The sequence below is a fragment of the Echinococcus granulosus genome, assembly GCF_000524195.1.
Source record: "Echinococcus granulosus chromosome Unknown EG_S00064, whole genome shotgun sequence".
Lineage (NCBI taxonomy): Eukaryota > Metazoa > Platyhelminthes > Cestoda > Cyclophyllidea > Taeniidae > Echinococcus > Echinococcus granulosus.
In genome coordinates, this window is record NW_020170444.1 from 126,616 (window position 1) to 191,949 (window position 65,334).

The 65,334-nt window shown below is 39.2% G+C and overlaps 11 protein-coding genes across 11 annotated transcripts; 5 read left to right on the forward strand and 6 right to left on the reverse strand. All coding sequences in view use genetic code 11, as the record gives it.

The window, feature by feature from the left end:
- Positions 1-4,086: 4,086 nt before the first annotated feature.
- Positions 4,087-5,825, reverse strand: EGR_06822 (Beta-1,4-galactosyltransferase; the record flags this gene model as incomplete). Its single annotated transcript, XM_024496071.1, has 2 exons — positions 4,087-4,432; positions 5,221-5,825. 2 exons carry the CDS (start codon positions 5,823-5,825, stop codon positions 4,087-4,089), a joined length of 951 nt encoding a protein of 316 aa, XP_024349491.1.
- A 3,779-nt stretch (positions 5,826-9,604) lies between these two features.
- On the reverse strand, positions 9,605-10,655 carry EGR_06823 (hypothetical protein; the record flags this gene model as incomplete). The annotated part of the gene is made up of 2 exons (XM_024496072.1): positions 9,605-9,731; positions 10,522-10,655. The coding sequence occupies 2 exons, from the start codon at positions 10,653-10,655 to the stop codon at positions 9,605-9,607; spliced, it is 261 nt and encodes an 86-aa protein (XP_024349492.1).
- Positions 10,656-15,493: 4,838 nt separating this feature from the next.
- Positions 15,494-25,460, forward strand: EGR_06824 (Annexin A7; the record flags this gene model as incomplete). The annotated part of the gene is made up of 9 exons (XM_024496073.1): positions 15,494-15,531; positions 15,948-16,078; positions 17,495-17,589; positions 18,876-19,080; positions 20,106-20,310; positions 22,232-22,322; positions 24,421-24,496; positions 24,583-24,695; positions 25,335-25,460. The coding sequence occupies 9 exons, from the start codon at positions 15,494-15,496 to the stop codon at positions 25,458-25,460; spliced, it is 1,080 nt and encodes a 359-aa protein (XP_024349493.1).
- Positions 25,461-26,918: 1,458 nt separating this feature from the next.
- Positions 26,919-27,923, forward strand: EGR_06825 (Sex-determining transformer protein; the record flags this gene model as incomplete). The annotated part of the gene is made up of 1 exon (XM_024496074.1): positions 26,919-27,923. The coding sequence occupies one exon, from the start codon at positions 26,919-26,921 to the stop codon at positions 27,921-27,923; it is 1,005 nt and encodes a 334-aa protein (XP_024349494.1).
- Positions 27,924-29,275: 1,352 nt separating this feature from the next.
- Positions 29,276-32,813, reverse strand: EGR_06826 (clathrin light chain; the record flags this gene model as incomplete). The annotated part of the gene is made up of 4 exons (XM_024496075.1): positions 29,276-29,375; positions 30,660-30,859; positions 32,345-32,646; positions 32,717-32,813. The coding sequence occupies 4 exons, from the start codon at positions 32,811-32,813 to the stop codon at positions 29,276-29,278; spliced, it is 699 nt and encodes a 232-aa protein (XP_024349495.1).
- A 460-nt stretch (positions 32,814-33,273) lies between these two features.
- EGR_06827 (Leucine-rich repeat-containing protein 67) lies at positions 33,274-34,068 on the forward strand (the record flags this gene model as incomplete). The annotated part of the gene is made up of 3 exons (XM_024496076.1): positions 33,274-33,408; positions 33,452-33,621; positions 33,837-34,068. 3 exons carry the CDS (start codon positions 33,274-33,276, stop codon positions 34,066-34,068), a joined length of 537 nt encoding a protein of 178 aa, XP_024349496.1.
- A 264-nt stretch (positions 34,069-34,332) lies between these two features.
- Positions 34,333-38,006, reverse strand: EGR_06828 (Nitrilase and fragile histidine triad fusion protein NitFhit; the record flags this gene model as incomplete). Its single annotated transcript, XM_024496077.1, has 10 exons — positions 34,333-34,461; positions 34,549-34,617; positions 35,056-35,231; positions 35,264-35,413; positions 36,766-37,018; positions 37,096-37,269; positions 37,314-37,421; positions 37,458-37,592; positions 37,631-37,786; positions 37,824-38,006. 10 exons carry the CDS (start codon positions 38,004-38,006, stop codon positions 34,333-34,335), a joined length of 1,533 nt encoding a protein of 510 aa, XP_024349497.1.
- A 610-nt stretch (positions 38,007-38,616) lies between these two features.
- Positions 38,617-39,467, forward strand: EGR_06829 (Sorcin; the record flags this gene model as incomplete). The annotated part of the gene is made up of 5 exons (XM_024496078.1): positions 38,617-38,648; positions 38,679-38,740; positions 38,771-39,084; positions 39,153-39,244; positions 39,449-39,467. The coding sequence occupies 5 exons, from the start codon at positions 38,617-38,619 to the stop codon at positions 39,465-39,467; spliced, it is 519 nt and encodes a 172-aa protein (XP_024349498.1).
- Positions 39,468-42,622: 3,155 nt separating this feature from the next.
- EGR_06830 (Transformer-2 protein beta) lies at positions 42,623-43,898 on the reverse strand (the record flags this gene model as incomplete). Its single annotated transcript, XM_024496079.1, has 3 exons — positions 42,623-43,170; positions 43,415-43,683; positions 43,801-43,898. 3 exons carry the CDS (start codon positions 43,896-43,898, stop codon positions 42,623-42,625), a joined length of 915 nt encoding a protein of 304 aa, XP_024349499.1.
- A 5,669-nt stretch (positions 43,899-49,567) lies between these two features.
- EGR_06831 (hypothetical protein) lies at positions 49,568-50,524 on the reverse strand (the record flags this gene model as incomplete). The annotated part of the gene is made up of 2 exons (XM_024496080.1): positions 49,568-49,664; positions 50,460-50,524. 2 exons carry the CDS (start codon positions 50,522-50,524, stop codon positions 49,568-49,570), a joined length of 162 nt encoding a protein of 53 aa, XP_024349500.1.
- Positions 50,525-56,272: 5,748 nt separating this feature from the next.
- Positions 56,273-58,259, forward strand: EGR_06832 (hypothetical protein; the record flags this gene model as incomplete). The annotated part of the gene is made up of 2 exons (XM_024496081.1): positions 56,273-56,688; positions 58,127-58,259. The coding sequence occupies 2 exons, from the start codon at positions 56,273-56,275 to the stop codon at positions 58,257-58,259; spliced, it is 549 nt and encodes a 182-aa protein (XP_024349501.1).
- Positions 58,260-65,334: the final 7,075 nt, after the last annotated feature.

A 65,334-nucleotide genomic window follows, 5' to 3' on the forward strand; every position in this document is an offset into this window, starting at 1 on the left:
GTACTTTCTGTATCACTTTTTTTATTAAAATGCATTTAGTTTCAATGCTATCTTTGTGTTTGTGTTAAACTGTGTTTATTTCTTCTTTACCAGTTTTATAGAGTAGATTTTTGATAACATTTGCCTTTTTGGACGCTTAACAGTTTAAGGAAGCAAGTTATCATCTTTGAGTCGGTGACTAATTGCTTGACTGAAAAAATACTCCGAATAATCTAACAAACAATAATTAATTTACGTATGTGGTAAATTTGAAATAGATACGTTGGAAATCATTACGTTCGAGCGCATTAAGTCACAACTTTGTTGTACCTATTCAGCCAAATTTATGGCTTAGCCGAGGTGAAAAGTGCTGTGAGTACTATAAAATAACTTTATTGAGAAGATATATTACTCTGGCCTGTGCTAGGTATCGAGGACAGAAAGTGCACCGGGACCACGAATGCTTCTCTGCCGGCAGATGATTTTGATGCGACAATAAACTAAGTAGTAAAGAAATGTAAATAAATGTTAGAAAGTGGTCGCATTGTTTTTGTACTGTTGTAACCACTCGGTTTCAAAACTATTACAAAAAACTAAGCGAGTACTGGATCTCCTACATTCGCTATTTTGAAAAATTCGATAGTCTTTTACAGGAAAAAATAACAATGACCACCCAATAGACCCTTTTTCAAAGCAAAAACCTTATAGCCTTCTCTGTGATGACGGTGGTTATGCCAGAGTCGATTGCATTTTTAGGTAAAAAAGGGCTTCATTAGGCTTTGCATGAACAAAAGTATCTTTCTTGTGTCAGCCACTAAAACAACATCTGAGTGAGTCGAGATCAACCACAAAGCAGAAAGAGCACGATTATTTTTAGCGAGATGAGACAACTTCTAAACAAATAATCCTGACAAACCTGGATAATCTTCTGGGTTAGTACTAAACATGAGACGCAAATTTGTTCTTCCTAATGACGCTGCGATTTTAGCCGACCATGTCAGCTGCCTTTCCCCTTATTACTTTTTTCGCACAAATTATCTAATTTCCCCAAAGTTACACGGTTATTGAAAAAGTCTTATTTTATACGCAAAGTGTAATGACGTCATCCAGTCTACCCAATTGCTGCCACCAGAAGAGGTTATAAAGCATTCGACTTTGCAACTAGTTTGGCTACAATCATGCGTGAGAACCAGAGAGTTTTCAGCAGCGTTTAATGACGCTATTACGGAGGTTGATTAATGCTGAAGCAAAGAGGCCACGCATTAGAATAGGTAACCTCCTATATTTGAATTAAGGCAGCTTGTAGCACCTTAGCAGCAAGCCGTTAGTTCAGGGTACACATAAACAAATTCACATTTGTAATTAAGCATACCATAATCACTGCACAAATACACTATGCTTCCTTCACATTGTGATTATCTATAATTTACTAGTTAGAAGGACATATACTTATAAGAAGAATTGGTTAAAGGTTCCAAATTTCTGTTTTCTTTCTGAACCTTATTCAACCAGTGCTTTTAGTTTAATTTTAAAGTAAATAGCAATACTTGCCTCCAAAATAATTACTAATTCTACAGTGTTCTTTATGGAACGCTCGTTACGATGGGAAATTCGTAGTTTGTGGAAAATGGAAAAATAAGCAGAGGCTCTTTCCGACTGAAAATTATAATTTCATGCCTTATTTCTTCCTCGGCAAAGAAACTTAAGGATATTTGTTGTCGGTTTAGATATTGAGAAAGGATTTGTGATGTAAATTGGCATGACGTCCAGTTAAGTATTTGTAATTAACAAAGCGAACATGATTTGTGTTTGCTGACAAAAGTTGTTTAGAATTACAGTAAAGACCCGAAGGCAGGTTTAGTTTTACGATGCTGACGTGTAACTTTTATGTATTTAGCTGATTATTTTAATACAGACACTTTTAAACATTTTAGAGGTGTATAGAAGGCTATATATGGTTTTGTTCTGTCTAATGCTTAAATTTATTGAATTATTTAGTTTCCCTTAATTTTGTAAAACTGTAAGAAAAGCTTCATGTCTGCTCGTACCTGTATAAAATTCCTCCTTGATGTCACGGGAAAAGCGTATTTGATTACCTTTTTAGGATTTCATTATGTTAGCTTTAATCGAAGCACTTTGGTTCGCCTTCCGATTTATAACCGCAAAACAACTAGATCTTGAAATCGCTGTGAATTTTTTCGCGTTTTAAGAATTATACCTAAAGTCTGACTACAGTTTTCCATTGGACACGGACGAGTGCTGAGCGCTTGGGCATTCGCTGAGCCCATGTGACCATCTCTAAGAGAGTAACATCTCTCTTACACGAGCCTTATAAAGCTAAACTTTGTGAATGACGATTATTTATATCGCTTTCCGCCCACAGTTGAAGATAAATAAGTCAATCGCGCCATGGCCTGTCTTGCCGACACTGGGGTTAATAGAAAGGTTTAAGAAAAATGCTTTTATTTGTGACTTTTAATGACATGAAACGCACTTTATAGTGAACATTGTGGAAAGATGAGTATCAACCTATTTAGGTACACCTTTATGCCCTCGTGAGCAGCACGCTTTTAATCATGTTCCGAGCTTCCCTGAAAAACGCTGATATTCTTTCTTTAGTTAAATACGCTCGCAAAATATCTTGATTCAACGATGTTATAATTACTTCCCGAATGAACTGGTGCCTCAGTTTTTGAATTGGAAATAATCACACAGAACGTATATTCCAGAGGCAAGAGGTAATAAAATACTCTCATAAAATTCGAAGTCCTTGTTTAGGGACAAAAATAATTCCGCCATTTTTGCTTTTCTCACCTATTTGCAGACGTTTACATGCAGTCACAAAATCATATTTTTTTCTCCAGCATTTAGAATCCAGTAAGAGGATCTTATGCCTCGTACTGCCATAAAACTTACCTGTAGAAAGGCCTTATACCACACTCTAGAATGGGAGGAGGACAAGAGCTTCTTTTCATCCCCTTACCCATCCACTTCTTCATCTTCATCTTCTGCATTATCTTACCCGAAATTTCTCCTATGGATGCTTTTCAGCTGTTCTCGACAATAGCATCGGACAATTGCATGACGGGCTGAATGGACGACTTATGGGTAAGGTGTGATGGAAGCTGCGGTGGCTACGTTGCAGTTTTCTGCTCCTGCTGGTAAAACATTGGGTGCAAATAGAATTTGCGAAAGGATTGCATCTCTTCAAGAGAGAACTAGATCTCCAATTGCAAATATGGTTAATTTCACCACTGATATTTATTACAAAGCAATATGGAAATTCATCTGTTTGCCTTATCATGGATTTTGGAGTTTACAAAAGTCAAATATAGAGGGGTCTGGTGTTTTGCATGGGTATTCCCTGTCTCTTACTAGTAGATTCAGCTTTGGCAAATAATTGTAATCGTAAAAAGAAAAACATGAGAGAATTCAGTTGGCATTAATCGTCACCACGTGAGATCCGGCAGCAGCGTTTGGTGTGGTTAGCATTGGGAAAGAAGTAACAGGAGTGTAAGAATATTCTGCTTTACAGGAATCCCCTTACCCCATGCAACTCAGTTAATTAAAGTTGACCCCAACTATTTCGTTTTCACTTGCTTTGAGACAAGGTAAACCAGTGCCTTGAGTTTACAAAAGATATGATTAGCTTCAAATTGTAACAAGTATGCCTGTAGTTTAACATAGTCCTCCGCTTCACTTCGGCACTGATCTCAGTGTTTCACTGTTACTTGGAAAGCTTTAGGATGAATGGAATCTTTAATGCCCCTGAATCGCCCCCTAGGACAACTTCATGCCTTGGTACTCGGAGCGCGTTAACTTGTTGAAGTTGTAAATGGATGTGAATGATGACCCGGCCTTTACTGCCTCCAAAGGGAAATTGTTCACTTATACAACTTCACCACATGACTGATTATGCATTGATAAGATATTCGGGATCAGCCGTCCTTCACAACGGCACCAAGTTCGTGTTTCCACTTGTTGTAAAAATTACAAAAGAGACAGCTTGACCGAGAAGAAGATTATACACAGGGATAAACAAATGCGATTAGTAAAAAGTCAATGAATATAAAATTCTAATTCTTCTACTGGTAGATCAAAGTCAATTCACAGTAAAATCAGCATCCAAACAAAGCTTGAGTAGTCTCTGCGTCGAATCAGTGTGTACTGCGTTTGCCGCAGTCCATCCTGAAGCATCCGCTGAGGACTGCTTTTGGCCAATGTCCGGTACCGATCAGGCGACTTATCACGGACATGACTGTCTCCATTTTCCTCGTAGAATTGACCCTCGTCAAAGCGGGCTCGCTGAGGGCGGTGATGGATGTAGAGAACTCGCTTATAGAGATCGTCATCTTCACCACCCCAGCCTTCAAAAGAGTTCGAAGCGCCATTCATAGCCTCTAAATGGGCTCGTGTGAAGAGGGTTATGCCGCCAAGAGTGTTGCGATACATTCTGTGTGTTTGGTTAAAGAAGGACACATGAGTCGAAAGCCTGATGCACTAGTTCTGCAAATTTCAATGCGGTGGATTGATTCGACAAAGTGGCCAAAGATGGTGCTGTTGTTTAATATTCTGCTGTTGCCAAGGTTGATGTCACTAGCCTTATTGTTGTAATTTAGTAGAATTTTGTTTTTTGGATGTTGCTTTTCAGCTTTATGTCCACAACGGCCTCTGGGTTTCTTCTAGCTTTGTCTATACTATTTCCACGGCATTAACTCATTAACAATAGTAGCTTAATTTTGAAATTGACATCTTTTTAAGAGTTTCTTTCTGAACGAAAAGTAGTTTGCAGCATGATAAGAAAAACCTGGTGTAACAGAACAACACGTATTGTGATAAGATATACTAGTCAATGTTATGTCAAACAGCCTTGTTGGCTTTGTGAGAAATTGAATTATGAAGTGATTTCTTTTAAAACATTAACGACTGTTTGAGTGCCCTGTTAATGGCAGTGTAACGGGACGTATCAGATGCATTTTATTTTAAATGTACAATACGGTCCCTATCACCGGAACTTCGGGGACAACTCACACCCTGATATAGCCAACAGCTATTGTAAAAAACATAAAATGGAGAGTTATGTGACGTGAACATCCGATTCATCAGGTGATTCAAAGCAGAAAAGTCAAAATATTACAGCAAGTGACTAATGAACAACCTATTTTTAATTTTTAGCACTGTGCTGCTAAGCAGGCTGAATCAGTGTTGCTTACAAAGCAAACAAATGTTTAACTGACTTACGGCTTTCCACCTTTTTTATAGTGCACATAACGTAGAAGTTGATGTGGTCGGAAAAGGCAGTAATATGGCGTCTTCATGCTGACAGGAAGCTTGTCCACATCATGAAATGCAAAACAGGAGCAGCCGTATAACCGGTCACCTGGTTTGGCATTAAAAATTTCCCTCAATGCCGCGTTAAATAATTTTGCCCTATTGAATCGTGATTTTCCCACTTGCTCAGTTACCAGAATTTCGTATGGAGTGCCAACGATCCGCATATACGGTGTCATGTGAAGCAGAAATATAAGGAGATCCAGTTTTCGGTTGCGATAAGGCACGAGTATGATTACCTTTTCACCAAGGGGATAATCCAATTGGGGAGGGGTAAGGTTTCTCGCGCGGTCTTCAGAGAGTTCATCAATTTGTTTAAGACTCATGGAAGCAAAGTAGTGTCGTTTACCCAGCGCTACAGAGTCTTTTGGATTGAGGATGACAGCTCTGGGGCCATTTGAAAACTGATTAAACAGTTGGAACTGAAGAATAACTCCGTAACCAGCTACACAAAAGAGAAACACAAAGCCGCCGACGCAGAGGAGAGTAGCAACTTTGCGCAGAGACCTATGCATTTCGTTAAAACGGGTCCTGTGAAATTCAATTTAGCAGTAAGCACCCAATCGACACTCCATCCTCGCATTGGCTCCTCCAACGCCTCTTGTCTCTTTGCAGTTGGTTGCGGAGGCTATAAAGCCTTAAAATGCGGGACTAAAGAGTAGGTGTGCAGTGGTGTGAAATTAATTAAAAAAGCACAGATTCAACCCGTCATTCTTCTTATTATGAGTGTAGAATTGCCAAATGCAGTTGAAATATTTTGCGTACCTATATCATCGGTAATATCACCGAACTTTGACAACCGTATCTGAAAGATAGTCATAAATGAAAATGTTAAATTGCCTCTCAAAACAAATCAAAGGAAATTTTCTAGTTACTTTGAATAATCCGTATTCGAGAAACATTATTGTTTAGCACAATCCCCATTTTCTTCTCTTCTCGGGCTTTCATGTCCTTTAAAAGAGGAGTTTGATTTGATTAAAACATGCTTGTTAAGTAGAGTCAATAAGAATAGGTACAGGTTTGGGGGATCAGGAGTCTGACGAATTCCCTGCTTCGGCAGATTTCACCCACTCATCCATTACGAGATTTGAGTTGACTGCCTGCTTCCTCTTAAAAGGGTCCATTTTAAATACCATAAGCTCTACATACGTCCCTCGTCTTTTTAGCTCCATTTTCTGTGCTCCCCTACGGGTTTCCTTCAAATTTGCCACTCGGCGATTTTCTTCCTTTAGTTAGTGCCCAAACTTCGACATCGAATCCGATTGGTGATGTATCTTTGCATAGTTCTTCTTTGTTGTGGTAAAGAGTTATTGGCTGGGCACGAAGTTGTGCGCTGCAGATGAGGCAATTTGTAGGCGAGAGCACTTTCACTACTAGGAACGGATCTTTGCTTCAAGGTTAATGGGAAGGTTGGGGGGGATCGGCTTGTATATTTGCACTAAGTCTCCTCCATAGGCGTTAGTTTAGCTGCGTTTGCCGTTTTATTTCTTCTGTCTGATATAAGACGGTCGTAAGTGTCTACGTGTGACGTTACGATGTTTTCCTATGCATTCTTTCAGACACAGCAAGTACTCTTGCACATTGTTGGTTGCCGCTTTTATGTTTGGCGGAGAGTTATAGAAAGACCCTCCCATTTCATGACTTGTGAGTATCTTGAACGGTGAATCGTGTGTTGATGTATGGACTGTAGCCCTGTACGTCATGTGCTTAAATCCCAGTCTTCTGGTTGAACATTTGCCATGCTGACAAATTCACTGACTGAAGAAAGCTAAAGCAACCAATTCAGCGTCTTGTCTTCTTGGATTTCGCCTCATTTGATTTTCTGAAATAGTCTCCCACTACCAGAACACATCGGTTTCCTCTCTTGAAAGGCGGTAGTAGACCTATAATGTCTGTACCTGCTCTTTCCTCTGGGAAACCCATGGGCATAGGCTGCAGTGGTACGATTGCTTAAGAGTGAGGCCATTTAAAGCTGCTGGGAGAGATACAGGTTCAGCAGAAGTCTAGTAAGTATGGGGTGAGCAAGGGCCGCCAGTACCTTTCACTCGAGGCATCTACCGTCCTCTCTTTACCCACGTGGCTCAGCTGCTAGTGTAACTTAAGGAATTGTTTGTACAAATAAGACAGGGACCGCTAGGCGCTTAGGAGATTCGACGCTTTCTTGGTACCATAAAACCTCACCTTTAGAGAGAGTTTCGACAATCCTTACCATATTCATCTGGCAGCTTTGCTCGATGGGGTCATCCCTTCCGCTGTGAGTTTATAAGAGGATGTGGGGAACTTCTCGTAAATCAGAGCCAAATCAGGACCGGTACTCCGCGCAATTCTTCAATGATTTTCAGTAGAGTAGCTCAAAAGTATGGTTCTCACTAAGACATCGTCTGTTTCTGCCAAGATAGAGCATCGGCAATGCTATGCGTATTTCCTTTTTGTATTGAATCGTGGAATCATATTTCTGCAAAACTTCGTACCAATGTGCAACCGGGCGGTCAGCATCCTTCAGTGCTTTTACCCAGTTGAATGCTTGATGATCCGTTCTTACCATAAACTTCCTCGCCATCAAGTAGTGTCTGAAATGTCTAGCCATTGAGCAGATAGCTAACAGCTCATGATGCATTGCTTTTTTTCTGTCCCTTTTTTTGCTGAGTCTAGTACTCGCGTAGGCAATGACGTGTTTCTTTCCTTTTTTGTCCCTTCGTGAGAGTACATCGTTCACGTCTGCATCGCTCGAATCCGTGCTCAGTAGGAACGTTGGGACGCTCGATTTAATGTTGGGTAATGCTAGAATCAGTGCAGAGCAGTGCATTCGTTTTGGTTCTTTAAACACTTTATCTTACTTTTTCTCCAACTTGATTATTTTGCCTGCTTTAGTGTTAATATTTGCAACGGATTGGCGAGCTTAGCAGAACCTTTAACAAAACGCCTGGAGTAATTTGCTCTTTCTGATTAGTTGTTGTTGACCATGTCCTCACTTGATTTGCATGGTGTCCAGTGACTGTCATCCCATCTGACGAGTGTGTGAGTCCCAGGAAGGTAATTAAGCATTACAGAAAACTTCATTTCTTCAGGTTTGGGATCAATTCTGCGTCTAGCGGACAGTCGAATACTAGTCTTGGGTTGGCGTTATGCTCTCGAATATCTCTACCAAAGATGCGAATATCATCGAGGTATATTATACAGTGCTTTTGGGAATAAACTAATCAATGCTGTTTGCGTTGAGTGAAATGTTTATGTAGGGTAATGGGAATGCGTCCTTCTTAGTTGCGGTTTTCAGTTCCCCCTAGCCAGTGCACAATCGGAGGCTACCATCGTTCTTCTTTACCAGTGCAATTGGAGAGCATCATGTTAATTGTGATGGTTTTGTAACTTCTTCTGATGGAGGAGGTGGAATACGTCTGGGTGGTTGCCAGATGGGTATCGTATGCTTGGCGGTACCTGTTCGTCCCGGCTTAGCGCCTTGCTATGCAAATACTTTCGTGTGCCTAATCAGAAACTGGCGAAATTCTACCCTCTAGTCATCAGAAATGTGAGTCAGGTGTGCGCGAAGGTCATCTAAGTTGTTTATGGGGATGACTGCAGCTTAAAAAGGAGATCCGCAGATGCCACCTGGGTCTTCTTTCAATAGCAAACCATCTGTGTTGGTTTCATTGCACCGGTGGGTAGAAAAAGTGCCTTCCTCAAAATTTAGGGCAGCTTTGGTGTAACGTAGTGAATCAACACCAAGTATCGCGTCACAAGCCAGCTCTGGACATTTAACGCATTTCACTATTAAAGCTTCTTTTCCTATGCAGACTCCCAACAACGTTTTCCCTTTTACAAGAATCTCCCTTCCTTCTGCTGAGTGCCCGTTTTATTTGCTCCAAAAGGCAACCTACTCCCAACCCGTTGAAAAAGGACCAACTATTGAAATCCCTTCTTTTTTACTGGAATTTATACATATTAAATCAAGACGACGCTAAACACACATTATTGTCCTTTTTTATTAAAAGCGTATATTTAAGAAGCCACATATTTTTCTCGCTCTTGAATACGGTGCTTCTTTGAGAACTGCATTTCTACTCATTTGGTCTCCCATGAACTTTACGGTTAATTTTTTTTAAATGCATTATTTACTCTTAGCCAATAAATTGGTTGTATCTGTACATATTCAACTAAAACTATTTTGAGAAGTATTTATAGAGTTTTAAATTAAAGTAGCAGTGGCAAGAACGATTCGGCTATAGGTAAGAATTCGGAAACGTATAAAAACATAATGAGGAATGAAAGTTTCTGCGAAACTGCTAATTACAAATGATTAAACCAAATATTTTTCTACAAATTCGCCAAAGTATTTGAAGATTACTATAGGTTGTTGCCGAAGTAAGTAAGAGCTCTGAGTAATCTCCGTGGCTTGATTCGTTTCTTTGAGTAAATTTGTTATCCTTTTTTTTCAAAATTCATTAAATCAAACTTTTATTTTCTCTACAATAAGTACAAGTGCAAACCGAAGAACTAGTTTTTCACGAGATAACTTGGACTCTTTAATCTCCCGTTTTTTTCGCCTAATGTTGGTCTCGTGGTATATGCCCCTCTCTTTCCAACGTCTTACGTACTTTGTTGGTTAAAACGTCTTCATAGGCCGCTCTGGTACCACAACAATAGCTGAGCGGGTTGGTACTGTTTGTATTGTTACAAAAGGATACTTTAGCCTATGTTTACCACCAACTTTACAGTCTTTAGCAGCAACTTGCTCCACGAACGATCATTTGAAATTGAGGGTATTCTTCATGATTGGCTAAGTCTACGAAGACTTTTTAAAAAAGAGTCATCCTAGCGATGCAGACTTTTGCCAGTCACATGCTTTCTTCAGAGGAGCTGTAGGAGACCAGGTCACCGTCGTTCTTGGGTAAATTTGCTTCCTATAATATTCCTGTAGAAATAGTGTATAACTAATATTAACTCCAAATGACATTCAGATACCGTTAAATAATAAGTAAGTTAAGAGATGAAGGGGGACGAACATATAAGTATCAGAATATTACCATTTACTAAGTATTGTAAACGGCGTTTCAATGGAAGTTGACTAGCTTTACCAGTGATTTATCAAGGCAGTCTCCTTCCTATAAATCTCGATAGCGGGAGTTTCATTGTAATCGACAATACAAGTGGTTTAACAGAGTATTTTTCCTGGGTGACAAAAATTCATTTAACTGATAATGTGATAACCATTACTGGGGTTCATCAATGGGAAATATTGAGAATGACGTGTAAAATGGATCGAAATAACAAAGTGGACGTACTTTAATGTAAACAGCATAAATGTCAATGCTCTGCAATTTATTTTTAAGAGTTTGATCAAATTTCATTATTTCATCAGAATTATTCTCTACTTAATAGGTTCATGTGCTGATTTTAGCATGAGAAATGCGTTTACTGTAATTTAAAAGGCATTCAAACTCATCCTTTACCTGAGAAATGCAATTTTGTATAAGGTTCAAATTAAAGTAATACCGCAGTGCTTGCTCAAAACAAAGTTTATTTCAAGTACTGAAAATAACGGTAAAATATTTATTTCTTTCTTTCCTGTGTTATCAGAGAGAACTAATTGGTTGCAAATCGTCTCCCATAATGCCTCGAAAAATGCTTATAACTAGGTTCTGCCAATGACAAATAGGGATTCGTCTCAATTCCTGTATGGTTTTATAAAATATATCATTAAAACCCGTAATTTGATACCAAATCCACTTTATATAGGTCTATTCTGTATTCTTCAACCATGTAAAGAAGCTAATAAGGATAATTTTTGTATCAAAAACGCCGAGTTTAGCCCAGGTAAGTTGTCCGCAAATTGCTAAAGCATGTTTTGATTATATGAGACATTGGCACTTAACTGTAGAGTACAGTCGTAACGCGAAAATGCTCGCAAATGCTGAAAAATCTTAAGTTTCACTGATTTAGCTCATAGGTGGTGAATAACTCAAATCACAACGCCATTCCCGTCCTTTTGGGGAATTCTAAAATTTTTGTTTTAGAAACTCACCCAACTTTCCATGTGTCGACCGGTAGTGGTGTTGTGCCCGCCACCGCTGATAAGGAGCGGCGTCAGAACAACGGAGTGGAAGGCCACAAAGCTTGGTACATATCGGTTGAGGAACCGTCAAATGGCTACTACGATTGAACTATATGTCGCCGTAATGGTAAAGAATGTGGTTTGCTTAAAAGTGGAGCAGTCTTTACACAGACACTGCCCTTGCCGATTCTGCCAGCACCTTCACCCTTCTATTGTTCACTCCAACACTCAGTTTCGCTTCCCGGAATTTCCTAAGCTTATTCTGTCCCTCTCTCTAACCTGTTTCGTTTCTCCTCGGACCAGGTTCCTTTGATGACACCTTTTCAGTCAGATTTGCTCCACTACAGTGATGAAGATAAGGCAAGGATGTTAAGAACCAACGCCTCAATGAAGGAGGTAAAATTTTCCACGAACTTTTAGATAGAATCGCATAGACTAATACCACTTTCGGTGTTCCTTTTAAAGCCGTCGATGGATCTATACAGGGAACTTTAGATCCTTTGTCAAGCTGCGACATCATATAGCTGGATAGGAGGTGGGTAAGTGAATAAATCTACTATGTTATACTCACCTCCTCTTGCCCTTTCTCTTATCACTCATCACCATAGTTACTCAACGCCTAATTAGAACCAACAACTGAATTTCTAAAACGAGCGTTTATTCTATTTTTTAGATAGATTAGGGAAAAATCACTACGTATCTTGCATTCCAGTATAGGCTATGCGAGCTATTCATTATCAAGGGATTGTCAGAATTCACATAACGAATTTGATTTTGTAACAGGATTGTTAATGTAGAAGAATAAGAAGGCTGTTTAAGGATTGTCCAAAACCGGAAGATGCATAAAGACAAATGAAACTAAATCCATGTAAGTATATGATCTAACTAATATTCACTTACTATAACTACTTAAATTTGCATAAGTAAATGGATGGAGATGTGGGCAGATAGGAGAAGACCAAGAGGCGAAATTCAGCCGTGCTTGGTAAAAGAATACCCAGATGTAAGAAGTACTTAGGTTTATAACCTTCAAAAAACGATCTTTATTATTTAAACAGAATTGACAAATGCTAAAGTAATTGCTAGTGTCATGGGAAGTGGATCAACTGTGGCACCTCGGTAGGACTTCAGATTAATCTTCAGGTGGATTACTTGGATAAGATATTCACATATCGGTGGGAGCAATACATGATGTCACGCTGGAAATCATAAGATCCACAAATACTACTTATTGTCTTAAAAATGGTTCAGCATTTAATGCAGCATAATGTGGAAAGGTTAAATCCTTCATAATTCTCAGTTGATTAGTGCCACACAGCGACTCACTTATTTCTCCATCATTGTTTGACACTCCAGACCTGTAATTCATTTGCTATACACAAACTGATCACCTAGTTAAGTGCATATTTAACTAGAACTGCATTTATTAGAGAGGGATACATTTTATTAGACTAATCATAAAAAGACCGAATAGCCTTGGAAAGGATAAATTAATAAGGTTATGCAGGATATCAAGATAAATAGCCCCAAAAACTAGCCAACCTGATGTCCATGAGTATGCTTCGTTGTCAAATGAACTCGTGTAGAGGTCGCAACATAGAGGAATGAGGAGAATTGTTACCCTCATTTTGAAAATGCAGGAATGGATTGCAGGGCTTTAAAATCCAAGAGATTTGGCATTTGTCTCACCTATTTATTACTACTGAATTATGCTCCTACACCCCCAGTAAGGGGACACGATAATTGCTTAGTAATTTTACACTCAGTTGGATGGGTGGAAGTTACCTCAAATGGAGTATTAACATAGTCCTCCATAATGAAGTGTGATATTATGAATCTTATCAAACATTACAATAGCTAATTTGCAGACAATTGCGATCGCGCTTATACGAATAACTACATTTTATTTTAAAAGCCCGCAGAATTAAAAAGGGGAAATGTATTGGGTGAATAAGCTGCTTTGATAAGCTGTACTGAGGCCAATTACCCAAAATACGTAAATCTCCTCTATTAGCATTCTCCTTCCATTTGAGGTGAAATGATTACCTATTTATGCCAATCATTTACACCTTGTGTGAGCCTACAAAGAACATTTGGGTCATCAGCTGTAAAGCCTTGTAAATCACTGCCTTATGATGGTGCGGAATGGTTAGGTGACCTCACAGACAACCTACTCAAATGACGTCTTTATCATTTTGCTTGATTTTTGTAAAATAATGGGTGGATAAAGGGTACGTGCTTGTAAAACTCTTCCCTGAAATATGATTCTATGCTTATCTTGGAAAGAGCTGCGTGAGGGACCCGAGCTGAGGCCAGGATGAAAGTGGTAAACCCATAAGTGTTGTATTGCAGGTGGTGAATACATTAATATGAAGATTTGCGCCAAATTGACAGCAAAGCTAGAGGCGGATGGTTCCAAGTTTCATATAGAAATGGCCCACACAACACTTGCAGCCAGCGGACTACCCATTTAAAAGAACATAAGACAGGATGTCATAAAAATGCTGCTTCCATCTGCAGATGGGGAATTTCTTGCACACGTACAACTCAGTTTTAATTCAACACAAAGGCATTCATATGGAGATTTAAAGAACAGAATCACACCGGAATATCATTTTATTTAAGGCAAGACGGCAAGGAAACCTTTTAACAAAGGTAAGCTTGATTAATGGAATAAAATCATATTTACATTGTGAATGCGCAAGGTCGGTGGGTTATGAAGCACACCGTATACGAGTCCCTCAGGCAATGCTTGTGCCAACGATTGTTTTTCATTTTTGCAATGGTGTCATATTTTGAAACTTTTAGAATTTCACAATATGTAGACTGAATTATGAAGTGAGTAGCCTCCTCTACATATTTCCAAGTATCCTATCACGAAAAGGGGAAAGGAAAGGATCCAACTTCACAAACAGTAAAAACGTATATTTAAAAAGTGTAGTATTATGTGGAATGGAGTACGCTTTGATTACAAAGTTGCTGTAAATTTTGTAATGTTGTACACATCAATTGCTTTTTATATGTATGCCTTTGCTTTAAAATTTCTGCAAATTCTGGTTCGAAAAGATTTTCAAAAAATGAATTGGCAAAAAAGTGAGCATGCTTCTTCGAAAGCCTCATTACTTTCTTAATTCTACCGCTTAATTTTGTAAGTATTGATATGCTAAAATAACAAATGTCATGTAGTTAGATGTCTTGACTGTGTTTGGGAAATGCCTCGAGTGGGTAAACTGCCGGACAAAAAGGCGATAAACTGCTACTACCTTCTTTAGGTGTTTATAATTTAGAGGTACCTTAGCTAAAGTTTTGTACCTTGGTTTTACATGCTAATCTCCTTCCTTTAATGAGATCACCAAATTTATTGTCTAAAATATTGGAAAGATGCTGAAAGCTTCCACATGTATGCTAGCTGACTTCCGAGTGTTGATAATTTAGCTGCTTAAATGTGGCTTGTATTTATGCACAAATGTTGCCTAAACTGAATTCAGAATTAACGTGCTAGCGCCAAAAAACAGGGCGCAGTTGAATAAATAGTGTCAGCCAATCTAGAAATCGACGTAGTTTGAATAACATGTGCTTCAAGGCCATGGTTTTTCTAACTGTCTTTCATAAAGTGCGCCATAGGTACCACCTCTATGAGTGCAAATGATTTGAGTAACGACTTGATTGACCATTCTCTCTACGTGCTCTTTGCCACCTACTTATAAGTTCTGGAACCAAATTAAGTAGCACGTATACCTCGTAATTCACAAATGCATCAAAATAAGCGTCAAAACACTTCCACTCACTGGATTTATTGATACCACATTTCGTTTGATTGAACAGGCTTATCTCCATTTTGAAGAATGCAGTCTAAGTGTTCCCCGTCTACAGTGCTGGAATAGACATTATCCAGTTTTAAATTCATTTTCGATTAATCTGTGGGACTCGCAATGTTTTGTCTACACTAGAACCATGTAGCAAATATGACACATTTATGGATGCCTATCTTTCACGTAGGAGACCGTTACAATGCTCACATGTGAGGAGACCGCGTTTCTAACACAAACTGCCCTGACTGCAGCCCTAAAAAGGCGAGTCACTAATTAACCAATCAGTGGCGTCTAATACGTCATTGGTCCAAATCCACGACCAATGGTTGCGCCCGCCGTATCGAGCGCTTTTATACGCGGGTATAGCGGCCACTTTCACCGCTCCGTGTGCGATTATGTAAGTTGACGCTTGACCTTTTCATTATTCCCAAGCAAAAAGACTATATTCATGCCATAGTATAAGTCCTAAGTGGTAAAGATCTAAATAATGAATGTAATCAGAGCGAAATGCAACCATTAAACTGCATCATGCGATGATTTTTAACCGATGAACGGAAGCAAAATTTAAGCCCTTGGCATTTGCCACTTGTGCTTGAAGCTCATGTCAACAAATGCTTAAACTACGTATTACCCATTCTGGAAAACAGTTAGCCTTCTTCATTTACAAGTGAATTTAATCTTCCAAATGTTTATCGTCATCTCCTGAATAACAGTACAGAGGGCGTAGGGATCGAATTCGTGTTTTATTTTGATCTGAATAGCTTGTTTACAACTAGGCTCTACTGCCGCTCCTTGATTCATCTATATACTCCTGATGGGGAGAAATACAAACCGACCATTACTCCAACACCGGGATTCTCACCGACCGCTGATGCTGAGCATCTGAAGCGTGCAATGCGAGGGATCGGTACCTGCCTTTTAAGTGTCTTTTTTTTGTACTAAAGATTTCGGCAAGGAAATGTTTGTAGTTGTTTTTCTGCCTAATAGTGAATCCAGGAATAGTTTCAAGCTAAACAAAATAATCGAATTGGGATGAAAAAGTGGATTTTGTTACACAATAATCCTAACTCGCGATCTTCACAACGTTTAATCACCTTTACTCTTTTTGCTCTTTTAAGCTTCCTTAACTAGATGGTTATCACCAAAATTTTGCGGCAAACCCACCATTTTAATAGCTTGAATTCGCCTAAAAATAAAGTTCATTCAAGACCGTGGCTACATTTACTTACTTCTTGGATAACAAGGTATCCATTGGACACTCAACAAAATGTTAAAATGGTACAATCCTTAATACTTTTGAGGAGGGTAAAGGAATTTTTATTAAAGAACTGAGCTAACGTGAACTATAATGGTATTGTATAAAGTACTGAATCAACATGGTGGAATTTGCTTTTAGCGTAATGGCCATACTTTGGGAATTTTAGGGCAGCTTTCTGCGGAACTCTTTGATGTGTTAGCAATTACGTGAATAATGCATGATGGTGTTTTTAAGCAGTCGACTCGCCTTTTGTTTTTGGTATCTTATGGGTCTTTGTCATTAAACGCAAAAACCACTTGGTGCTTACGATCCACTATTACATTGAACAAAGAGTATTTCACTCGAAATTTGTTTTTGTAACACTGAGGTTCACTTCTGCATAATTGTTTAAACATTTTCTGTAAAAAGGGCACTCACTTGTAGTTCCACCAGAGGATCGTCACTATGCATTTCTGTTACCGTAACTCTTAGGTCTTGGAACAGACTGCTCCTTTTTTTCACTTATTAAAGATGCTTCATGAGAAAGCAACTTTAACCATTCTTGCGATTTTTAGTGCCTAAAAGTAGTTAATAGACTTATCTACAAAGGCTTTAGCTGGGCAGTTTAAATTTGTCCTTAATACTTGATAAGTTTTTCAAAAGAACGCTCCACATGCATCCGTGAGAGTTTAAATCCAACCAATAGTAGAAAAAGTAGACCTCTAATTTATCAGTGAAGAAGAACCACCCCGGAACAATTAGCGCTATAGACAATGTAAGTTTGAGTCAGAATGCCATTTTTAAAAACTGGCCTTGTTCATTAAATGATAAACTTTAGATGACATCTCGAGCCGTCTTAGCTGCTTAGGAAATGGTACAGTTTACCTCTTTAAAGGTAAGTAGAAATTCCGTTCCAAGTGAGGCAGGTAGTAATCAACTAAACTGTGTAACTAAAATGTCTACTTATCAAAATTTGAGCAAAAGCAGAACTTTTGAAGTTTTTTTTCCAACTGTAAAACTATGCTGAGAAGAAGAAAGTAGGAAAATAATGGCAAAAAGTTGCTGTATATTTGTTCAACATTTTAGGCACAAATGAAGCTGAAATTATCGAGATTCTTGGAGGTCGAACTTCAGCTGAAAGAATGGCCATTCGCGAAGCTTATACATCGATTTCGAGCAAAGTATGTTAAGAGGTCATTGTGATCTCTGACCTCTGCACTGTGCTAAAACGAGACATTCTATGCCCATGCCTAAATTGGTCAAAGGAAAGGCAAATTTGGTCCTAAGTATTCTTACGCTCCTGCCTTTTTCTATTAGGTCCACCCTGATGTAGATGTCCATTCGTAGTCAACTACGGTATAAGTAAAATGTATTACAATTTTCAGACATCGTGCCTAAACTAATTAGGACTAACCACTTTGTCCTTCCATTGTTAGATAAAATTTACCTGCATCTTAGTTCAGTTGTTAACAAAAAAACTACTAATTTGTATACATCTGTGGAAACCTCAATAAAAGAATCAGTAATAGATAATGTTAGGGAAAATTATTTGACATCCCAGGAACTTAAAAGAGAAGGTGCTTTTAAATAAGGGGCGATCCTTTAGGACTCTTTCTGACATAGTTGGTCTTAAAGCGTGGTAATGGTCTTTTCCATGTAAGGCAGGCTATGGAATTCCACTACGGTAAAGTGAATGCACTGCTTTACGTGCAATTACGTAGGGTAATAGCAATTTAAGACAAACAATTTGCTGATTGTTATGTTGTGGTAATTAGGCGGTCACAATTAGAACTGTTAATTAATGTCAGCAAAGAATTACAAAAAAAAATTGGCTTATTCTCCCTGAAAGCATATTTACAGGTCTTTATTATTAGTTTCATTTATCGTCGCTTTTCATATCCATTCTGATAATTTTTTAATAGACCGTAATCTTTATTTTACAAAATATTGTGGCTAAAGTTATCTTCGCCACTTCACTCTTAATCTCCCTTTATAAAACGTACGTATGGCCTTTTCTTGGTTTATATGACCTCTTCCTTAGGAGCAGATCCTTAAAAAATAAATTTTTTCTATCTTGGCCACAAATTTAATTCACCAGGTTTATGAATACGAACATTTGCACCGTGAAACACCGGGGTCTGAAAATACGCAAATGATAAATAAAACATCATTAACTGTGGCTTTTAACCTATGCGGTGAAAGTCAGGTTTCCTTGTTTCTAAAGCCAATTCTTCACTATGGGTCCAAATGCCACAATACTTGAACTATTTATCTATATACGTATCCTAAGTCATGCATGATTTTGCGGTCTATTACAAAGCAGACCTTTAACTTTTCGTTAAGTCGATTACAAAGTTATTTGGTAAACATGGAACCCTAACCATTTTGCAGAGAGCATGACTGTTATCAAGAAGTGTAGCCTTAAGTTCAGCCAACCTAGATCACGACCGTTTTTGTTTCATTTCAGACTCTGCATGATGCTCTAAAGAGTGAACTGAGTGGCCACTTTCGAGAGCTTGTCTTGTTGTTAATCCAATCACCGTGGCAGGTGATGGCAGAGGCTCTTTACAAGGCAATGAAGGGGGCTGGCACTAAGGAACGCGTGCTTAATGAAATCATTGCCGGTTGCTCAAAGGAGGACATCCCCCATTTGAAAGAGGCCTTTGAGGAAGGTTTGTGGCTAGTAAACAATCTTTTGGTGTGCTTTTTCATTTTATTTGTGAAATTTTGGGTTTTATATTGATTTATTTAGGCTGTCCAAGGTTTTAAGAACACCCTCTTACTTCATTTCCATTGTACCGCGGAAAAGTTACTTAGCATTGCTTTCTTAACGAGTGCTAGCCTATGCTCCAATGAAACAGCAAAATAATTTTCGCATAAATTAATGAGTTGAATTTAACCATAGAATTTCATAATATATTAACAATTCACACGGATTCCACATTTGTAAACTAACCATTGCTTTAAATATGAGTGTTGGCTGATTTTTTTATAAGCCAGAGCTATTGCGAGAACAAAGGGAGTTCAAATAAGCTATTTGAACACCTTTCAAAACGCTCAATGCATTGCTTCTCTACCCATTGTTGGAGGAAGAGCGAATTAAGGCAGCGGCGGTCTTGTTTAGTGACCAGAATTGCGAATCTGTCTTGTCTACATTTCCATATAAGTTGTCTGTCCATAGCCCATTAAAAAAATGGGCCTGGCATACTAGCCTGTGATTATAGAGAGATCCTTTTCTGCCATATTGGTTTCAATTACAAAGGAGTTTAACATGAATACCTTTATTTACGATTTATAGATAGACTACTAATTAATGGGTAATAAGTACCACAGTAAATGAACCGGCGATTACTTTGCCAGAACCATGCGTTTCTGCAAGATCTAGCAAAACATATGAGACATTATGCCTTTTTTAAGTTGAAACCTAATTTGCATTGTTGTGCACCATTCAAAGGATTGGCTATTCAAGTTCATTTGATAACCACAAAGCCTGTCATATATGTTTTTAGTTAGTCACAATGTTTTGTTTAAAGTCCATTCCTTTAGTAGACTTACAAGCGCAAGCTTGTTCATGTGACACACTGGTTGTGTTCAACCAATGCTCATTACCCGATTTTTTCACTGTGTAAACTTTGGCTCTTCACTAAGTCGACTCACTAGTGTCTTCGTCTAACTAATGAAATTTACCTTTTTTTAGTGAGCGGAGGAGAAAACCTTGAGGATGCGATCAAGGGCGACACAAGCGGCGACTACTGCGCAGCGCTTTTGTTAGCACTCTCAGGCCAGTGTGATGAACCTCAGGCGATGCAACTCAAATGTTTAACACCCTGCACACTCAATCAGGTCGTGAACCCCGGTCTTGCCGAAAGTGATGCGAAGGAGCTGTACGCTTGTGGTGAAGGGTAAGTAGTAAAAAAAGACTTTTATTGTAAGCATACAGAAGGACTGGGTCACTGTTAGCATTGATATGGTGAATGGATTGCCAAACTGACTTTACGGGGCATGTAAGGGTCCGCGAAGTAAAATATATAGTTGTAACAAATTCCCTTATGTTAAACAGCTCTCTTCCTGTTCTTGAATGTTATCATTGACACCACAAGAAATATATAGTGGTATACATTTAGCCTCGAGAAAGAAACGAAGATAACACGATGATTAAAACGCCTCAGTCTTTCGTGTTATTGTAGACACTGCACTAAAAAGTAGTTTGTTTAGTATGCAGTGTTAGGAGTTTGACTATAGTCGACAAAACTTTATAGGAACAATTACAAAAATCAAATTCATGCCATTGTTCACTGTGTTCTCACCAGTAAAGTAAGTAGCGTCGGGAAAAGTTCGTGCCACTTCTAGTACAACTTGCTGCAATGGCTGGTTACAACATGTAGGGACCTGGTGAACGGGTGTGACTGTTTCCATGCCTGTTAGAGCATAGATATGGGTCAGCTTATCAGTACCCCTCGGTTTGCTTTGTACTATTTTCTGCTTATTTCAAACTTCAAATGTTATTTAAGCCAGCCTCTTTGGCTAATTTAAGCATTAGTCAAAGTCTCTCGTAAGCTTAGTACAGGACTTGATAAAGTTGTGCTATATGGTTTAAACAATTTGTTGGGTTCTGGTGTCGAGAACAAGACCCAGTCGTGTTTACCTCGAGTGATGTAACAATTGGTTTCCGTGTGAAACAACTGAAAGCTAAGTAAATCGGTCCTACTTACAACTATCAAGAAATGAAACGAAGATTAAAAGACCAACAGTTTCTTGCTCTTTGCATCTTTTAATCAAATCATGAATTCCTGTCGTGACTTGTGACAAGAAATGGCTTCTATATTGCAGCGTTCTTTAAGCTCACAAACGTAGCACTAGTCATCGCCAAACGATTTACTCAGTAATCATGTCACATTTCGAAAACCCTCACCTACAAGACTACGCCTCCTTTGCGTATGCGTGAGAAGGACATCAGCTGCAATTGTTCATGGGGAGTTCTTCACTTCTAGAAGGTAAAACAATAATTATGACAAAGAATTGGCTGATCAATTCAGCTCAATGATGTACAAAATTTCTTGAGAAATAGCCTGAATGAGTGATACACTGATAACTCAATGCCTTACGCCTCGTCTAGTAGTAGTACCTTATCCTAATGGTAATCCTTGTCTCCGTTTGAAGTGATGATTAATGCTTGCGATGTCCAGAGACTTAAATATAAAAATTAGCAATACACAAAGACTTCAAATATCAAGGCTATGAAGTAGGAGGCTTCCATGTCAGCCTATATACGAGACAGGAAACTAGATAATACAGAAGTACATATATCCTGACGAGACGGTTCCAGATTTTAGTGTTGGCATTCATTGTTTCATGACGTCTGTTAAAAAGTTAAACCGACAAATCTATTTGTAGAGCTGATCTGATCACATAGCACATCTGTGTTTTTATTTTTAATATATTCGCCAAGCGGTCACCTCCTAACCATCTTCCTGAGTTAACATTACCCATGCTTGAACACTGCACGAGGTGTGTATTTCAGCACCAAGATGAATCTGGTCTTTTAGCTAAGTTTTTGTTCCGTTAGTGATCATGATTTGACGACGCAAGGCAACTCAGTAAATCCACTTGGAAATTAGCTCCTTTTAAAATACTACTCCAACGTGCTCTTTCGTATTATCATCACATTAATTGACTAGTCGTTTGTACTAGGGCTATTAAGAAGTGACTTAAAAGCGTGCTCTTTCCAAGTCCAGTGACCTAGTGCTTGCAGTCTGTGCTCTGCTGTAAATTACAATAGAATAATGAGTAGTGGTTAAATGCCACTGTCTTCCTTTCTTAAAGGCGACCAGGCACGGCGGAGAGTCGTTTCATGCGTCCCATCATTAACCGATCATTCCTTCAAATGCGCCTAACGGACGAGGCCTACACTCGGGTAAATTCAAGGTCCTTTTATTTTTCCCTGTACAGTTCTTAATCCATATTTTCGGGGTAGCACGGAAGACCTTACCAACCACATTGTCGTCGCATGTGCCCTGTCGGGTTTAATTGGCAAGTCAAAAAATTTTCACTTGAGTGCGCTCGCATGATTAATTAACAAAAGACGCCAAAGAATGATGTTAAAGAGAAGCAGAATTTTTTTTACTGTTTCAAACATAAACCACAATAAGGAGCGATAAAAGGGGGAGCAAATTTTATTTACCGGTTGAGCCTTTTCATCTACCAGGTCATCTACCTTCACGCATTTGATTTGAACTGAATCAGCGCGGAGTGCCATTGTCATACGTTTTTGTATAGGGAAGAGGTGTGCCACAAAGGTAACTTAATCCCTGCCTGTATGTCAGCAGGTGATGCGGTAAATGCAAAGTTCTCTGATAATCGACCATAGTCACCCGCAATAACCGAGGATTTCTGAGGCTTTTCCACAAAACGGTGCCTTAAATTCGAGTTATAACCATTTTCAAGTTGAATGCATTTTATATGGCGGCTCTAGGTCTCGACAAATAGAGAGAGACGGGTTTTGAAATCGCTTCCTTATTTGATTCGAAAAAAAGATCCAAAGCCTTCAGAGAATTGAATTTTAAACTCATTCCGTCGATTCTGTAAAGCGCTATTATCACCCAGTTTAATACACGGAATAATTTACAAACTTCTACATTGTTTAGAAGTTCAATTTTTTATAATATCCGAGAACAAAGGACGAGACTCTCTTGTAACTAGGTTACTACTGTGTCCTTTTATTAAGCAGAAAGGGTAAATTTCTTTGAAAACTTGTCAAACGTGATGCAATAAAGCCAATTATCGTAGTGTGCATCTAAGGGAGCGAGAGAGGCTTGTCATCGTAAAGGAGATGATTAATCTAATCTAAATGTTTTTCTCAATGATACATTACTCAAAAAGAGGAATACGTTAGAACACTCGCTTTTATGGCCTTGTGGGAAAGTTGACTCCTACGCTCGTGGTGTTTTGTTGTTCTATTATGCCACCAACAAGTGTATCCCTACCGATCTACCCGATTGAGATGCTGCTTAGTGAAAAAAAGAAATTGAATTATTCCTGGACTGAGGACATGCTACATCCATTTTGCTTTCTGGAAACCGAGCTCCGTTTGCAACACAGTTTTGTTTAGACAATGACCACAAACTAAAATTGGTCGCATGTCACACATTTGTGCCACCAGAATCACGTAAGGAAATTGAATCACCACAAGTATGTAAAACAGATAGTGGACGTGTTAGTCACCTTGTGCAAGGTAGTTTTGTGATTATGGGAGGCGGATGTCTGGTTCACTTACTCTTCGTGGATGGAATGGAATTATTTTTGCAAGTATTGGACTCATCACTCCAGCAGACTTTCACTAGTTCGGCGAACTCAATCTTTGCATGTAAATGCAGCTTGAAATTTATTCGACTTTGGTCAGTCATTCCATTGCCAAGGCGTATTCATTATAAATCATCAAATTTAACAATTATGAGCGTTGAATTGCCTCATTTTAATGCTACAACCACAGAAGGGCACCCATGTAATCATTTTAGCTGCTGTGCTCCTCTATGTCGTAGCCTTGTACCAACACGACTAGTCGAATATTGTCAAGCAAATTCTACTGAATTGGCTGTGGCTTGCCTTCCAGGTTGTAAATATGAAATCAGTCTCAACACAAGGTCAACACTTATTCATTTGTTTTTCAAAATCAAAAATTGCCCTAGAATAAGTAAATTCGTTTGGCTGCTGAGCCGTTTGTCTTGCAATCACTAATCGCATTCTAACCAACCATTCAATTCATTTATTGAGGGTTTACTTGTCCGCGTTGAGATAGCATCCCTGTGGAACTCACGCATATTCTGGATAAAAAGGTTGGATGATTTTAAATTGAAACCCATCTTTGGCCAAGCAGCTAAAATGTTTGGCAGAAATACTTGGAGGAAACCGATGAAAACCATGATTATTTAACTCAGTACGTTAGAAAATTAGACGGCAAGCATTCTACACCTACTAGAACCTGATTTAACGTTTCAGTTCTACTTTAATTGTAGGCATACGGTCACCCATTGATTGATGCAATAAAAAAGGAGACTTCGGGAGACTTTGAACACTTTCTCGTGACTAGAGGTATGATTGACCACTCTGTGTGTCCGCCTTATTACTGAGTAAAGTGATTTAATTCTCCTATTCTTTTTTTTTTTGCAAAAATTCAGTTCGATACGCCATTGATCGTGCTGCTCTCTTTGCCGAACTTCTTCATTTTGCCATCAGTGGACCGGGTACAAGGGATTCCACCTTGCAACGCATTTTAGCCCTAAGGGCTGACGTAAGTCGGGTGTCGGATCCATTTTGTACTTTATTCAAATTTAACTCTGTTAAAAGTTGTGGTAAATGAATAAATGGCCTTCATTCCACGGAGACCTAACTGCAGAGGCATCAAGGATGAATGAATTTAAAGTAATTTCTTCCAGTGAATGAAGATGCTAGTGTGATTGCTATAATTTGCAACTACTTCCTCATTCGCCTTTTAATGGAATTTCCCTGCTCACATTTGAAAAAATACATACGATTCATCTCAGTTCTTATCCTAGTATGATGACTCCTTAAACGAAGAAAAGTCTAGCAAACAAAGCTTATTTCAGCTGCTATTGTTAGCTTATGTCTGCGGCTAAAGCGAAGCAATTTACGAAGTGACCGTCTTTCCTCCTTGCATGTTTTTATTCCATCGGCATGAATTTGTCTGTCACGCCAAAGTGAAATTACTTTCATCGAGACACTGTTGAAACATCACTCGTGGCACCTGATCAACGAGATTGCATTAACTGATGCAATACCCTCCATAATTTCTCTTTAGGTAATTAAAAAAAATAGCAGCACTGTTATAATGAGATAAAACAACGTATTAGGGTATAGCTACTTCCCTCTGGGTGTTGACTACCCTCTACTTTGTTCACTTGTATGTCAGACCGATTTGGGAACCATCAAGGAGAAGTACGAGGAGCTCTATGGTGAAACCTTAGAAGCGGCGATCAAGGGTGATACTTCTGGAGACTATAGGGCTCTTTGCTTAAAACTCCTCGGCTGCACATAACTGGGGTCTTGGCAAATTGGTCTCTATATTTTGGTTAAAGCTCTCCCCCTTCATAATCTTTTGGTTTTCATTCCAGCTTTTCTGTAATGCAACTTCTTCAACTATCCTTGCTTTCTGTTCTTGGTCAGTTTGTGAAAGGTTAAGCTCGATGTTGTAATTCCTTTCAATAAAATTGTGTACTTGCGTTTTGTAGAATATAATTCGTAGGGAGGGATTACAAGAGTACGCAAGTTACTGCTTTTGAAGTGACAAATTGACTAGCTGTGTTGGAGTATCAAATGACTACTCCTGACAAGCAGAGTTGCTCGCACAAGATGAAGATTACTGGGAAGAATAAACTTATATCTGCAGAATAGGAAGGATCACTTTCATGCGCTGGGTTCAGTAGGTACATTTACCTGAGGTTCATAAGCACCTATTTCAGAACGTCTGAGAAGGAACCGCAACCATCAGTGCTCGAACTGACGTAATAGCGGAACAGCGCAGTAGCTGGCTGTAGCCACGGCCATTAAAAACAATGAAAGAGCTATGAAACCGACTTGTGAAGGTAATGGCAGTCTGGTAGCGAAATGTGGAATCACGTTTATGAGCTGAGAGATAGGCGGGATTGCATGCGAGCAAAGTCTACTTTAACCGTGTCCCATGACTACCAAGGGCTGGTATGGATTTGAATTGGACGGGATTAGCAATTGTGAATGTGCATTGCATGTGAATCAATTGATATGACAGTTTTGTGCATTTTGTTACGACATATAATCTCTACCAAAGGCCGGGGTCGTTTGTTTCCCGTATTGGCAAAAGTATCAACAACTGCGTTTCACTTAAACATTGAAGCAAGCAAAGTTGGGTTAAGGCCTAAGACGATCACAAGTTATTTTAACATTTATATCTGGAAAGGTTAAAATCCTACTACCCGAAAACTACCTCTTTAAAAGATTGCAATTATTAACCCTAACATCAAATATGAGCGCTAGAGTTGGTATTTTTATAGCTGATAACGTCTAGTCCAACGTATACCAGTACTACTTCACTGAACGTTTTAAATAAGTTGTTAATCAACGAAATTCAAAGTATTGAAACCGTTCCCACTCCCGCCAATTACTGGCATTTAATTTTAATTAAAGTTGGAAAAAAACCGTAAAATTCATGATTTAATGGAGGGTTTTGCAAGATGTTCTTGTAAAAAGAAACCACCTACTGAACACTAAATGCTACTATAGATTTTTAAGTAAAATTAAATCTTAATTTTACCGACAGGATTAATTTGGATTTGAATATCCCATAATGTTCACCTAGTTGATAAATCATATCAGCCAGTACCTGGGCGAGCAGGCACAGAGAAGAAGGGAACAGAGGGACAATAAATATTTCTGCAGCAGTCTGGTTGGCACGCCAGAAGAATCGATCGATAAATTGAACCACCTCGGACACGTCCACCAGCGCGCACACGGCTGTGGAATGGAAGCACAGACGGTAACGACAAAACTCAATGAAGCGCCTGAACAGTCAATACAGATAGAAGGTGGTTACACTTCAGCATCGTCGGTGAGTCTAGAGACCCTTCTTCGTCGCGTTTCCACGACCACCGTGAACCTTCCACTGCTAGCCACCGCTCTCCTCCAGTCCGCTCTAGCCGCGGCTCTTTCCAAAAGTGCTCTCGAATTTCTTCATATAGCAACACACACAACGCCATCTGCTGAATCACCTTTGGATTTGAGAATAATGAATCCACCAAACCCTCCAGAAAATCTGGGAAGTTTGGGAACAAGCGATCCAGATATCGCAGAACCACTGCCCCTGATCAAGCGGCCAAAACTCACTGGCGAGAAGGAACAAAAGTCATCAGAAACTGCCCAGCATCCATTTATCCTCGTTAATCCCTATTTTCTACCAGTGATCTCAGTGCAAGATACAGAGACACCGCTGGATTTTTCAAACCCCACGGAACATCCCTGCACATATCCCGGTTGTAACAAGACATTTCGTTATAATCACGCACTGATAAACCACTACCGAATCCATACAGGTGAGAAGCCTTACTCTTGTGACTACCCTGGCTGTAAACAGGCCTTTGCGAGGCAATCAAACCTCCTGACCCATCGAATGATCCATCTAAATCGAGCGATGCGCAAGACTTTTGCGTGCACGGTACCGGGATGCGAGAAGAATTTCCTAAAGAAAACCAACCTTGACGATCACATGAACTTGCACCTGAATAAAAGGCCCTACAGTTGCGACTATCCTAATTGTGGAAAGTCCTTTCGATGTCGAAGTAACCTGAGTGGACACAAGCGAGTGCATGCGAGGGAGGCGGAAAAGGAGAAGACGAATAGACCCTCGCCGTTGGAGAGGAAGATCGACACAATTCTGGCCAAGGCACGTGCCAGTGTTGCCAATCAATGTGTGATGGAGGAGAGGAATGGGGTGGAGGAAAGGAAGAGCGGAGAAATTACACCTCAGTAGGGATATTTGTATACGTGTGTACTAATTCACGCACGCCTGCAACAGTTTGTATACATTATGCGAGCATTTTGAGAGGATGTATTTTTCGAATTCTGGCCTGTCTTGCATATTCCTCATATGGATAGCGCTCCACTTTACAAAAGCTCGTTAAAAAGAGATTCAGTGAACCAAACTATTTAAGGTAGTTTACTCCCATGTAAATAGGATTTGTTAAATGGTAACTTAAACAACGTTGTACGATCCTGGGTCATGATGCAATTTGCCTACCACTGCGAAGACTAAGGGCTTGAACGCAATTTAATGAAGGAAAGCTGTTTTTATAGAAAACTCTGGAGTAGTACAAATAGGTTAGCTAGGAGGCACAAAGAAGGGGTAATAATTGCTTTGTTTACAGAAAGTAGTTGAACACACAACACCACCCTACATTGCAAAAATGTTACGATAAAACGATTTCGCTAAGAACTTCACCTGTCTGTGTCTGGGAACACGACAGTCCGTAGCCTTCCATCAGTAACGAGCCAGTTGCTACTAAATGTTTATCAGAAGGCAGAATATCTGAAATGAGTGCCAATCAGCACACATCCTTTGGGCGAATTCTCAAGTCTAAATTCTGTAATTGCAAGAGCATTGCTTTTGTAAGCGAAGAATTGTACCTACCAGTCTCAACCAATTACTCACAATGCCCCCCATCTTCGTCCACTTCCTATCAATCGACATCCATCAACTTCAGTCGATTACGTCTCATATTCACGGATGACCCAACCGAGTGTTCCATTTCATTGCGGCATTGATGTATTTTAAACAGCTCAACGTCTGTAGAATAGGGATTAGGTCCTGTCTTTTTAATAACACAAGTAACCTCAGATCCTTTACAAGGTTGGTTATCTCGTGATCCAGATTGACATCACTAGCGGAGGCAGCACATCAGCTAACATGGAATGCGTCAATAAGTACCGCTCTCATTAGCCGAAAATGGAATCAGTTGATAGCACAAACAACCTACGCTGTTGTATTGCGTGCGATGCAAAGCACAAAACGCTGGCTACCCAGGCCAACACAAATAGCTATCAAACACCACTGAATGGTAAAAATCAAGCAACTCCGGTTATTAAATTACACACAAACATGAGGAAAAACAAGGGACCATCAACACCAGCGACTACAATGGACTGAAATATTCACAATGTAGAGAACTTGTACAAGTGCACGCATTCATAATGAAAGATCAAGTAAAGAGGCAGTCAAGAATGGATGGGAGAGGTGACAATTAGGAAGGTGCGTGTGAAGTCGAATGTAAGATGGTGGTAGAGGAGAGTCCAACCAGAAAAACATCCTGACTACGGCGCACTCGATCAGCTACGCTGAGTTGGTTTGTCCCAATGAGGGCGTCTTAAGGTTAAGCAACAAACCGCGCATCCGTGAGAGATCATGGGTACTCTTGGTGTGCTTTGACTGTAGCGGAAGCAAGAAAAGGGGGTAAACTCACTAATCGTAAAAAATGTTTTGTTTAAACTAAACTGATCCATATATCCAGTAAGTGGCATCTTAAGAGTAGGGAGGGGGCCATTTGTATTGTCCAGGTGTCCGGATAGCCGATTGCACAGCATCACCAAAGCTCACCAGCTTCTGACCTTTTTATCTGCACCATTTAAACAAGACTATACAAGCATATAAGACCGTTTGCGTAAAGTATAAAGAATGGCTAGTCCTCCATGTTTATTAAATTTACTGTACTAGAACTCCAAAAAAAAGGCTCAAATCAATATGAGGGAAATACAGAGGCTCACAACATAAGATTCACCAGTGCCGATTCAATCCTTATTGCAACACTACATAGAAGACGCAAGCAATAAGCTATGCCGAAAAATAAGCAAATGTATAATACATGAATATTTGGAAATCAAGTTACAATAATCTGCGGGTAGTAAAAGGTTAGGAAACAGCTAAGCAACGGAATAAGAAGAATGTACATCGCTTTCGTGTTTTGTTTGGCACATGAAAATCGCTCACAGTAGCATGTCACTCCTAATTTTCTGTCGACTAAATCAAGATAACCGTGTCTGGTGACTGAAGTTCCGACCTTACTGCCCGTGCACCCAACAAAGCCTTTCTGATAAGTCTGTGAACTTATTTTCGACAAAGGGATTCGAAACCAAAATCAACAATGGAGAATCCGAACTTACGGGCGAAAAAAAAAGCAGAATGTCATCAAGAATGGAAATAAATTAGGCTAGGAAGTGTGAAGTAGTAGATGGATCACTAGAGCTCAGCTTTGGAGGATGTTATCAACCTACAAACTGTTACAACTGAAGATGTTACAATACCTTAAAATAGACGCGTGAGAAAGCGCAGATTAAATCAAGGAAATGACTGTTGTTATGAGATATTTGGGTCCATCTCAGTTGTACATAATGTAAAGTATTTGCACTGCTCCGATATTCCCACATTTGACGCCTGTAAATCGGACCATAATATCCGTGTTTCTAGCCTTCCAATTCTTCTAGCAAATAAATGAGTAACCCTAGGAGTAAATCGGATGTCGCAATAAGTAAACAAGAAACCGATTAGCCACATAAGTTCGGAAGCATAAAATACGAGTAAAACAGAGTTGCGACTTTTTTGAAAATGCAAAAAGAAGTTCACCTAGGGCGAAAAGTTTAAAGGGGGAAAATGAAGCAGCGAATCAACCACACAGAAATCTACTGACAGATCAGTGGATGATATGAACACATAAACCGTTGAGAATTGGTCAAACTTGCTGTCAGGTCACACATGCCGCAGACACTCTCCCACACTGCAGTATCGCGAACGGAGGGCGCCTGACCCGAGAAGCCGTCGTAGGCCTTGCCCGAGGCATCTCTTGGTGCATCCATCCGATTGTCCGCCGATCGCAGCGCCATCTGCTGTCGGTAGTGAGAGTACCAGGTTTCCAACTCCTGCAACGGTTTTACTCCCGTTAATAACCAAGTACTCAGCCTATAAGCACACACTATTCTATATCTCCAACGCGACTGATTAGCTTTGGCTGTTCCTTAATAGCTTGAAGACAAATTAAGCCATTTTACATTCACTAAAGATTCTGAAATGATAGAAAAAAGGAATAGCTAAATAATTCCTCTAACTTCAAAGGCTACAAGTTGATAATTCCCCCTTGACTGAAGAAATGGATTCAGCTACAAAAGCCGTTGCAAGCGAATAATGTTGCGGATAGACTTTAACATACTGAAACTAACCAACTGGTATCATTAGCACTAGTGGCTGATAAAAAAATCCACATTTTATTGAGCACTCGTAATTAACCGCCTTAATTTGACGGATTCAGTAGTTTTAACTCAAATCTCTATAAAGCCACTCTCAAGACTGCTTTAACGATTGACTTCCCATTACGAAAGCAATTCCTCTAGAAATGTATCTGGCTAAGAACTACCTATTTACAAACCTCTCCTTCCATAGTCGACCAAATTAGCTTTAGTTTAAATACCACTAGAGCAGGTTGAAGAGCTACAGTTTGTGAAGAGTAACTTTCCCAGAAAACTTAGTAAATCGTCTATAGAACTGTGAGGTCTAAGTGAATGTTTTGTTGCCTTTAGTCCAGCCTGCCATTCCACCGGCTGGTGATTCACAAGAAGGGCAAAGAAATATAAGCCATGTAAGAAAATAGGAGACCTTGAAGTTGTGCGAACTGAATCAAAAGGGATGAAGTTAACTCAATTTTAACAACTCTCGAAAGTTCCTACAGCAATCGCATAAGCAGCGAAGAAAAATGACACAGAGATAGAGTTGATCAGCGGTCAGGATAAGATGCAGTAAACACGTATCAATTCAGAGGCACATTTAACTGACGCTTTGGATAAAACAAGGATGAAGCATGACATTAGCACAATATGCAGACTCTAATAAACAGTCTAGTTGATGTAATATTCACAAAGAATTTCGTGATGCATGCGTAATCCCCTCCAAAGCAATGACACGTTTCAAAATCAAAACACATGCTTAACATACAGCATCAAGAACGGCTTGTGAATCAAACACCTTGAGACTAATCCTCTCAAAAATGTTGAGAAAAATCCAAAGATTTGACACGCAAGTTCATCACCGATGTCAACCGGTACGGTAAACAGGTTTATTTTATTAATAGGAAATCAGTTTGGGAAAACAACATGTTATTGTAATTTAAGCAAGAACAAAACAAACAGAACAAACAAGAACAAAAAACTTTGCGCAAATCAGCTGAAGCATTTCAGCGCTAATGCTTGACGGGAACATATAAAACATTGATTATAGGAACATAAGAAAGAGAGCCTAAAGAACTTAAATATTGAATCAAAGAGCTTTAATAACGAGTGAATTGTAGCTTGTTCTTGGTAAGGGTCTAGCACACATTATTATCGAGGAGCAAAACGCGGAAAAATCACGACTACCCTCTTCGCATTTGCCTCAAGCTCAGTACGTTTGGCGGCTTCTTTCTCGTCACGAGCTTTAATATCCGCCTCAAAATTGACTCTCCAAGATTCGAGAATGGCACTCTCCTGTGCCTTAGTTACCGAAGCTGGACTACTTGTTTTTCTCTGAGAAGTCCTGTTGACGTGTTGATCACTAGTGCTGAAGGTCGATTCAGCTGCAGTCACTGGAAGAGCACTATCCGGCGCACCGACCACTTCTGATTCTTCAAGTTCATTCACAAGGTAACCGTCTCTTCTTGAGCCTTCAGAAAAATCAAGATCTACAAAGAGGACATAAAATAAGATTTTTCTCTAAAATATGAGGAGACGTGTGCACAGGTAAATAGCTACCTGAACTGCTTCCTGTGCCATTAAACAGCTCATCTGTTAGGTCACCCAGGCTTTCTTTCTCACGTGCCAAAAAGGCAGAAACACGATCTCCGGCCATGTAGGAAGTCAGCAGAATTCCCGTCAACCGCTATTACGTCAAAGGATTCAAACAACTACGGTTTTAGAAGCACAACGATATTTTTGCAATTAAAAAAGCAGCCTTTTTTAAGTTAAAAGCATTAGTGTTTCAAACAAAGACCTATGTACTGACTTTAGATGGTTACAAATACTCAAAAATTTAAAATTTAAAAAACAGCGAAAAGTAGTCGATGCGTTAATTAGTCTGCTTTTTTCTAACTAAACGTCTGTGCTATGTGCATTACAAACAAAATCTTCTATCAGGTCGAGTTAAGTTATATGATTTTAAAATTCCCGCCGATGTGTGCAAATGAATTTGGTGCGCCCTCTTTACAGTACTGGTTCTCGGCCTTTTTTTAATTCCCACGACATGTCTGGACGTGTTTTAATGCTCCGTTGCCAAGGCACTGTACTGCTGCACGTCAACTGCCATATACGAGATGGTTAAAGTATCACGAAATATCCTAATTAAGTCTACCTCTCCATATTCCAAGAGAAGGATTGATGAACCGCTGGAAAAATACCTAGGTAGACTTACCCATTTATATATGAATAACAAAGACATCGATGACGTGGTACCCCACAAAAACTGGCTTGCCTAAATAAACATTTGTATAGGGAGAGGCCCTCAGATCATGCACTAGCCTACGGGTTTTGTACCTCTATGAAAACCACCTTACAAAAATCCCAGATATGTCAATGAGTCCTAATTTAACCCATTTGTATCTTCAACAGAACGACATCACGAGAATCCATAACCTCGACGCGTTGTTCAACCTGGAGAAATTGTAAACCAACACTTCGATGACTTACCATAGTAGATACCTGTCAGGAAATAAGATATCAGTTCTTGAGGGTTTGGAATCACAAAATAAACTCAGTGAACTCAGAATTGATCATCAACGCGCCCCAGCGGGGGATGGTATCATCTTCGACGACCGAAGCCTCATGGGAATAAAGGCAACAATTCCCCGGCATTTCATTTAAGTCAGAACTCTCTTAGGTATTTGGATCTGTCTGCCTCCGGTGTTAACAACCTACAGGGTTTGGAATGTTTACAGTATCTGGAGCGCCTAGACGTCGGATTCAATCAACTATCAGAGGAAAGCGAAGTGCTAACCTTTCTTTCTAAAATGTCACGGCTTAGCGAACTAAATATAAGCGAAAACCCTATTATGAAAAACACGAAAATTAACGATAAGATCATCGTTGCTACCAAAGCTTTGGGTACGTGAGTCGGATAGTCGAATGTGACCTCGCTAGAGTGTTTGAATGGAAAGCAAATACGGAGTTCAAACAGGAGATTTATTGAAAGTTGGTCAGCACACAGGACAAAGTCAGCTAAAACACAAAGCAAGTAAGTACCTGCATTTGGTTTTCACAACCTTTCCTCAAAAGACCCAAAATAAGCATGGACCAAGTCTGATTCATCCATTCAAGTTGAAATTACAAATGATTAACAAAAATCAGAAAAAATACTTAAGCCAAGTAGATGCTGACTACCATTCTTTCGCATTCAAAGGAAGACCCTCCTCATCGTAAAAGAATGATCGGAAAAGCTTCGCCTCCTCTGCCATTTCCTCGTAACTGCGGTACTTTCGATTGGCCACCTTATCGTGACGCTGTAACTAAAGAGTTTTTAACGTGAAAAAAAAATGGTAGAATGGATTGAAGCCAGAAAAAAAATATGCATGTCTAGTAGGAAACCCGCTCACAGCGTCATATATGTCATCGTTTCTAGCGAAATCTCCCGGCTTTCTCGGCAGTACGTGGACGTGCACGTGCTGAAAGTATACAAAAAGTGGAATAATTAAGTTATTCAATGTGAAGTGCCTGATTACTGCATAACTTAACTTTACGAAGCAATATCTTCAATAAAAACTCGTGTTTTTTAAACAAATTAGGGACTAAAGACAACTCGAAACATCAGTGAATGATACATATTCCTGGAGAAGGTGTGCCTAGGTGATAAGGATATCTAAGTTGCCTTGGCTTCACCGACTTACAGCTGCATCACAAAGGAATCACGTACGCAAATAAGCATGTTAGATGCCCTGCTAACAATGCATGAATTGGCGGCGATATTTACCACTAGTGTCTGTTCTAACAGTTTTTATGTGGCCTCGATTAAATTTGAAAACCTCAAAATAAACAGTTAGAAAGTTGGAACCTATTGTCTGTTGCAGCCAATTTATTTCAAAGCAAGCATCATCTCAGCTTACCGGCACACTCTGACCAGCATCCTCTCCATCCTGCATGGAGATAGTGAGACTCCGTGCATTGAAATGTTCGGAAAGTTTCTTAGCAATGCGTTTCACACAGGCATACATATCAGCAATTGTTCCGATGGGCAGATAGGTAAATCTATCAATCACTTCAATAGGTGTGACCAGTACATCTAGCTACGTGGTTAAGGCTGACACCTCCAACCTGTACAGTTTGGACGTAATTGAAAAAAAAGGATACGACCAGGGACCAAAGGGCTAATGTTGACAAATGCCATGGAAACGGGCGTTCGATAGAAAACCTGTCCCGCTTTTATAACGAATGGACCGAAATGAAAGTCGTCCGTACCGATCGCTGAAAATTTAGTGAAAGTGCTACAAATTACGACAAAGAAATCAAGAAATAGAAATCGAAATTTTTCAAAGTGAACAAATGTCTTCCTCTTAAAAAACAGATACGACTTTTCCTCTTGAATTATAGCTTTGAAGTAAACGCGGGCAAGGTGCTGATACTTTTGTTACTACTGTCCATTTAGGACGCAAAATGAACAAACTAGGCATTTTTGCGTTAAATGACCGAACCACCCTATTGGGTAGCGATCTTACTCATCAAGAAGGGTTTAAACATTGTTGAATAGGTGAAATATAAGCAAATCCACCCCCGGATTGGTAAATCCATCCAAACAGAAACCAAATTGCGTATGATTTGGCTCCCGCACCCAGAACAACAGAAGTCAAGACGAATTACCGAGTAGTAAGTTTGAGATGCAGCTCAAATTCCTCAACTACCCTCAACATTTTGCCATGGAGAAAGTGTGCACCACTTCTTACTTCTGGTCACTTCCTTCTCATTTACACTTTGAACTATTTCTAAGCCGTAAGTATTTCATGTTGTCACTTAGATGGGGCTATTAATGATCATGCAACATTCTTCGATGATACTTCATTCAAACTGAACATTTTAAGCCTTCAAATAAAGCATTAGAGCCTGAACTGTACTGGGAGCATGTTGATAATTCGTCAAAGGGAATATACTTCCATTTAACTGGAATGCCTTATTAACTTCCTGAGGCAATTGTGTATATGTCCTGAGTAAAAGGACTTAAAGAGGGCGAGTTATTAATGGCAACAGAGTCGGCCTTCCACGAAGTAACAGTACCATATTCTATCATTAAAAATGTTTTGATTGAATACTGATATTATCACTCAATATTGGATGAGAGTCAACCGAAGCATAAGAAAATGTTTGGTGAGATTGGATAATTCAAATATGCAGATGTTATTTTATGAATTTGTCAAACATGTTCATGCTTCTTTATCGCGGTGTGTTATTCTATGAACATTACTGATCCGTTTGCATTCAGCCGCTGGATTTGTACGCATGTATGGTCCCTGTCACCCGATGAGCTATGTAGGTGATCTTGCAAAAAGCCACTATGTTAGATTTTGGCATCAGAGCTAATATTATAAACGTAATTTAATGCTGACAACTGCTAGCATCCTTACCCTACGCTTGATGATAATAAGCCATGTTATTAAAATACCCATAACGGTTTAGCTTAGTGTCACAATAACTTGCTAGGTACTCCGCAAGTTATCACGTAGTCAGTTGCTTGTGATATTACAAGTGCCAACAGATACCGATTCGGTCAACTAACCAGACGATGGGAAAAGCAAATATATAATGATACAAAAAGGCGGACGCACGAATTGGCATTCCCGCATCTGGTAGGGGAAATAGGTCATGCCGACGACTATTTTCAACCGGCAAAACCGTCCTCACGCGGTCGGTGTAATTGATGCCATCTTCACCGACACCGCACAACGGCCGAGGATGATGATACAGTTGAGCGAGAAGCAAGCCGGGGCCGGATTCCACTCTCTCCGCAATTATTTGGCCGGACGGATCGACGACCATACTGTGTCCGTAGGTCGTGAGTTTTGGATTGTGAAAAGCACTCTTAAAAACGAGCAATTGTCTCAAGCATTCTAGTCAAATTACAACTGGGCTAAACGGTGGAAAAATCACTAGGTTACTTGAGCAGCAGCAATAACGTAGCACTGATTTTCGATAGCTCTGGCGCGCATCAGAGTATGCCAATGGCCCGCGTTGCCCGTAGCAGAAGTGAAAGCTGCTGGATAAGCCAAAACATTTGCTCCACCTCTGTAACGAAGCGCACTCGCTAACTCAGGGAACCGAAGATCGTAGCACTGAAAAGTGGTATTTTAAATTAGCCTTAATTCACATCACTCACAATTGCCAGGCCGAGATCACCGACAGGGGTTCCGTACACCACGACAGGAGCGGTTAGGCCCGGCTGTATGTACCGCGATTCTTGAAAAGACACTCTCCTGCGTTCATTCTATTAGTAAAGTAGAATAGAAGTAAATAGACTAACTTCATTTGACGAAGAGCCGAGACTAAGATCAATTGAGAAAAGGTGAGTCTTGTCGTAAATTCCAGCGACCTCCCCCTTGTCATTCAATACGACATGCGTATTGAGCAGACGTTGGTCCTTAGATCGAGAATTAGACTAAAAAAAATATGAAATCCTTGGTATATTACACCCACTGTTCTGTGCATGCTTCCGATACTGACCCAGATATTTAATTGTTTGGCGAGTTTACTAATAGTTGTGAAAAAGGTGCCGTCTAGGTCCTCAGCCAATGCCAGTGCCTCCTCCCTCGAGGTAGCAATGAAATCCGCACACTCGGGTAAAAAGACCATCTAAAGAAGTTCTTTTTAGAAGGGGCAAAAGGCGAACTTTAGCTCCCTTCTCAGCAGCCTCGGCAACCAAATGGACAACTTTGTCCAAATTTCTCGTCTTTTCATTAGTTGACGCCAATTGTGCCACAGCAAACATGTCTGTAGGCAAAGCGGCTAAGCAGTTAAAAGTTCGGAGAATAGCGCTTTTCAAAAAGAGCGAGGATATCGGGGACCTAACCATGAACACTGATTCAATCAAAAAAGCGCAGTAATATCATACCAGGTTTAATAAAAAGAAAACAGTAAATTCTAAGTCTCTCAGCCGTATGCGAAAGTGTGTAGAAAGTTGTACTCAAAACCGTATAGTGTCAATTAATGCCAATAGGGTACCAGAGTATTAACAGTCAAAAAGTCTTTTTGCACTTAGCGCCAAAAATCAACAAATTACTTTTATATGGCTCTTAAAAGTGCTTATCTGCAGCAGACTTCCCTACAAGCGTATGCTTACTTTTAATGGCCCTATAATTTGCCTACTTCAACCTAGGAAATATACATTAAAAAGCATTTATTTCGTGTATCAAAAGGTAAATCTGGTAAAATATGTAGAGGAACAGCATCAACAGTTCAGTCGATCAGGCAACCCTTCACTTGATGCTAGATCAATTGTTGGGCCCTCTAAGCCTTTAAGCTCCATTAAAAATTGTTAAAATTTGATGAAATCAATAAAAAAATTTGCTTCGCATGTTAGCAACGAGCATTTGACCTTTTACTTTGTTTAGATTGGCCATGGGATAACGTTTCGGCATTTTTTCCTCCTTCACGTTTCTGTTGTGCTTTGGTTGTCGGTCGATATGGATCGAAGGATATGCGAGATCTTTAGAAGGTGAACTTTCTTCATTTAATGATTTTCTAGGGTTGATAAGGATTGTAGTGGTTATATTAATGCAGAGGAATTGCAAGCTGCTCTTACGAATGGTAGATAAAGTTGTTATTCTTATTATTTAGGCCTGGGTACTCCATTCGACATTACCTGCATCTCCTTGATGATATCTCTTTTTGACAGTGATAACAATGGCACCATATCTTTAAACGAATTCGGTCAACTTTTTAACTACATAACTTCATGGCAGAACCTATTCACTCAGCATGATCGTGATCGTTCTGGATCGATTGATCTCAACGAATTTTCTTCTGCTCTACAACATTTTGGATATCGTCTTAGTCCATGCTTTGTGCAGTGGTTGATGACGCGTTTTGACAGACAGCGCCTGAATAAGCTCGGATTCGACAAATACATATACATTCTTGTATGTCTGCAGGTACGTCTTTATCTATATTTGATGTTAACCATTTTTCATCCTTATGCACTTGCTTTTATCTTTTTCAGATCCTTACGAAAAGCTTTAGTGCATTGGATGTCCAAAGACGCGGTGTTGTAAACATGAGCTTTGAACAATTTCTGGGAGCCGCCTTTAATATGTGCGTCTAGCTGTGAACATATCTTTTCTGATGTCACTTCCTTTCCTTTATTCCTTCCTCATATTTTGGTACTGTAATCATGCTGATCACACATCCTTAGATCTTATCAAGTTAACAGTGCTCAATTTAGCTTTGATGAAATTTTGGAAATATATACATTACCTTTTCCTGGAGGACCCTGGATTGTTTGCATTTTCTTTGCAGAAGCACCCCCGGCCACTGAAGATACTTCTGTGGACGCGTGTAATCTACTAGACGAATTACGTAAATAATAAAGTTCACTTCCTCGATTGCCAATCAAATCCTTAACCGTTATGCCTTGAGGCATGGGTTGGCACATCCAGCACATAGATAAAGGGCCTTCATTGATTCGATTGGTTGTCTTAGATCACTTAAGTAGTCACTGAAATCGGGTCGCTTGGACATCTAGTATCGCCGACTCTTGAAGTAAAGTAGTTAATGAACGTTTTGAGTAGACCTAAGGGCGGCAGTGGAGTTGCGTGTCTCGTTGATGTCGGATGCGGTTTCCTCGTACCCAGTTAGTAGGCCCTAACTCTTGGCAAGAGGGTGGCAAAAAATAAGCAACCCCTACGAATGACCTTAGCACTGGCATTAGCCTTTGCATGCAGTTGCTAATAGCTGGTTGACATCTGTGGTGAGCCATTGCACCATCAAAACCCCCAAGATACGTCGCCTCATTTGCAAAGTGGAAACATTGATTTCGGCGAAACAGCCCACTCATGTGGTGGGCTGATGAATTTTGTTTGAAGATATCCGTGGTACCGGAATTTAGTGATAAAGCTTCAAAGGGATATGGGTTTTTATGAGTACTCTAGAATAGCAGACATATTTAGTCGCCAATCGCGTATTTCGTCCCTTTGAAAACAGTGAAGTTAAAAAGAGGAGTGGCCATCAGTGGTGTTGGAGTGTGTCCCATGACTACTGCGGCTTGACGACCTGGCTTTCCTCACGGTTTAGCATAAAATTTATTACTTTAAATAGAAGAGTACTGCTACACTTGTTTAGTCGTTTTGAGCATGGAGAAGCGCTGTTCCGTAATTGCGCCATAACCACCAAGTCATTTGGACCCGCTTTACCCGCAAACTGCAGGGGCTAACGAGCCTCATATTAAACGCTCAAACAACTATCAAAATTGCGGCTCCATATACTACCACCATTCCCCGTCAGATTATTGCAAAATTTTACAGGGAACTTCCTCCCAAAATATATCGTAGGCCCACTGGGACTTTTCTCCTCATATGTACTTTCACTATCTTGATTGAAAAGAATCACGAGTAGTAATCACTTTGAGGCTGATGTATTTTTCCAAAAGTTTCGAATCTCTTCAGACTAATCCCGAATCTGCTAAATATATTGTTATTACAATGGCCAGCCATGCCACCTCTGAAGATTTCTAAATGTGGGAGACTATAGGCAACCGCCTAATCGTACTATCAAAGTGCTGAAAGGCTAGGAGCACAGATGACATGACCACAACTCCAACTACTGCAGCATTCCTCTGGACACCTTTTGACTTGAAAATGAAATCATCTGCAGAAAAAAATTAGGCAAAATTACTTAAAAGCAGTAAGTATATACGGCGCATTTCAAGGGAGTTTCTCAACAACAAATGTATCACACTTGGAAAAATTGTGCCCAAGACTGGACACGCGACTGCAGGGGTAGCAGGATTTAGGTGCCACAGCAGTGGCGGCTTTCAGTAGTTTTTTTTTGTGAAATTACATCGCATACTGACGTGCTACAATTTCGGACTTGTCCCACAAATATCAGCGATCCACGCTTTGCGAGCCAGTTATAAAGAACCCGTAAATTGCAGTTTGTTAGTGGCAAATTAATTGCAAATTAAAGATATCCGACACGCTCAGCGTTCGATTGGAGAGGTAAGGAAGAATAGCCTGATTTGCAGGTTGACAGTGCAATTTTTATACCCATAACAAGCATTGTGTCTAAAACTAAACAAACACGGGATATGAAAAATACCACAGCATGGATGCTGGGTGTCACATCAATATCCTCATTTGGAAATGGCGTCAGCAACAAACTGAAGTACCAGCGATGGCAGTGCCACCAAACTGTATGAGCGAACAGCGAATCCAATGTTTCTGCTTATACTCCAACAGAGAATACTACTTAAATGCGATAGTCTTAGAGCCCTTTCATTTGTAAAAAACTGACACAGTATTCAACTGATGTCACATTTGCTACTAATTCTACAATGAGAGATCCAAGACTCAATGCCTCCGTAGGTGCTACACGAGGGACAGCACAGTTGAATACGTTTGAAGATTTCCACCCCTTACTTGAACAATAACTGCTTTCCCAGGAAACTGCTTAAGGGATGCCTTGAGTCCAAATGAATGGACTCATTACAATGGGGAAAAAAGCACCTACTACGGGCGGCTGCATTAGCGGGAACGCAAAAGAAGAGTGAATTCTGGAACATAGGGATCAATGGGACGAGAACTGCGTAGAAAAATTTTAAGCGAAAGGTGGCCTGAATAGGCAATGAGGAATAGACAAAGTCTATAGACTACAAATTACTTAATTTATCAAGAATTCGTAAATGACTGAATTAGGAAACATTGAAAGAGAAGGAATCTCCGAGGCGAATCAACCCATCATTTGGGAACACGTTACCTGGAGACGCTGTAGACCATCGTTCAGCAATAAACAACATTTAAGAAGAAATGTTCCCAACATAGTGCCAAAAAGAGAAAAGGAAGGAGACGAACACCAATCACTGGGTTCACAGGTCAACTCTGCACCGGTTGCACCGAGAAGGATGGCCGGAGAGCCGCCCGCACCAGGGGACCGGATTAACGACGATGGAGTGAAGCCCTGCCCGGAACACTCACTACCGCCTGCTTATCTTCGCCACGCCCCAAAAGAGACTATTAGCACCTATACGTCCCGCACTTTCAGAAATAACCTGAACAACACCACGTCTGCCCCGCAGTGCACAACGCCGCACGCTGATCTGGGCGGCTTTCGCGAACAAGGCCGATAACAACCCGCATGATCGAGACCTCACAACCCACCTAACCGACCCGCGCATTAAACAAACTACAAGCCATCTGCTGATTGCCACCCTGCCTACCCTAGCCCTAATGTTCATTTCGCACCTATCATCGGCTAACCACGCCTTACCAAAACCCACAGTAAAACAGAATTCGTAGAATGCATCAGCAACAAAACCCCAACATCCTAGACCCCAGGATAGACGTGCTCTCTCAGCATGTACGCAAGAAAAGCAACCTCCAAGCCCAATTACTAACTTCGAAGACTAATTCACGGAATCATTGAAATGCTCTGTTACAACACACACGTATAAAAAAATGTCAAAAAACCCCACAAAATCTACTCAGCATCGGACCAGGCCTCATCAACCACCTTTGCGCCAGCAGTAGCGCCTCCACCTACGCTGTTCCCCGTTCCAGACTTGCGTGAGCGCTCGGGAGAGCCATCAGACACCTTTCGACCTCCATTGTAGACTGGAGGTGGCGACCTTGAGCGACTACTGGAGACGGTGCGCCGTCTAACACCAGAACGTTGCGAGTGGCGAGAAGGGCGAATCGGTGAGCGATCACGAACAGGGCGTCCCATCGATGGAGACATATCGTTGCCGCAGTAACGTGGAGGCATTCGACCATAGGAAGGGCCTATGTCGTCATCAGGATAGCGACTGTAGCGTGGTGGACGATCGTATGGTCTTCCACGCCTCCTATCATCGTCATATCTTCTTCCCATGTAAATACCGGGCGTGGGACGATGTGGAGCTGTGGTTAGACTGTAGTCAACACGAGCAACTTTACCGTCAATATCAAGCCCGCCTTCACAACTAGTTTTTGCTCGCCGGGCATCCTCTGTTGAATCGTAGTACACAAATGCAAAACCTCGTGACCGGCCTGAAAAGAAAAGCAAGATAAAAGCATTCTCATGATCCTCGAAACTGGCTACGCAAAAGATGAGCATAGGACGGATGAAGAAGGGAATCACAATTGCGGCTTTCAAAGCTTCAGACTTGCAACGCAATGCTTGAACAATTTGACGAAAGCGTCCCCCAACATATTTTGAGTTTTTTTGAAAAGCTCAGTTGTGTTGATTTGCTGTTTTGGCACGAGGTTGAAAATAAGGAGATGGAATCAGTACCTGACATATTGTCATAGACCATATGGATATCCCGAACACGACCGTAAATTGAGAAAACGTTGTAAAGATCTCGTTCAGTGGTGTGAATTGAGAGGCCGAATACACCGAGAACTTTGCAAGGTCGAGCTTGTTCAGTTCGACGCGGGGGCGGACCGCTGTAGTAGTCGCTACCGCCACCGCCACGTCTGCTGAAGTAGTCTCTTCGTGGCGCTGAGAGTCTTCTATCCTGCATTTCATCGTAATCACGATAACGCGGACGCAATTCAGGTCTGTAGAAAGAACGATGATGTCTTTCTTCAGCACTTCAAAGAGAAATATCGAAAACACGAAATTAGAACACCAAAGCGACAGTGCACTAGAGGGTGGGACCAAGGCGACAGGCTTACACGTAGTCGTTCTGCCGTCCACGCATTGGTGGTGAATCATAGGTGTCGTACCTTGAACGCCGTAGTCGTGATCCATAATCTTGACTGTCATATGACATTGTAACTGAAACTGGATTTGAAATGATGTTGCGCAAGAATTAGACACACAAAGACGCTTCATTTTTTGCTTTGATTCCTTTCATTTCTTGCGTTTTGAGACACCAGAAATACCGAAAGTTTATTCAGACCTCGTTTTGATCTACCACTTCTAGTATCCATAATTAGGCGAGGGAGCCGATTTTCCTTCAAAACACTTAGTGATACATGATACGTGCCGCTAAACGGGTAAAAACGAGCCAGACGACTTTAGAGGTCAAATTGAAATCTTGAAAGATAGAATTACACACAAGAACGCTTGTTCAATACATTTTCATGCGAAATTGCTGCTGAAAGAGATTCACATGGAGCTTAAAAGCCATCAACCTGTCAAAAATAACACCAAAATAAAGAAATGATGAGAATGCAGGACTTGTCAAAAAGAATACGCAATGCAAGGTACCTTTGCAGAACTCTCACAAAGAAACCCAAACGGACAAACATACCAAAGACCGTGATTTTAGAAAATGGGGAGTTGCAGTATGACTTAAGATGAACGGATCTATTAAAACAACTTATGCAAATAATGTTTATTTTGGATGTTTTTATTACTATCATTGCTAATGACATCACGCATAACTTCATGTTAAATTTCAAAATAATTACTATCCCCAGCCTACTTTTAAAGACTATTGGTAACTTAACAAGTGGTTTGGGTAAATTTTGATGTTATAATCATTTGAATGTTGACTATGCATTTTGCTCAGTGTCAGCACTGTCGTCAGTCTAAAAAGTTATATCTAAAATCATTCTAACAGTTTTCTGGCTTGTGGACCTGACCAGTTGCATGCTTATGATTTGTAAATTGACCTGTTATTAATACGTAAACTCTCAATATTAAATGTGTAAATTACTTCAGAGACCTTACAGCCGATATCTAGAACACACAAGTTTACAATTTTTTTTAGAGTGAGTTTAGGTGGTGGTATTGTTAGTGGATAACTACAATTGGTTTTGTACAGTTTAGGGTGACTTTTACAAACAAACTATTAGTAGTATTTGGAATTGCTTGCATTATATCTAACTCAACTTGTTCATGTTAAAGTGTGCTGCTTTTGTCCATGGCGCAGACAAATACTAGTAAATAAGGTATGAAACCAATGGTAAATTTATAAGTAAGTTAAAGTAAGTCAAATGCAAAGACGATTATTAACGTTCTAATGCAAATTGTTTTGCTGCCCTGTTTTAAACTTGGGGCACTTTGCGCAGAATTGATGTTTTGCATGTTATGCTACAGTACTTAATCAACAGAATAATAAAGTAATCACTCGGGGATTTCATAAAGTCTTAATAAATCAACTTAACCGCCTAGTTTTCCTTTAGCTCTCGGAAAATCCGAGAGCTTTAAAGGACTTCGTTATGGGCAGAAAAATCCTGGAATTTATAACAGCTCTAAAAAGTATCACACAGAAGCAACTGAACGTTAGGCTGCTGTCGAAGATTTTGTGGAAATGTATTCATTACAAAGCACGGTATTCTAGCTTAAGAAGTTTATGCACGGAGAAGTTGATTTGCTGAAAACGCATTTTACTAGGAATAGGGTTTAACCAGCGATAGAGGTGGCATTGCAGACCTTGTAGGATATTTGCATGTCTCGAGGGTCAAGCCGTAGTGAGAACGTACTACCTTTTGCCAAATCTGTCAGGAGATCGAATGCCAGAGTTGTTTCCACCAAGGATGCATGTTACATGACTAATGCATAACCTCTGTATAAAATCATAAAACAGTATTTCCATTTGAAATTTTCCTTCCACCATCGACTTCATTCTTTTCGATCGAGAAGACTGGTTAAAAGAGGACTTCGTGCATTAATCCGTTGTGAGATTTTACAAATGACCAATGTTTATGGGGTAATCAAAGTGTTTCCCCACTTTAAAGATTGATGGCTCCCTCCCAGTCATGAGACATGTCCAATCCACCCACCGGCAGACTAAAAGTTGTGTGCAGACGTGCATGTTTTGCAATCATTTTTAATGTTGATTAAACATTTTGACCCTTTTTGCCATTCAAATATCACTTACCTTTTCACCTGTATGTTGTCATTAAATATAATGATTTTTTAAGTAAAAAGTAACTATATCAGTTGGGCGATTGGCACATTTTATCATCAGTGTTCCCAAGAAGTGCAAAAATGCGGAATGAAATTTTGTCAGTAAAAGGGTTTAAATTGTAACAACAAAACACGTTGCATACAGTAAAGAGTGGAACACAAGGGCAAGGCAATTTGTAAGACGCTGTTGCCTTTTTATTCTGATTGTTAAACATTTAAAGGCCAAGTCCCTTAAGTTAGGCGACTTCTACCAACGTCTCAACAACGATGCTCGAAAATTGGCTTGCGAATATTTAAGAAATCAATTACCTTTTGGATTTGCTTTATGCAGGGTTCGCTCGTCAAGCCTCAAATTTGTGAATACAATCTTGTATTTCATCAATAATAAGGGTTAGATGAATGTTAGAACAATACAAAGTGAGTGGTGTTGTATAACTCTGTAAAAAATTTTACGATCGTATTTAATCATGAGTTATCATGGAGACTACCCTCTCGTCGTCATAGTCAGATACTCTCTGAAAAAATAGTTTTAGGTAGAATTGGATCAATTTTAGCAATACAATTGTCTATTTCGTAATTTTAAGAGCAAAATAAGCAAAATTATCCAAAAATAACCATACACCGGTATTCCTTGTTTGAAGGCAGGACTACCGAGATCCCGTGGGTAGGAATCACGAAATCAGACTTAGAGAATTTTCAATTTCCAATCTTATTAACGCTTTTATAGATAGAACATGGCACCTGCTTGAGCATTAGTTGTCTGTAGGAATAAATTTTCTGGTGGTCACCATTCCCAATTATTTACAGCATTGTGATTACATGCATTGTTTAAATGATTATATGTATATGAATATACATGATTTCATATATTTGTTTATAGCATCCTGAATCATATGCAAAGTGCGCCTACATGTCATGTCTATCGGTGAGGCCAGCCTTCCATGTGCAGGACTTAAGCAATGTTCTTAAGTTTCTGCAAAATCAAATTTGGAAAGGAAGCTTTTGAAACGTCAGAGGGGTAGTGTTTTTCTGGACTTGCTTGCTTCCACACCAAAAGTTAAATTAGAGGAGGGGTTTGCAAAATCTGCTGAAATTTTACTAGGGGAGATTCGATGTAATGTTTTGGTGCTCAATTTTCTCCCTTCAGATATTGCCACGTCTTGAAATGTTATTTCGACAAAGGTATCTTTACAGTTTTACTTTTTTTATATTATGATTCAAATTTAAAACCACTGCTTCATTGAATAACATTGTAAGTTTGGAAAAGCAAACTACAGACTCATATGGCAATGATTTATCCTTAGGTTAAAATTGATAAAAGTTTGGGATGTGGTAATCTAGAGTTTACTTAACAGGATATTTAACCACCCAGGCGTGGCTAAAAGACCGTACTGACACGCAGGAGTACGACCCTAGACCTTCCGTAATTATGTTAGTAAACCTTTCCTTATAGCAGTATACCTTCTTGAGTCATCAGAAAGGACTCAGAGCTGTAAGGGGAGATATATTTTGCCATGAAATTTACAGAGATAATCTTTAAAATAGGAAATTATCAGATTAAGGCTATTAGGTTAAAGCTATAAATGAATGAAGAATAGCTTGAAACTTCAAGAGAGGAAGCCAAATTAGAAATCTGGCAATGAATTTCAGGGATTTCTAAGTATTTATTTTTATGGCATTTCAGGCACAATATGGTGTTAAGGGTACAATATAGAACTTCAAGGTTGTTATAGGCATGCAAAAGCATTAAGCTGGCACATGAAATAGTTGTAGAAATGCGATTCCACCACTTTGTAGTTTGATTCCTTATCAACGAATAGTCAGAGGCAGTCATTGGGACAAAATAATAGCAAAAAAGCAAACTACATTAGTAAAAAAACGAATTAAGAGGAAATGGGAAAACAACATTTTCTCCATGATTCTCTCTCGTGGGAATAGCCTGATGCCCAACCGGGTGGCGACGCACGCATTACCTCCCTCGTTCGGGGTTTCGCACAAACAGGGTGCATCTAAATGTAAATGTACCAAGGGCAGGGTTGCTTCCTGAAGCGTGGGTGTATTCATCCATCAGCACAGCAAAAAGTCACGTTTTTAAGTACCAAATCTGTTGAGTTATAGGTGATAAAAGCAATTCGTCAACTGAGTCCATTTAGGCATCTGAAGTACCTGATACATTTGGGCTGAGAAAATACTAGAGAGACACAACTTAGGCGGCAAAATTAATAAAATTTGTACCAAGCATTTCTTATTAAGCGCATATTATTTACGAGACTATTGCATATTTTACTAGTCATTTTAGAGGAGAAGATTTCAGGCAACCTTCTATGGCAAGACAACATCAGGTAAAACAGGAGAATCTGTACAAAGCAAAGGCATTAGCTAAATTCTTTGCCTTTTACGAAAGATCAACATCTTAGTAGGATTAAGATCATTGAGCCAAAATTGTTATTATTCTTTATGGGCAGCGCTAAACGCTTATGTGAAAAGCTTTGTCCTAAGAGGGCCTAGTGGGTTGCAAGTAATACCACAAAACACAGACAAAGTGAGAGGATGCAAAAGGGGCGGCCCTGGTTTATGAACACTTTACGTGCTCACTCATCATCCACTTAAATATTCATCACTCTTTTGGAATAAACAACATCTCTTTTTACGTCTCATACAGTTTCTTAGTCGCTTAAAAATGCCATAGTCGGAGAGGGCAACGGGACTTGTGGCACAAATTAGGTAGTCAAGAGGAAATTGATACTTAGCTAAGTGGATTACTCGCCCTGATTTATAATTAACAAGCTTTAGAAGCGGAATTCATTTCTCGATTTTCATTACAATACTTCTTTTGGCCACTTTAATTATGAACTGGTGAATTTGAGCGACACTGTGTACTGCTAATGACAACCTATTCTCTGACAACACCTCATACCACTTGAGTTGCCGCATTGTCTTTGACATTGGCTTAAAAACACCGGATTAAACATTTCTATCCTAGCAAACGACATCCTCAATTTTTTAAACCTCCTGTAAGAAATAATACCTGGGAAGAAACACCAAGGATGCCTGCTATACGTTTTTACAGACCACCAAAGCTAAATGCTTGAAAATTTGCCATAATGGGAATTTTTATTAATTGCATCACTTTGGGTCTAAGAAATTTAATATTAAGTATATTTATGGCGGACAGCTCTATATTTCGACCTCTTCTCAGGTTTTCCACAGCTTTTTTATAAGTCGCTTTAAATAAATAGTATTTACTTAGTAAATCAAGGAGATCTTTTAGCAGATCTTACTTTTCACTGCAGCTCTGGATGGTTGGGGTGGGTTTCAAAAGGCAGAGAACGCATTTAGCTCATGAAAACAAGGTGTACGGTGAAAAAATGGAGGCATGAGGAAAGTAAATTTTTGGTCATTTTTGAGTTCTTAAGTACATTCTTGGGTCACTATGGTTATGGTAACCTTATCCACATAATAAGTGTAGAACCAGGCTCGTAGGTCGCCTCTTTCCTGTTCCGCGTGCTCTTAAAACAACCAGGTTGGTCTGATTTCGACACACTTATTGAGGGAAGTGAATAGGGAAGACTAGTGCAGAGTTTACGGAGGTGAGGATCCGTAACCGCTCTTAGGCTTGCAGGACGTCAACTCCGTCACGAGATTCTCTTTGTATCCCCGCCTTCTCTCTGAAAGGAATCTTAAAACGATACAAGTATTACATAAGTATGCATAACCATGGAGACAAATTTGGACAGATGTCACATAGGAAGATGCGTCAAACCTTAATATTGTTGTAAGCCCTTAATTTATCTAGCAACCTTCAGCCCAGAATGCGGGTTTTCACAATATACAGGGCGAGATAACTCGTTGGAGAAGAATAGTCACTTGACATGAGCAAACGCGACTAATAACTGCTCTATTTTTTTCATGGTCATTCGAATTAAGCTGCATTTTTCCTATGCTATCTGACTTTACTGTTTCCATCCGCAAACTCTTATCCACCACTGCTTCCACAATACTCGACTAAAGTTTGCTACTTTTGATCTGTAGAGATATGCAAATTCCAGCGACGGAGCACTATATCTGTGACTTCTCTGGTAATGTGTACCTTTCTGTGTAAATTTAAAATTAATGACATAAATTTAATTAATGAAAGTAAGCTAATATGTGCATAACGTGTTTCAATTTTTTTCCGTTAGTGATAAGAACACCGCATATTATCAAAAGTCGAGTCTTGTTAGTCAACCATTACTTAATCGGTTCTGACATTAGAGGGGAAAATCTGGGGCAGACAAGTTACTTTTCCATTTTTTACGTTCTTGCGGACATTTTAAATTTCAACTAGCAAATGCGCTTCCAACTTCATTCAAACTTTTTGGTCAAATATAAGAAAGGTGGGAGTGAATTGGTCTTTCAAGCGAAAAAAACATGAAGCAATTACGATTATTAATAAAGGGGGATACATAAACGAAATCGCCATTAAACAGTATACTGCTCCACATAGGGTACGCAGCTACTGAGATGCGAGGTGGCGGGTGATCGAAGACGGTCACTCATTTTTTGGCATGGCACGCTGCAGTGACCCTTTGCAACGGCTGAATACTTGTGAAATCTATGCCATTGTATGCACATTATATTGTACACATGAATGAGGCTGGTTAAACATGCATTGGTATATTCGTGTGGCCATCTTTACTATTCTCGATGCCACTTTCTTGCTATTTCAAATTCCCATATCATACATCCACTGAATTAAGACGAAGAATCATTCAAGCTTGTCCATTTTATGCGCATCGGCTAACTTGGTTTACAAAAGTTTATAATCTTTTGCACAAATTGAGCAAAAAATGCTGTACCAAAACTATGGTAAAGAAATTAATTTAAGCAACAACTATTTGGCAATTAATCACCCAAAAAAGGTGCAGCGCATTGAGGAAAGCCCTTTACTCTTCATGAGGAAGAATTAAGCCTCATCATAGACTACCAACTTTAAGGTTAACAGTGCTGGCACCTATACTGACTGGAAATAAAAATGTAGAATAATATGATGCGGTCTTGAGATATCTCAGAAGCGATTGAAGGTCGAATTTAGTCTCTTATCAATTGCTTTTGATCATCTACTTCTGTGACGTAAGAAAGGAAGTGCTTTTACGCTGCAAGGTAAACAAAAATAGTATTCTCTTCATACTAAAAATAATCAACTATAAGAACCTTCTTAAAATATTTCATTTGTTGTAATAATTACCACTGCAGCCCATAAAACTACCTTTGTTTCACGAAGCTAAAGTGTGTCTAAATTTCAACCTTTATAAGATGTTTCACCTACGGGATCCTCTTTCATTCCCTTTATTTTCCATCTGTTTGTTCTTTATGCATACCAGTGCCCAAAAACGGCTCTAAGAGATAGTGGTAATAAAAACGTGGATGAATTGAAATTAAGAAAATACGGGTAAAGCGGCTGACGACATTGAGAGGACGCATCTCAGCCGCAAACAATTCATCAAGAACAAGTGGATATGTTTTACACAAAACTGAATGAATATTAGCTCTGTGATGACAATGTGATGTACGTCTTGGAAAGCTTGGGTGAAAAATATGTGGAGTAAGAGGGTTGTTTGACGATGACGAATGGTAGAGCGGCCCACTTAAGTAATGTTTAACCACAAAACCGCAAGTCCCATTGCTCATCACTGGTCAATTTTTTTTGGTCACTTGAGTGAAGTCTCCATCCAACAGTGTGCTTTCGTCACCTACTTAAAGAAAGTGAAGAAAATGGTATTAATGGTCGCTGTTAGTTTACGTTGCACCCACTAGATGTGTAGATTTCAAAACATTCGCCCGCCCTTTAATAGCGCCGGCAACAAGTTGCTTCACTGTCGCTTACGTGCAGAAAGAATAAAAGTTGTTGAAACATTATGCTCAGGTGATTTCTCTCAATATCGACTTACAATTCTCCGTTTTCACTAAAAAGAGGCGGTTTTAGTGACTCATTACCAAATGCAAAGATTTTACAATATTTCGACTAAACAAAGTATATGATAAGATGTACTTAAAACCTTATTCATGAGCTAAACAATCCTCAGCCACTTCTGTCCGTTTATTTAACAGATAGTCCATGAGGTGAGGGATCACGATGAGAGAAAAATATCACTTTAAAGGGCACCGTACGGATAGACTGACGTTGTTGTATGATCGCATAACTGTCTCAATCCACCTTCGCTCAATTAAACTCATAAGACTAAATGCAGAAAACTGTAATCTTGGCTGGCAAGGTAAAAAATGTTAAATTCTTTGACAAAATATTTGGATCGCACCTCTGCCTACTAGCTGCGACAATTTGAACAGCTTTTCTGATCTTGGCAATAAAAGCGTATGCCTTTTAGAATTTAGCATCCGGCTCAGTGATAATCACCACGGTGGCTGATTTCATTCATTAACTTTTTTTTCGTTTTTCTTGCACAGATTACTGGTTGTAATTAATAAATTTGAATTTAAGTACGGTTTTTTTATGCTAAAACCTCACTGCTACTGATTTTGAATACTTTTACATTAAGAATATTAAAATCGTCGGCACTGAATTTAATATTTTAGAGTAAGTAATCTGATTGAAGAAATTGAAATTTGATGTGGATGGCCTCTTGACACGATGTTACAGTGCTTTACGCTTCACATCCAGAAGGAGTTTGACACACATTCAACAGTTGTGTTTATGGACTAAACGGGCATGGTCGAGATTCAGCAGAAGTTTTGCAGTCCAGGAGTAACCACTTCAGGCTCTGGCGGAATGCTGTTTTTAAAAATATAGGTATTCACCTGTACGTGGACAGCGATTCCGCCCAATGAAGATATATTAACCTACTTGTGCAGAATTTACGCATTTCTACCCCTTCCGATTCCAGTACAAATTATGGCATTTAGGAGTTGCTGTTGTTAATCTCACACTGACCAAGAAAGATACCCTTCGGAAAGGACTACGGTAACCTCAAAACGTGTCATAATAAACCAGCATCTGGACTATAAAACCTTGTAAATTAAATTATGTGGTAAAAGTCGCAGTGCTAAATTCTTTTCCTTACTTTTACTTCATTTTATTGCTATCATGAGTTAGTGGATGTGATGAGTACAAGATATTCGCGACTATGCCAAGGCCTTGTTATTGCTGGATTGACTCAATCCTAGCGTTGAGTCCCTTGTTGTGAATTTAAACGGAACAATTCGTTGAGTTAAAAGCTTACCAATCTGAAAGCATTTACCAACCTTCTTTTCCAAACGCACAATCCCGGTTTTGTTGGGCGCACGGGAAGCAGTACAGATCTTGTCGATCAGCTGCCAAAACATTGAAATTATAAGCTCTCTACTGAGACGGGAATTGATACAACAACTAGATTGCTGCAAAGATGTTTATTTATGATATTTGCGTGATGTAATGAAATTTTTATGGTCTCAGCATCATCATGAATAGCAAATGAAGGCAATAAGAATGGATAATGCCAAAATTCAAAGAGAAGGCCATTATTAAGGTCATCAGGTATGTTCACTTCCTTATATACATATTTAAGCAATGTTTTATTAACTCCAATTCTCCGTGCTAATCCCCTGGATGGTTACATCGCTGTATTTCAATCCCCTTATTCACAATTATTCAAAGCATTATGGCAAGACAATATTTTCTCAGAACGCCTTAAATGATTTAAGCTTTCAAAATTTATTTGCATTCACTGGATCGCAGTTCCTTCATATCAAGCACTCATTTTAAAGTCCCAGCGTTCGGGTCACCCATGGAAGCGTTAAAAGCATAAGAGTATGAAAACTGCTTTGTTATTCCTGTTCCGAAGGCCATAGTGAAGCACTGGGCCATCGGCGGTAATTTCGGGCAGCGGAAGACTCTAAAGTTTGCATAGTGTCTTTCTCGATGATTCTGATGGTTAATCTTCCTATGAGGCGAGTGCAGTGGATTCAACAGAATCACAACCAGCCACAAGACAAACATCCAATGAGTTCGCATCAAAGCAAGTCGGCCCTGTATCTAACAGTGTTGATTTTTTTTTCTCCAATTTAAGGTGTGCAAAGAGGAGTACCTTCCTAAGTTTATCCAAGACTGGATCATATTTTACAACAAACAAATTTTGTGCACCAGTTTCTTCTTTTAGAACATTTATCAAAAAACAAGTCGCATTTTTGACTCTTAATCAAATTTTAATGACATTTTTGTGGTCCTCCTTCGAATGTTTAGCATGTTCGACGTCAGTAAAGGAAATTTGGAAAAAACTTGAATGAGAATACAGGCTCATCGGGTTTCACATCTTTATGTCATTCCTTCTTTCTAATTACTTTGCAACTTGAGAAATTCTCAGCCTTTTACTCAAGCCACTTTTGGCCTCTAGCAACGAAAGAGGGACTATATTTTGGCACTCCAAATTTCGGCGTATGCACTTCAGGCCTTGTCGTGTACACAAACCCATCCATTTGCAGTGACGCTTCCTTCTATGGCATTTTAATTAGAAATTAGTCCGCCTGTTCAAATGTAATTCCTACTTGAAACACCAGTAGTGCTTCCTGTAGATAGTCAACAGTAAAGCAATGTTATATTACCACAGATGAATGTTTGCTAAAACTTTGGGAAAGAAATGTTGGCAGATGAAGTCTGAGAATGAGAATTAGAATTGTTTTACAATGTGAAAAGCCCACAGCTCGTGTTGAATTCCCAGTCAGAGTCATCAAATTGCCGCTAACCATAATAAAATTACCATTGGATTTTCAAGACTTGCCAAAAAATTCGTCGACTCGAAGCTATTGTCTTGATTTCCAGCTTTTTAATCAAAAGCCTGCAATTCGGCAAAACGAGTCTTTACGTCGAAATGAACCATACCAACATTAACAAGGAAACATAAACGCACGTCTATATAATGGCACACGTAAAACCATAATTATGGTGTGAAATTAGAGATTATTTTCGCTGACTTTGACACAATTTGGGTGCTTTTTCGGCATGACTTTCAATTAAGCTAGGCTCTACCTCACTAGATGGAGAAACTGAAAGCTTTCCAAACACTTAGAGACAATGTCGCTGGATGGATAAACAATTCAAAATTGACATAAAAGTAATAACAAAACTGCCCAAATAGTTTTGAGGAGTAAGGTGGAATTATTCTCCTTTTAAAGGAAACAATCGTGCAGGAGGTTCCTTTCTGGGACACTTTTAATGGATGGTATGACTGAAATTGTGTGCAGTTTTCATAAAAAATTAATTTCGGAAATCCGAAGAAGTTTTATTTGTTAAAATAGCCAATTGAAATCTATAAAGCACAAATGTGCTTCGAATCTCACGCGGTTTTGGCTGTGGAACCCAAAATTTATCCCGACTCATCAGTTTACCATTATTATCCCACTTTTATTTTCCGTCTGTCTATTCGGCTACGCATAGCATTGCTAGTATTAAGGAAACGTGATGAGCATTACCTAAACTTAATGTAGGTTATGAGGAGGTGGATGCGACTATAGGCAAGGGAATTTCTCACTTCTCCCCATCCTATTTAAATGTGTAACATTTTGTACGTGAAATTAGTTGGTGGTACGAAATATGAGGAATTTTGTTGTTTGCTAGTTGACGTAAATATTAATTAACCGCTCATCTCGTGTTAACTCTCTACTGGTGCCTTATGACTCTACATAGTGAAGGTAATACATCTCTCTTCAATTGATTCACCACCAGTGATTCAATCAATCCGTTTGACCATCTTTTGGCGGTGCATTTCAGTGCCAAGTGCTATACGAACGGATGTCTGTCCCTGCCTTATCATGCATGCAATTGAACAACCGCGTACATTTTACATGTGCCTACCAGTTATTACAGTGTGAGATACCAAATATCCTCCGACCTTTTCCTTTATCAAGCATACTCTAGATTACTCACAGTGCTTCATTATGACGTAATTGGACTTCCTCTTACCAATTTGTATGTCTATATCCCATTTTGCATTAACTTTCCCCAAATGCAGCCAAATCGTAGGCTGCGCACTACAAGTTTGTTCATATTTATCAAAAATTATAACTGACTACAGCATTGACGAAATCCCCGAACAAATATTTCTACATCAAACTAGACTCGGAATTCTGGTGCAAGTGTTATTCCCATTCAGTGCGGTTTACCCCTGGTAATTTTCTAAAAACGTCTGCCCAAACTGCCTAATTAAAAGTCAGCGTTTTACTATGGCCATAGGGTACGAGTGCAAATCTATTCAATTTTTTAAATATAAAATATACTAAATTAAAAAAGGCCTTCTTAATGCTGTTTAGAGCTACTATATGCTGTTCAATCTGCGTGCGCTGATTGGTTTCGAGGCGTTTATAAGAGGAGGTGGAGGCCGTCTTTCGACTAGTACACCTTTAAGCATGTCCCTCATGACGATATCCTCACTACTCACTGCCACGCTTTGCCTAGGTTTACTCCAAGTTTCGAGTGCCTATCGACATTCCACTTCGCAATTTCGAGATAGATTCATACCCATAGAGGAGGAAAACCTCTGGCCTTACTGGATGGATGATCCTGATATTGATGGCGAGGAGCAGATGGTGAGTGATAGGATGAACAAGAAGAGTCACCCAACGGTGCCCTCGCTGCCGCAATATCTCGAACGGTTGAAGAAGTTTCAGAGTCTGAAAGATAAGGAGAAATACGTTGCTGCCCTTAACTCCTACTACATGATATTTGGTCGCCCCAGGTGTGCCATTTACTTTTTTTACTTTATTTAAACCATTTTTACAGTTTCATTATCCTCCTCCTAATTTACAGAAATTTATTTACTTATCATAGAGAAAATCAGAACGACTTATTTATTGGGGAATATTAAAGAGTGTATTGATGTCAAATTACCCAAAAAACTAAGCAAATTATACATAAAATACTAAGTGTTAGTTGTGCAATTCGCACTATACACACTTTTTACTTCAAGCTTACTACTCAAGCATACTTTTTTTTTATTTTACAAAGTTACACCGAGTAATGGAAATTTAATATTTCCTCTTTTTAACTTATGAGGCAGTATTTATCAATTATATAGCAAACATTAAAAGTGACAACTAATCTAACTTCATTATGTTAGAATGCTGCGCTTGTAAAATAAGTTAATCGGCCTCGACTCATTTATTCTAATTAGCCTAAAACAAAAGCGGTAGTTTAAATAACAGAGGGAAAGTTTTGCCAATAAGCCCGCATTCACTGGCATAGTAAGATATTTTGCATCACAAAAAACTTCGGTTTTATGGTTCATATACAAGGGAAGTCAATCATTAAAAGACATTTTTTAAATTTGAGATAGACGTAGGGGCGAGTTGCCATGCCTGAGATCCGACATATCCACCATTCTAGATGGCATTTTTATTGTAATGCGCATTCACTCAAAACCCTTGAATTTCAAATCAAGCCTTCAGTCCTGTGATCAGTAGAATCTCTAGAGCCTTGACAAAAATACTTCGAATTTTCGCTCCTCACTTCCGGTTTAATTTCCATTCTCCAAAGATATCCAAGAATTCTTCTCAGCTTGTATTAATGTAGACTTTTCAGCCCCAACTTTGTCAATTCTTCTCCGTTTTTGAATACAATTCTATATTGTTCATTTAGTCTTTTAATTTCCAATAATTTGCATTTAATTTAAGTCCCTCTTGAAAAGGATCGACCATTTTTTGAGATCGGTTCTTTTCTTGAAACAAATAAAAGGACGATATCTGTATCTTAATTAAGCTTTCGGAGCATTTGTTTAAATGAACTTCTGTCGGAACTTTTTCCCTTCGTTTTTATAAGTTTACGCACAATTATTTTTGCCTGATTTAAACAAGGTACCTTTTCGACTTTTAGATTTGGCTAAATTACACTTCTGAGGTGCGTCAAATTGTCAATTTCATTTCTATGCTTTTAATAATAATTATAAATAATGGGTTTGCAATTCTTCCTCGTATTGTATGCAACAAACCAACGCGGGATGTTGAGCCTTTTAATCGCAGATTGAATGGCTGGAAACCCCGTTTACGTTAGCTTATTTTAACTATAGACATGGGATAATCTGTTATCTTGAATTTACGATAGTACTTTATCACTCTGTCAGCAGTCTTTGGGAAATATAGGGAATAGGAACCTTTAGTATAGACATACTTATATTATAGAGAGAAACCAGGGAAGGTGATATGGGTGGACAGTAAGAGCTCTTTTGGTGAGCGACTCGAGGGTTGGAAGATCCACGGAGTCTTATGGGAAGTAACAACACGTTACAATTGGAAGATAAAGGCGTCACATTAATTACCATTAATGTAAAAAGATGGAAAAATTCTAGTTGGGCTGTGATATTGTCTATTAATAGACTTTTAATATTCCAAGCTCAACAAAGTGTGGTGGGGTCAGGTATGAAAAAGTATTAGTTCTTCCATTCTACGGTTCCATCAAAAGGTTTAAAGAAAAAAGTTTTCATTAATATTCTAGATTTAGTTAAAATATAGAAGGATTGTGTCCGCCAAGGAAGGCAATATTTGACCAAGTGAGATCTGCAATGAGCTATGGGAGAGTAGAATGGAAGGAGTCTAACAACAAGCGCATTGTCTCCTATGCGTTAAATAAAAGCCATTTTCTCTCGCAATAAATAAGCGTTTTAGACCTTCACCTAATTAGTGTAATGATAGACATTAGATTACGAACCGAACGCAGGAGCTACTTACGATGATTTCAGATGGCGCCGCTCTGCTTACTGTGGATATATTATCCGTTTTAGGCTAGAAGCTATAAAGTGCTTTTCTTTTAAAACCATAATGGATTTACTCGTTGTGCTGTTACTTACTCATCCAGCATGCACTTATCTACCAGACGTCGGTAGTCTACTATGCACTTTTACAAAAGAGCATCACAACAAGATAAAATGCATAAAAAATAATAAAGCAAATAAATCGGGCCATTAGTAAATGTTAATATTATTTTTACTAGCGTAAATAAAAAGTTCTACACAGTAAAAGTGAAATTTTTCGCGTTTATTAACAATTTTGTGGGTAAGTTTGTGTTATGAAATGGTAAAATCTTTGTTGTTTACTTTTCGTCCCACTTAGAAATGCTTTCTTCTCATCAGTATTACATTTGTGAATCATTTCAAATTATGTAAAATATGACTATTAGCAAATTGTAGTTTAAAAGGACGAAATTCTATTCACCGTTGACGCAGAGAAATCAGCCAAATGTTACGTCAACTTCCAACAACCAAACAAATTGGAAACGGGCTTTTAAAAAAGTAACTTCATGAAAAAGTGCAAATGATTAAAATCACATAAGTGGGTATTATGACCTTGTACAACATGGAAAATGAAGCTTTTAAGCAAAACGAGTATCCCTTGAAACAAATCTTCCAATAAATTCTAAAACCATAATTATGAAAGAACGCTTCGTTAAGGGTCGGAGGTTATTCGGTATCTCATATTATAATGGCTAGTAAGCACCTGTAAAATGTACGTGATTACTCGTGCGCATGCATGGTAAGACAGGAGCAGACGTCCGCCAGCATATTTGTAGGCCATTCTTTATCGTAGTTGACCACATTTCCCTGCTTCTTTGGATTACCACATCACATAACAGCGGTTGAAATAAGCTGATGGAAGCTACTCCACCTTGCCTACCTTCCGAAGCAAGTTTCCACTCGGTTCCAAGGCGACAGAAACCTTCGCGAAATTCATGTAGCATTTACTGCTGAAATACACCACCAAAAATTAAAGAAATTACTGGTAGTGAATCAGTTGAAGAGAGATGAATTACCTTCTTTACTTTGATGAGTCGCGATACACCAGTGAAGCGTTAACACGAGATGTACGATTAGTTAAAGCCACATTTAAGTGTTGAGGGAATGTTATGGAGTTCACTAAGCAAATGGATACTAGATGCATTAAAAAGTGGCGATAAGCTTGAAAGAATACTGAGTCTACGTTCTGCACCTCCTTCGAGTAGGCTACGAAAGTACAGCTTGGAAAGAGGCTGCTTGTCGAATGACCAGGAGACGGATTGGCATATGAGGAAACACAGGACTTCTGGTTTTATATTTTAGCATTATTAAGTGAGCGGTCGTGCTATTGGCTAGCGCCAAACGATCTGCTCATCACCTTTGCTTCCCACTCTACACTTTTAAAACACCCACCATGTCCCTACTACAAAACTGCGCCTAATTCATGTGTGTGTGGTGGTCTGCAGATCCATTCGTCCCCTAGGTGTCGTCAGCTCGCTGAATACCAAACATCATTTACGGCTGCGATGTATCTAATTTTTGCAACTCAATATGAATGAAGGTGTGCAAGACAAAATCTGGCTTCTTGAGAATTAGCCGGGAATAGTGGAAGAGGCCTTAACCGGAAAACCTATTATTCTTCTTACAAGGTAATACAAAATCTTGCACGCTAAGGCAAAGCAAAACTTGTCAGTGAGATGTACATTTCATTAACGATGGCAGGGAAGGGGGCAAAGAGAAAGGTAAGAAGGCAATTCTCATTCCTCATCCTCATCTTCAGAGTCAGACCTATATTTCTAGAAGTAAAGATTACAAATTTACCTTAAAATTGATATAAAGCATCCATTCCACAGAGGGGAGGACTACTGGAAGAAAATGTGAGACGGAAATAAAACTAGTTCTGGACAGGCTTTGTGTTTCAGGAGTCGTAATTTTTGTCTATTTGAATATGAGAGCAAGTTTTCGTCTTGCTGGGAATATATTAAGAAGATTTAACCAAATTTGACGATTAAATCCATTCAACACTTACTTCTCCATGCCGTAATTCCTAAGAGCATTTCTGATACACTCGCAAGCAACACCTAAAAATCCTAGCAGAAACACATTTGGCCAAACGATAAATAAATTTAACATTCAATAAACTGAAACGTTTAGCAAATCAAGAAACAATGCCATTATTAAGTTTTAAAATCCTAAGACTTTGTAAAAGCAGTAAGTTTCTTTAGCACAAAAACATAAAACAAGAGTAAAATAGAGCCTTAATTGAGAAAGCTGTTTAAATCCAAACTTCTCTCCAATTAAAATCATCTTTTTGTCGCGGAATATTCCCTATACATGGTCTAAATTCATGGGCTCAAATACAAATAAAACAGAAACAACGGTCTGTTCCATTCTCCCCTTCAATCCCGCATGTCATTATTCCTTACTGAATTTCGTTATGCAATCTTAAATTAAAAACCCCGATCTCATTTAATAATGCCAGAAATAAAGTAGTAAACCAAAGACGTGCTCTTTTCTACCATCCACTCCTCCACGCCATCATGCCTTCAAGCATCTCGTTATCCCAGTTCATGCAATCAGGTGTAAAATAAGTAAATCGGCCGACGCTCTGTTCCATTCTAACATTCGATCCTACGTGGCATCATTCCTTCATGATTTCGCCATCCAGTCGCCCTTTCTGTAATACCAATTCACTCAATCATGTGTAAAGTAAATCATCCAAAATCTGATCCTTTCTACAATTCGGTCCTCAATGCTATTATTTCTTCAAGCATTTAGCTATTCAATCACACTTTCCGTTATCCTAATTTGTCCAATCATGTATGAATCGAACCGGACATCCAACAATCCGTACCTTTCTACCATTCACACCCATATTTTATCATTCCTTCGAGGATTTTGTCTACCAATCACCCTTTTTGTAATTCCAATTGACTCCGTCATGTGTGAAATGGATCAGTCATCCGACGATCTGTTCCCATCTACCCTTGTTGACTCCTTCATGCCACTTTACGTCATGCACATAGTCATTCTATCGCCCTTTTCGTAATCACAATTTAGTACATTGTTTGCGAATGAAACTATTCGCTCGACGATCTGTTCCTTTATACCAGTCAAAATTTCATACCACCATACCTTCAAGCTCTTTTTCTGCCCATAGCAGTTTCCGTAATTCCAATTCCCTAAATTCACGTAGAGGTAAGTCATCAATGATCCCCTAGTTTCTACAATTTTATTCCTCCGTGCCAACGTCCCTTCATGCAGTTTGTCATCCAATCGCACTTTACGTAATCCCAGTAGAATCAGTTATGCATCAATGGAGTCAATCAAGCAATTATGTTATGATTTTACTATATACCCCTCCTGCAACCATCGTTTCATGCATTTCGCTATTCAGTCCCAATTTCCGTAAACCTAATTTGCGCAATTATGTGTGATTTAAAACTGACATCTGACTGTCTGCTCTTTTCTACCTTTTACTACCCCATGTCATCTTTCCTTCATAAATTTTTTTATCCAGTTGCCCATTCTACAAGCCCCTATTTACTCAAGCCTGAGTAAAATGAATCACTTATACTGCAGTTTGTTCTCTTTCTGCCATTTTACGCCTTCATGTCAAAATTCTTTAATGAATATCGTCGTCCAGTTTTCCCTTTCGTAATCTAACCTTACCCAAACATGTGTGAAATGGATTAATCATTAAAAGATTTGATAATTTTCATCATTTTACTCCTCCATGCACATTCCTTCACACATTTGGCCTTCCAATCCAAATTTACGTGATCCCAATTCACTTAATCATGTATGAAATAAGCTAGTCTTTCAGGCTCCGTATATTTCTACTACTCACACCTACATGCCATCATTACTGCATGCATTACGGCATCCAATCTCCATTTCTAAAATCCCAATCTACACGATCGTGGGTAAAATGAATAAATCATTTAACGTTCCTTTCCATTCTAACGATCATTCCTTTATGCCCTCATTACTTCACGATTTTGTCATCAAATCGCAATTTACGCAATTTCAATGCAATTATCCACATGTGAAATGAATCCGTCATCAGACGATCTGTTCCTTTCTACCATGCACACTTCCACGTCGTCATTCCTTCATGCATTTCGTCATCCATTCACCATTTCATTAGTCCCAACTAACACAATCATGTATGAGGTGAACCAGTCATCTGACGATACGCTTCTTTCTACCATTCACTGCAACATTCCATCATTCCTTCATGCATTTAGCCAGCCATTCTCCCTTTCCGCAGTCGCATTTCACTCAGTCACGTGTGAAATGAATTAGTCTTTAGACGATTTGCACCTTTGGACAATCATTTCCCACGTCATATCATTTCTACATATGCATTTCTTCACCGAATTGCCATTTCATAATCCTAATTCTCCCAATCGTTTGTGCAACAGATCAGTAGATGGTCAGTTCCTGTCTATCCTTAACTCCGTCATGCCACTTTCACTTCATGCATCTTGTCATCCAATCGCCCTTTCCGTAATCCCAATTCGATTAAGCATGAGTGAAATGAACCCGTCATCCGAAAACCTGTTCTTTTCTACCATTCAATGCTCCATGCCATCATTCATTCATGCATTCAGCTATCCAATCCTAGTTTCCGTAATCCCGATTCATTCATTTATGTGTGAAATGAATAATTCATTCTAAGATGTGTTTTTTCCTACACTTTGGTCCTTCATACCATCATATATCCAAACATTTTGCCATCCAATTTCAATTTACGCAATCCTAATACAATCACCTATGAGAGAAATGAATCCATCATCGAGCAATCCGCTCCTTTCTATCGTTCACATCGCTTCGCCAAAATTCGTATGAGCTTTTCCTCATCTAATCGTCATTTCGGTAATCCCAATTCATTCAATTATGTGAGAAATAAAAAAAGGCATCAAGCGATCTACTTTTTTACCACTTATCCCTAATCCCATTATTCTTTATGTAGTTTCACATCTATCTGGGATTTTCGTATTTCCAATAAAATCAACCATGTGTAAAATAATTCAGCCTTCCTACATTTTACCACCCCCTCATGCATTTCGGCATCCCATTGCCCATTTCGTAATTCCCATTTACGCCATCACATGCAAGGTGAAGAGGATATTAGAGGAAAAGTTTTCTTTCTGCGATTCACACCACCAGTATACAATTTCCTTATGCATTTCGGCATCCATTCGCATTTTCCATAATCTCAATGCACTCAGCCATGCATAAAATGAATCAGTCGACCTGGAAAATGGTCCATTTAACCATTTACTCCTCCATGCCATTGCTGCTTCATGTAATTTGCCATCCAATTAACATTTCCGTAATCCCAGTTAATTCAATCATGTTAGAAATGAATAAGTAATCTGGCTACGTTTCTTGTCTACTATTCACTCCTCCAAGTAATGATTCTGTCCTGCATTTCTGTAATCCAATCACACTTTCCATAATCCCTGTTCACACGACCATGCCTGAAATGAATAAGCCACCCGACGTTCTATTCAATTCTTTCATCAACTTTTCCATGCCAAAATTCCTTCATGAATTTTGTCATTTTAATCTTTATTTTTTGCAATATCAATTTATTCAATCATGTGTGAATTGAATTAGCCATTCGCCGATGTGGTTACTTCCTACCTTTCAATCCTCCATGCATAATTCCTCGATGTGCTGTCATTTAACTTACAGTTTCAATAGTCCAATCTCACCCAAGTATTTTGTAAATGATCAGTCACCTAACAACATATTTGTCTCGGCCATTCACTTCTCATTACCATCAGTACTGCTTCCATTTTTCCATTTCATTTTGTATTCTGATTTTTCACTAAAATTTTAAGAAATTTGTTCATAATACTGCATCCTGGTGCAGTTTTATTTTGCAGTCCCACAAGTTCTAGCATAACTAACAATTTTACTCGTAATACTTCGCATTAGTAGATTTAAGAAATTGTAAATTTTTCCAAAATTAACTTGATTATTGCTTGCTTCTCTGCCTTTAAAAAAAAGCTAAACATTTGATTTTGTTTTGTTAGGATAAGAAAAAGAGTTTGTATCAAACTTATGATCTTCTCTTTATTATTTGCGACTGCCTTGAAGACGGTACTTTACATTAATTAGTCGACCAAGGCACATTTTGAAAGTCAGGCTGTATGCTTTCGGGTGACCCACAGGAGGACCTTTGTGAGAGCATTTCACGATATATTGGCGTTAACGCTGCAAGAAGAGCAGTACAGAGATTATGCGGAGTCGAAGCAAGGTTTAATAATGTCATTCGAACAGTAAGCTTCCACTTTCTGCTCTCTCATGTGTTGCGTTAATAAAGGAAGCGCACGGTCATAGCATCATCATGATGCTACACCTGAGTATGGCTTGAGTTCGTTCGGGATTTCGGTACCTTTCATCAGTGTATTTGTTAATTTTACTGAACTTGACCTAAACCTCCACAAATGCCATCGTTTTCCTCAACTCTAACTGACAGTTCCTCCTTTTATCATACAGAATTTGCAATGTTTACTCATTTTCCTGTTCCGTAAATATTAAGTTGGCCTATGCTGGCCGTAAAAAAACGTATAAACGTCATCACACATAACCCTATTTTAAACG